Source organism: Jatropha curcas, chromosome 11 (genome assembly GCF_041381405.1).
Source record: "Jatropha curcas cultivar XTBG-Jc1 chromosome 11, XTBG_Jcur_1.0, whole genome shotgun sequence".
Classification (NCBI taxonomy): Eukaryota; Viridiplantae; Streptophyta; class Magnoliopsida; order Malpighiales; family Euphorbiaceae; genus Jatropha; species Jatropha curcas.
Genome location: NC_143161.1, coordinates 8,003,199 through 8,075,287, shown reverse-complemented (window position 1 = coordinate 8,075,287; position 72,089 = coordinate 8,003,199). Strand labels below are relative to the sequence as shown.

At 32.0% G+C, this 72,089-nt stretch overlaps 7 protein-coding genes across 8 annotated transcripts in view; 1 reads left to right on the top strand and 6 right to left on the bottom strand.

Annotated features, from left to right (window-relative positions):
• The window catches only part of LOC105641822 (UDP-glycosyltransferase 90A1), a 1,633-nt gene extending 1,077 nt beyond the window's left edge, over positions 1-556 (top strand). Inside the window, exon 1 of the mRNA XM_012226436.4 lies at positions 1-556. This exon is cut by the window's left edge and continues 1,077 nt beyond it. Coding sequence (XP_012081826.1) covers positions 1-469 — 469 coding nt within the window. The 3' untranslated portion in view covers positions 470-556.
• Positions 557-4,518: 3,962 nt separating this feature from the next.
• On the bottom strand, positions 4,519-6,258 carry LOC105642987 (UDP-glycosyltransferase 90A1). Its single transcript, XM_012228010.4, has one exon. It carries the CDS (start codon positions 6,162-6,164, stop codon positions 4,713-4,715), a length of 1,452 nt encoding a protein of 483 aa, XP_012083400.2. The 5' UTR covers positions 6,165-6,258; the 3' UTR covers positions 4,519-4,712.
• An 8,807-nt stretch (positions 6,259-15,065) lies between these two features.
• LOC105642978 (UDP-glycosyltransferase 90A1) lies at positions 15,066-21,197 on the bottom strand. The gene is made up of 2 exons (XM_020682419.3): positions 20,738-21,197; positions 15,066-16,174 (listed from the first exon to the last, which is right to left on the bottom strand). Exons 1-2 carry the CDS (start codon positions 21,184-21,186, stop codon positions 15,160-15,162), a joined length of 1,464 nt encoding a protein of 487 aa, XP_020538078.3. The 5' UTR covers positions 21,187-21,197; the 3' UTR covers positions 15,066-15,159.
• Positions 21,198-27,158: 5,961 nt separating this feature from the next.
• Positions 27,159-28,117, bottom strand: LOC110010435 (uncharacterized). The gene has a single exon (XM_020682854.3). The coding sequence runs from the start codon at positions 27,971-27,973 to the stop codon at positions 27,305-27,307; it is 669 nt and encodes a 222-aa protein (XP_020538513.1). The 5' UTR covers positions 27,974-28,117; the 3' UTR covers positions 27,159-27,304.
• A 4,090-nt stretch (positions 28,118-32,207) lies between these two features.
• LOC105641815 (uncharacterized) lies at positions 32,208-35,352 on the bottom strand. Of its 2 annotated transcripts, none has more exons than XM_012226430.4 (6): positions 35,147-35,352; positions 33,879-34,171; positions 33,670-33,776; positions 33,427-33,559; positions 33,110-33,304; positions 32,208-32,763 (listed from the first exon to the last, which is right to left on the bottom strand). In XM_012226430.4, the coding sequence occupies exons 2-6, from the start codon at positions 34,149-34,151 to the stop codon at positions 32,482-32,484; spliced, it is 990 nt and encodes a 329-aa protein (XP_012081820.1). In that variant the 5' UTR covers positions 34,152-34,171; positions 35,147-35,352; the 3' UTR covers positions 32,208-32,481. The 2 variants fall into 2 exon arrangements, with proteins under 2 accessions (XP_012081820.1, XP_020538646.1); XM_020682987.3 differs by lacking the exon at positions 35,147-35,352 and adding an exon at positions 35,010-35,123.
• A 7,561-nt stretch (positions 35,353-42,913) lies between these two features.
• Positions 42,914-45,535, bottom strand: LOC149492480 (uncharacterized). The gene is made up of 2 exons (XM_089715995.1): positions 45,190-45,535; positions 42,914-43,994 (listed from the first exon to the last, which is right to left on the bottom strand). Exons 1-2 carry the CDS (start codon positions 45,194-45,196, stop codon positions 43,144-43,146), a joined length of 858 nt encoding a protein of 285 aa, XP_089572121.1. The 5' UTR covers positions 45,197-45,535; the 3' UTR covers positions 42,914-43,143.
• A 4,594-nt stretch (positions 45,536-50,129) lies between these two features.
• LOC105641804 (homeobox 1) lies at positions 50,130-53,703 on the bottom strand. The gene is made up of 4 exons (XM_012226424.4): positions 53,118-53,703; positions 52,475-52,605; positions 51,466-51,705; positions 50,130-50,755 (listed from the first exon to the last, which is right to left on the bottom strand). The coding sequence occupies exons 1-4, from the start codon at positions 53,200-53,202 to the stop codon at positions 50,375-50,377; spliced, it is 837 nt and encodes a 278-aa protein (XP_012081814.1). The 5' UTR covers positions 53,203-53,703; the 3' UTR covers positions 50,130-50,374.
• Positions 53,704-72,089: the final 18,386 nt, after the last annotated feature.

Below are 72,089 nucleotides of genomic sequence, written 5' to 3'. Positions count from 1 at the left end.
ACTTGGAGATGGGTTTCAAGGGAGAGTGAAAGGAAGAGGAATTATAGTGAGAGATTGGGTTGACCAAATGGAAATATTGATGCATAAGAGTGTCACAGGGTTTTTAAGTCACTGTGGATGGAATTCAGTTTTGGAGAGTTTATGTGCAGGAGTGCCAATTCTTGCATGGCCGATGATTGCTGAACAACACTTAAATGCAAGAATGGTAGTGGAGGAGATTAAAGTTGGATTGAGAGTGGAGACATGTAATGGGTCTGTGAGAGGATTTGTGAAGAAGGAAGCTTTAATAAAGATGGTAAAGGAGTTGATGGAAGGAGAGAATGGGACAGTGGTAAGCGAAAAGGTCAAAGAAGTTTCGGACATGGCCAACAAAGCAATGGAGGAAGGGACTGGATCGTCATGGCGCAAGTTAGACAAGCTTATTGAAGAGTTTTGCATTCGCAAAGAGAAGAAAATGTCAATTGAGTGAGTGCCTTAATTGAAGATGAATCCGATTTTAGAATGACAAATTTGCCATGTAAAAGAAACTTCAAAATATGAAAGGCTTGCATTTTTAGTCCTGCTCTTTTTTAACCCCCTTAAATTATTATTAAAGCTTTACACAATTTATGAATTTTAATAAGTACGTTCGATTTTATGCAATGTAATATAATAAAAAATATAATGCAATGAAAAATATAATATAATGGAATGAAATTAAAATTTCATTGCTATATTTGATAAAGTAATTAAGAAAATTTATCAAACGTTAATCACCATTTTATTTTTAATTTTATTTTTATTTGTAAATATGTAATGTAATTAGCACACCACTGTTATCACACTGCTATCACCGCCACCATCACCACAATTATTGCTCTGCCACCATCACTATCACCAAATTTTACATAATTTTATATAGTTTCATTAAATAATTAAATTGCAACATAAAATTATAGCGGTGGTGGTGGAGCAGTGATGATGATGGGGTGATAGTTATGGTTGAGAATAAGTATGAGCTTTGAGGAATGTAACAGGCACATAGATTTTTTGATATAATAATATTACATCAATTTAAGTAACGAAGATTAAACATTCAATTACATTACAAGGTTAACAAAAAGTCTAATCAAACAATGTAATTCACGTTCTATTAGATAATTGATTGCAACATATCAAATATAACTTCAGTTTGCACTATTCTTTTTATAAAATTTTTTCGAAACACATTTTAGTCCCACTGTTTTCTTGAAAGAAGTTTTTGATAATTAAGTTAGTACTTTCGTTTCTTAATATAATTTGATAACTGGACACTTAAATTGAAAAATTTTTTTCTGACAAAATGAACATTTATTAACAAACAGGGGGACTATTATTTATACATTTTTAAAAAAATATACATATTCAATTCTAAAATTTAAAATCAAGTTGATTCTAGTTTTTGCCTGTCGAAAATCTAAAGTTCAGTCTGTACAATCCATGCATCAACAAATATTCTTGTCCCCAGTGCCCTAAAGTTAAGATTTTTGGCTTCGTCGTTAGGAAAGAATCCAAAAAACATGTCAATAAATGTGGAAAAATACTACAAGGACCGCCAATCAAAATCCTCTTCCAATACCCCACCAAAACCAAGTTCACCAAAGCAGTACGAATCCAACAACTCTAATAGAGATCTACGGAACAGAGAAAAGAAAAAAATCTTACAATTGCTTGTAAGCTTGTTTTAATTGGTAACAACTACCACCTCCACCACCATTTCTCTCCCTCCTTGCAAAAAAAAGTTCTAGCCATGCCTTAACATCGTATCAATTGAAACAAAATCAGTAACTTACTGTGAAATTATAAAATTATGAAGATGTTAACAAAGTTTTTTTTTTTTTTTTGGGGGTAAGAATGCAAATCAGCACAGATTTATATACAAATTCCAAAACCAAAGTCAAATCAAATATTTGTATAGCAAAATCCACATAGAAAAATGAAAAAATTAAAGTGATGAAGGAGAGGATGCAGTAGCATTTGGCAGTGGAGAGGATGCTGATGCAACATGATCTTTAAAATTTAGCTACTTATTTAACTTTTTATTTTCTCTGTTAAATTTATTTTTGGATCTACGAAGGAAGCCATAGAAATGCGTCTTAGCTTGGATGGAGAGTGGCGGTGCATAAGAAAAAGTAATTTGCTGCCTTTCATTTAAATTGCTAATTCCAAATATACCCCTCTTTCAATATTTATTACCTAAAGTAGACAGTTTCTAAGATGGCCCACCACAAATTTTAAATACTTGCCTGTGTATTGGAAGGAATCAGGGCATCTATCATTATCCTACTATTTATCCTAAAAAAAATTTCACAATAATTAAAAGTCATATAATTCATAAGCACCCTTCCCCGTCATTCCACGTGTGTAACATGCAGGCTACATTCTTTTTACATGCAACAGTGAAAAATCTGCATTCACATTATCCAACACAAGAAATTATTACTTTTTTTTCTTTCTTTTAGTGCACCATTTCCCGTCAAAATTCAAGAAGGGCATTACTGTAATTCAACAAACTAAGATTTTTATTGTGTCAGAGTCATCACGAGCCAAACATCTTCATTATTTTAAAAAATGTTATATTATATTGTATAAAAACTAAGATAAAGCTTCTTATTTTCCAAAAAAAAAAAAAAGAAAAAAGAAAAAAGAAAAAAGCTAAAGCTTCTTATGGAACCAAACTGTTTAAGTATTTGTTTTATATTTTTTGTTAATTGTGATATATAAAAGTAATATGTGATAAGTTTAGGCCTTTAAAATTTAGCCCGAAGGGGGAAATAATAACATAAAAACTAAATCGGTTGCGTGAAGAACTTGTTTAGGTGTAGTCCATGTATTCAAGAAGATTTGTCAGTTAGAGTGGTTGCCGTCACAGTAAAAACCAAAATATTAATAAGATGTTTAAATGTCAATATCCCTTTACTTTTTATAATTTTTCATTATTTAGGGTGTTTAGAAAAATAAGTTAATGGAAAATATTTTCCAAGTCAGCAAAAAATTAAGTCATTTTAAAAAAAATGACTTTTTATTTTTAAGATTGTAAATCATTTTTCGAATTTTATCAAACTAATTATAACCTTTAAATCCATATTTTTTTAATTTTTTAATCATTGATAGCTATTACCATCACTTATCATTCACCACCGGCCACTATCACCGGTGATCGGTGACTTTCATAATTTACCTTTTTTTGGCATTATTCTCATATTTAATAGTAAAATTTTTAAAATACCAAATTATTATTATTATTATTATTATTATGGTCTTATGAGTTAACAATTTTAATATTTTTAACTAATTTCAATATTGCAACCAAACAATGGAAAATAAATCATATGGAAAATATTTTCATCCTTAGAAAATATTTTTCAAACGTTAGTTATTTTCCAAAAATAAACAGAGTCAGTAATATCGCAATCAAACTCATAAATTATCAAACTATAAGAGTACTATAATTAATTAAAAGTACCTTACCTCACACTATAACTAACATAGCTCTCTAAATTAGATTATAGGGACATAAAACCATAATCCTTAATCACTTTCCATCAATTTGAAAAAATAAAGAGATGATTAAAGCAAATGTGAGATGCGAGAATTTGATAATATAAATTTAGATTTTGAGAGAGACAAACTACTTTGTACATTGGAGTTTGTTAATACTTAATGCGAGCACTTGTGCTTCAAATTGAAATTAATAATATTTTGCCCTGATAAATTATACAGAATAGCTGTAGTTTCAGCATTTGCCTCTACGGCCAATTGTTATACTGCTGGCTTCACATCTTTCAAGCGATAATATTAGGTGTTACCCATACCCGTTTAATGCCGCCCCTAGGTACGTAGAAGCACCACCACCAACAACCACATGGTGGCAGTGGTAGAGTGGTTGAGATGGCGGCAGCAGTGATGGTAGGAGAGTAGTTGAGATGGTGGTGGTAGAATGGTTGAGAAGGTAGTGAGGCAATACTGTTAAAAAATACTCCATTCGTTTCATTTCGTTTGATTGTTATTTCTTTTTTTGGATATTTTAAAATATTTGTAAGGTTTCTAAATTTATATATGTAAAAAATTATTTTTTTCTATAATAACTTTTATAATTATTTATTAAATAAAGAGTTTTTATTAATATCTTAATGAGTTATTAAAGGTAACGAAGCACAAACTAACTTTTGTTGACTAAATTCTTAACATGCGTATTTTGTCAAACCATGTAAATAAAATAGAACGGAAGGAGTATGTGTTTTGATCTGGGTGGCTTGAAATAATTGGTATTACATGTAATTGATGTAACTGGCAATACATATATATATTTTTTTTCTGGAGATATTCTATCATTTTAAGTGATGAGGATGGGATTAGAATCCCTGTTACATTAGAGTGTGTAAAATGAAATTTGTCCACACGTTATAATTAATCATGTAGTAAAATCATCATTTAATTACATGACGAACCAAACATCACTTGAGATTTTTAGTAATATAACTGATTTATAGTATCATATTATCAGGATAAAGAAATTAGTAAAATATTATATAAAAAATTAAATATGAATACATAATGATTACGAACAAATAACGTGCAAATATAGATTAAAAGATCCAGCATTAAGAGAGCATGAACTCCGAACATCAAGAGTCTTGCAACCCTCAAGTGTTCTTATTGATTGTATTAGGCATGCAGGCTAATATATAGCACTAATTAATTACTATTTGACTATCTTGTTTGCTACTACAAATCTCCTCAATAAGGTTATCTAACGTACGCCATGACGATCCAGTCCCTTCCTCCATCGCTTTGTTCGCCATGTTAGAAACCTCTTTCATCTTTTCTCTTACCTCTGCCCCCTTCTCTCCTTCCATCAACTCCTTTACCATCTTCGTTAAACCTTCCTTCTTCACAAATCCTCTCACAGACCCATTACATGTCTCCACTCTCAATCCAACTTTAATCTCCTCCACTACCATTCTTGCATTTAAGTGTTGTTCAGCCATCATAGGCCATGCAAGAATTGGTACTCCTGCACATAAACTCTCCAAAACCGAATTCCATCCACAATGACTTAAAAACCCTTTAACACTCTTATGCATCAATATTTCCATTTGATCAACCCAATCTCTCACTATAATTCCTCTTTCTTTTACTCTTTCTAAGAAGCCTTCTCCAAGTTCTGACTCTTTTTTCCTTATCACCCATAAAAAGTTCACCTTAGATTCTTCCAACCCATTTGCTATCTCATTTAATTGTTCCTGCGAGATCTCAGCCTGAGATCCAAAAGCTGCGTACAAGACTGAGCTTCCTTCATTTAACTTTAGGTCTAACCACCGAATCCAACTGGGTTTCTTATAAAATGGTTCGTCTCTTTCTATTTTCTGTAATTTCTTGGCTAGACATAATGGCCCCACACACCAGGACTTTTGTTTATTACGAGTGTTCCAATAATCAACCAAAATAGATTCAAGTTGGTAGAAACTATTTGTTATAAAACCATCGCATAGTGAATGTGCTATGTTTACCTTTGACAGATGCTCCAAAGGAGGACCCTTTAGTTCAGCGCCAGTAAATAATGGGTCGAAGTCATTTCTATTGACCTTTATCCATGGAAACTGTCTCACAGTCATTAACTCGTCATTATCTAACTCAGGCCTTGACAGAAGGCCATCTTCTAATACAGCTTTTAAGAGACATGAAGAATAATTATTCGAACCTAAGAATAACAGTTTTGGAATACCAAACTTCATAGCAGACTCAGCAACCCACCATAGAAACCCATCAAACGCAATAAAGTTAACCGATGACCGAAGAGTTTCAAGTTTTCGTTCAAAGTCTGGTTGCATGTGTTTGGTGGCAAGGCTAAAAAGGTGAAACAACGACATAGAAGAGAGTTTGTCTGTGCTTTCAACACCAGAAGGAATTTCTGGATTATTTTGTGGGAAAGGAAGGACGATGATAGAGGCAGTGGTATTGGAAAGAAAGTCAGCAATGAAAGGATAGTTCGCCGGAGTTGTAAAAACAGTGATTACAATGCTACGGCGGAGTAGGAGGTGGGCTAAGTGGAGGAGTGGGATGGTGTGGCCTTTGGACATAAAAGGGAATAAAATTACATGATAATTTGTGAATTTGGAGTTCATATTTTGTATTTCACCCATAGTTTTAATGGATAGAAGTTAAATTCACAGTTTCGGAATTATACTTGGCAGTTGCAGAATTTTTATAGTGGAAGATGAGAAGGGAATGGGTGTGTCATTTTCTGCGCGTTTTTGTTCTGTTTGAGAGCTTTCTTATAAAGAAAAAAAACAGTGGGTAAGTAATTTCCGTACACGAAAGCCTTAGAATCCAAAAAAAAAAAAAAATAATAATAATAATAAGTATACTCCACGGAACTAACAACTGTGAGCTAACGTCCTTTTCACTCTTGAAGAAAAAGTGTTTTTAAGATTCATAAAAAAGAACAAACAAAAAAAGATAGCAATTAAAAAAAAATTTTTTTTTGATACTTTCGATATTTTAAGAATAATTTTTTAACTAATATATATTTTTCAAATAATTCTCATTATTTTTTTCTTGAGATAATTTTGAATTTGGTTTTCGAAATTTTTAAAACTTTTTACTTTAATATCTGAATGAAAATTTTTGTATATAAACTGTAAAGCTATATCCGGAAATAGCTTTTACTAGTATTTTGATCACCTCTATTTATTTAATAATTATATTTATAATAGCTTTTAGATATTGAATTAGTTGTTTATCAAATGTTGACCACTTTAATATTTATAGTTTCACATATATTAATTTTTTTTTTTTTTAGAACCATGCTCGTTCTTTTTTAAAATTTAACTAGTTAAACAATTAATATCTTTTTTATCATCTTAAATTAAATAACTAATTAACAGTTATACTCTTTTTTTTTTATTTAACTAGTAAAACAACTAATGTTATTTTTTATTATTTTAAATTAAATAACTAATTAAATAATTATTGTTACCAAATATTTATAATTTAAGCTGATATATAAATAATTAATTAAAACATATTTTTCGTGAATAGGTCAGTTGGACCTACCATTAATGCAGTATTGGATGAGTTGGGAAAATTTTAATTAACTGGCCTAAAATAACGTGAACTACACATGACTTTCAAAGTTTCAACAGAGAAAATACTAAAAACACTAAAATGTCCTAATGTGCCATTGCCCATCCTCATCAAATTTTTTTTTTTAAAAAAAAAAATCCAATTTCTTACTAGTTTTAGGAAATTTAAATATTTGATGATACTTTTTACTATATTTTAAGAATGTATTTATTTTATATAATATCTATTTTTGAAATAATTATCATGATAATACCATTATTCTTTATTTAACTATAGAAAAACTTGAAACACATTTTTTAGACTTAAATATTTATTTTCACTTTATTTCCAGGATAAACCAAATATATCCTTAATGTTGTATGCACATAAAAGTTTATAGTTGTTAGAATCACAATTTTCCTACATTTTTTCCCACAAAATTAATGTTTTCTTTCTCATTCACATTTAATTTATGAAAAATAAAAATACTTACGTACACCTAGTATATGGAATGATATATACATCAAGTTAAAATTGAATAGTCATTTGATAAAAATATTGTAATTTTTCACTAATTTTTCCTTTTTTTCTCAGAAAATAACAATAATATCCTTATTTACACCAAATAACTGTATTAAATTGATTTGGTAAATAAGTCTAATTTTTGTAAATGTGAAAGTTAAAGAAATAACTCCATTTATTTAGAAAAAACCATAGTAATATTCCATCCATTCCACTTTAATAATAGCATTTCATCTTTTTACAAGAATTAAGAAAACGATTGAAATACATTGATTTTCTAAAAATACATAGTACAATGCCTAAATTTTCCTTTTTAAAATTAAAATTTCTCCATTTAATTTTACTACGAAACGAATGCTAATTTTATCTCATATTAAAGCACCACCATAACTATTTCATTTCATTTTTTCATGCCTTGATATAATGAAAAAATTTTAGTTAGGTGTAGCCAAAATTTTAATTTAACTACAATTAAAGCAATGATAAAAAATAAAAATAAATGTAAATAAAAAATGAATTACACATAATAAATATGGATAAAATTGAAAAAAATTTATTAATATACTCTCAAAAACCTAAATGAGCATTTAAAGTGAAACAAAGTAAAATGTCCTTTTATTGCTATTAAAGTGGAATGGAGAAAGTAATATAATTCATATATTCCTTCATTTTCTAGCTTGCCATTAATTAGTTTACAAACAAGTTTATCCCACAAATCATTACAATCGAGTGTGGTTGGGTTAACCAAAAACCAAATCATGTTGATTCTGTTCGAACCAATTCAATATTTTCATAATCGATTCTATCTTTTAGTTAATATACGAAAAACTAAACTTTTAGATTCCATTTTGATAGCTTATTTCGCAAGTGTACGAATCGCTACAAGTAATATATGATGAGTAAGATATCGTTCCCACGAGGATTGTAATCCAAATACCAAAATTATGTTATCTTGTTATTATTTAAACGATAATTGAGAGAATTGTTTTTATAAATATAAAATAAACAAGAGTCAAGTAAACAAAAATTGATTAAAAGAAATCAAGGAATTGAAACTACTAGGGGTTTTGATTTCAATTAATTCTATCCAATTTATTTCATTAGTTCATTAATCAATTTAATTATTCAAGTAAGGGGAAACAACTCTGAATTCACTAACAAGCTCTTCCGATATATTGCTAGCTATTTTAATTCCATTTAATTACCTATCTTCCAATAGTGCAATCAAATATGAATTAAATCATTAAGTTATGTAGTTGTTTATGAATTTACAATTTAAGGTTGATAAATCATAAAAATCCCCATGAGTCAAACCATATAGCTTCCGCATCAAGTTATTATTCTCATGTGTTTTCTTAACTTTTTCTTATCAAAGATCCTTTTTCCGATAGTGATAATTGAAATAAATCAATCTGGGGGAAAATTCTGCCTAGAAGCATTAAGTTCATTAATAAATCATAACTTGAATAAGGAAAAATAAATCTAATTGCATAAATTGGAAAAGAGATTAAGCTACATCAAACCCCTAGTATAAGATTTTAGTTACACATAATACTTAAATAAAACTCAATAATACTTGATAAATATTCCATAATCAATAAGAATAATGAAAGAAATAAACGAGATTAAGAGTTTAGAAATAAGAAATAGTGATAAAATTGCTTGGATGGTTTCCTTGAAACTTTGCACAACTCTTGAATACTTAACTTCTAAAGAAAATAAAACTATGCACAAGACTAAGAGAAAGAGAGATATATGAGATGGAAGATGAGATGATGGGATGAATTGGGATCCTTCCTCTCTTTATATAGACTTCTTGCGAGAGAAATTCTACATTGTTTAGGGAATAAATTCCACCTTGTTTAGGGAATAAAGTTCTCATTAGGCCTTAAATTTCTCTCAATCTTGTCTCTTCTATGTGCATAGATTAGAACTTGATTTGCATGTCAAGAAAGTATCCAAGGTGAGCTCATGAAAATGATAAGGAATGGTTGGAAATTTTGACTTAAATCAGCACTTGGTATTTAGCACGGGCGTGCTTGGACGCACGGTCTGGGGCGTGCCAGGGTCTGACTCTTTGCTTGAATTTCTTTGGTTTTAGCACGGTCGTGCTGATTGGCACGGGCTGAGTGTGCTAAAATATTTTTGCTTCATTTTGTCATTTTCTGTGCAAAAACCCTACAAATTCCTTAAGATCAATGAATTAGGATTCAAGGAAGCTTTTATATGAAAACATAAATAAAATTAAGATAAAAACTAAATAAAGTAATTAAAAATACTAAAAACTTTAATAAAAATTACATTAAAAATACTATACAAATAACACTTATCAAAATTCCCCAAACTTAAACCATTGCTTGTCCTCAAGCAACAAAATTAAAAACTAACAAAGCTAGCTTAATATAGTAGGAAATAATTATTCACAATTTCAATAAGTATCAAAGGTCATTAACATGAGAACAAATCATGTGTTTCCTATGCTAATTATATTCTAGCAAACAAATTCAATTTTTAATAAAACACATTCCTTAATTTAAACATAAGTTAACAAGATTTTTAACACTAATAATTATTCAATTTATGAAAGATAGAGTATGAATTTTCACAAAAATATTTAACCTTAAAATAAGAGGTTTAAATACAAGTTCAACAATCCCATAGGCAAAATTAGTCATCCCTTCTCCACAATTATAATGCATACAATTTAAAAGATCAAAAGGTCTTTATTTAGGTTGTAATGGAGTTTTAGGGGTATAATTTTAGCTAAACAAAGAAAAAGATAACATGGTAGACAAAAGTACAAAAAATGTTTAATATCAGGATTTTTATTTATATTAAAAAATTTTATTTGTAAAGGGAGATTAAATTGAAGTTCCTTACTAGCTCAAAATTAGAGGTAATTTTTGGCAAGGTCTCTTCATAGCACTTTTGATAATTTCTCCCTTGCTAAAATTCCCCAAACTTGAATTCTTGATTAGTTGCTTCTCTTATGGGGTGTTTCTTCTTCTTTTTTTTTTATTTTTTTATTTTTTATTTTCTTTTTGTTTTTTTTTATTATTTTATTTTATCTTTTTTAGCTTTCCTCATTTGCTAGTATTATTGAAATTTTCTCCCTTTGTTGCTATGTTTTAATAAAAATTAAATCCTTCAATTACACATTATTGTACTTAAGGTAGAAAATTAATTTGGTTTAATGGCTAGGTTTAAATATGGGTGAACAATAAATTTTTGATATAGGCTTCAAATTGGTTGCAAGGGTCATACTTTAACTTAGGTGGTATAGGCTAAATATGAAGTTTTAACAAAGAATGCCTAAATCATCTCTTTATAAATGTAAGCATTAAAAATTTTTGTCTTGAAGGGAATTTTAATTTGTTCTAGGAATGCCAAGGTTAAATAAATTTTGATTAAAACACATCTATATATCATAGAATTCACAAAAAAATTAGTGTTTATAATCTTAGAAACAAATAGTTAAATCAAAGAATGATGTTAAGTTAAAAATTAAAATTTAAGCTGAAAAAATAATTAGCTTCGGAGAACAATTAATTTAAGGGAAAATTATTATTTAGTCCCTCCGTTTTTACATAATTATCCAACTAATCCCAAGTTTTACGCAAATATCTAACTAGTCCCTCAGGTTTAACTCCGTCTAATTAAAAGGTCATTCCGTCCGAAAAGTTGATTTTTTTCCGTTAATTATAAACTAAAAGACTAAAACACCCCTCCCTAGCTGACGTGGACTATAAGGAAAAATTATTATGTAGTCCCTCAGGTTTTACATAATTATTTAACTAATCCCAAGTTTTGCGCAAATATCTAACTAGTTCCTCAGGTTTAACTCCATCTAATTGAAAGGTCCTTCCGTCCGAAAAGTTATTTAGCAAGTGTACGAATCGCTACAAGTAATATATGATGAGTAAGATATCGTTCCCACGAGGATTGTAATCCAAATACCAAAATTATGTTATCTTGTTATTATTTAAACGATAATTGAGAGAATTGTTTTTATAAATGTAAAATAAACAAGAGTCAAGTAAACAAAAATTGATTAAAAGAAATCAAGGAATTGAAACTACTAGGGGTTTTGATTTCACTTAATTCTCTCCAATTTATTTCATTAGTTCATTAATTAATTTAATTATTCAAGTAGGGGAAACAACTCTGAATTCACTAACAAGCCCTTCCGATGTATTGCTAGCTATTTTAATTCTATTTAATTACCTATCTTCCAATAGTGCAATCAAATATGAATTAAATCATTAAGTTATGTAGTTATTTATGAATTTACAATTTAAGGTTGATAAATCATAAAAACCCCCATGAGTCAAACCATATAGCTTCCGCATCAAGTTATTATTCTCATGTGTTTTATTAACCTTTTCTTATCAAAGATCCTTCTTCCGATAGTGATAATTAAAATAAATCAATCTAGGGGAAAATTCTGCCTAGAAGCATTAAGTTCATTAATAAATCATAACTTGAATAAGGAAAAATAAATCTAATTGCATAAATTGGAAAAGAGATTAAGCTACATCAAACCCCTAGTATAAGATTTTAGTTACACATAGTACTTAAATAAAACTCAATAATACTTGATAAATATTCCATAATCAGTAAGAATAATGAAAGAAATAAACAAGATTAAGAGTTTAGAAATAAGAACTAGTGCTTGGATGGATTCCTTGAAACTTTGCACAACTCTTGAATACTTAACTTCTAAAGAAAATAAAACTATGTACAAGACTAAGAGAAAGAGAGATATATGAGATGAAAGATGAGATGATGGGATGAATTGGGATCCTTCTTCTCTTTATATAGACTTCTTGCGAGAGAAATTCTACATTGTTTAGGGAATAAATTCCACCTTGTTTAGGGAATAAAGTTCTCATTAGGCCTTAAATTTCTCTCAATCTTGTCTCTTCCATGTGCATAGATTAGAACTTGATTTGCATGTCAAGAAAGTATCCAAGGTGAGTTCATGAAAATGATAAGGAATGGTTGGAAATTTTGACTTAAATCAGCACTTGGTATTTAGCACGGGCGTGCTTGGACGCACGGTCTGGGGCGCGCCAGGGTCTGACTCTTTGGTTGATTTTCCTTGGTTTTAGCACGGTTGTGCTGATTGGCACGGGCTGAGTGTGCTCAAATATTTTTGCTTCATTTTGTCCTTTTCTGTGCAAAAACCCTACAAATTCCTTAAGATCAAGTGAATTATGATTCAAGGAAGCTTTTATATAAAAACATAAATAAAATTAAGATAAAAACTAAATAAAGTAATTAAAAATACTAAAAACTTTAATAAAAATTACATTAAAAATACTATAAAAATAACACTTATCACATTTGAAGACTCTGAAAAAAAAAAGATAAAAATTTAACTGTATTAATTTGATTTGATCCGGTTCAATTCAAAGAAATTTGAAAAAAAAAAAAATGATTTGAGATGATTCAATTTGATTTAAATCAAATTGACTGAATGCTCGCCCAACAATTTATTGACAGGGAAATCAGACATTTACCCTTTGTTTGGAAAAGAAAGGAAGGAAAATATTGGAAGAAGAAAAATATGGAGGAAAATAATGAGCAATTGTCAATTTTGTTTCCATAGTTATTTTCCACCTTGTGTTTGAATACAATAAAATAAATAAAATAGATTTATTTTCTTTTATTTGGAAAATGTAAAATTATAGAGGAAAGAATATATTATAATTGAAAATTGACATTATATCCTTATTAAATAATGGGTTATGTTAGAAAACGTTAAAATTTATTAATTAATTGAGACATTTAGGTATCTAATAAAAATGAGTGAAATTCTAACTTTTTTTCTATTATTTGTTCTCCAGATTGGAGAGATTCAAAATATATGAGCCGGACAAGGAAAAATATATTTCCCTCCATATTTTCATAGTTATTTTCCTTCCTTCCAAAAAATACTATCATCGAAACAAAGGGTTACTATGGAGTAAGAAAAAAGCTGTTCCCTCACCCCTCTAAATTATGAATGAGTATTCAATCAAACAAAGATAAACATATGCTTTTATTTTTTAAGAAAGTATTTCATGTTAGAACATATATTTTTATTCAATAAATTTCATTTGCAAATTTATGTACACAATAAAAAATTCTGCATTTGTTTAACTTTTTAATTTTGAAATTAAATTTTCCATCTTTAATCCGTCAGTATATTAAAATAACTATTTTTTTAAACATTAAATCACTAATTAGTCGATAATTATCAATGGAAATCTTATTTATCACTAAAAAGCTAAATTTCTTATTACGATAAATGCATATAGGGCCTATAATAAAATTAGGTTGAAATCAAATTCTTCCTGCAATACTCAAAAAAAGAAATCTACAATAATTTTTGTATTAAAATATTTGCATTTTTTTTTTTAATAAAAGGAGGGTAGAAATGCCCACTAAACGACAGCTAATGTAGGACAAATAGCACCAACTGAATCTGCATTAAGCATCTGATGAAGACCAGAAGGAGGAACGGCAGGGATAGAGGGAGCAATGGGCCAAGGAGGACAATGGGCTTCACTAAAATTTTTTTAAAAAATTAAGATATCCAATTTTTTTAGCAAAATTTATAAACTAGCCCCTGAACTTATAGAGTTTTACTCATTGTGTCCTTTAACTTATAGGGTTTCACTAAAATTCACTCAATTAATGTTATTATAAAACCTATGTTACTATTGAATGGTACAATTAAGAGAGATAGAGCTTTGACTTGAGTAAAACGTTAAAAGTTATCTTAAACCTGATTGCGGAACAAGTTTTTAGTTGAAAATCTTTTTATAATTAAGGGTCATTGAATTTTATCATATTAGCAACCAAAAACTTAAAGATAAATACAACATTTTTTTTTGTTTCTTTTTTTTAAAGATGAATACAACATCATACATATATAGCTAGAAGCATGTATAAAATTAAAATTATACTTTTTTCACAAGATTAACAGTGAAAAGGATTTTTTTTTTTTTTTTTTTTTTTTTACAGAAAGACCTCTTGGTTCAAGGGATACTAAATTTAAGGATATTACAATTGATTCTTCAAAATAGAGACACAGAGTAATTAATTTGACAATACTTCAAGAACTTATTAATAATTTACCTAAATTTATTTTTTTTTTTTATCCCAATAGATAGACACACTTTTTATTTCATAAGAATTAAGAGAAATTAGTTATTTTAGTTAAAAATATAAATTTGCACGCCCTTACTTTACTATTTACATCAACTAAAATTAATTTAATGTTTAAAGTTGATTAATATGCATTGAATACCCATATTTTTTATTGTCAACAAATAATAACATTGAAAAATAAAATGTAATTGATAAATAAAATATATTTTTTTAATATATAACATTAAATATGGATGTAATAGAGATTTAACATGATTAGTAATTTATTAAAATGGTCAGCAGGCCATAATTTGAGACAAATGAAAAAAACAAAGTGTATCAATCGGAGGAGACAGATGATTTTTTTTTTCCGGTACAGAAAAATGATTTTCATCTTTAAAATAAAATTTATGATTAAGTTTCACTAAGGTGATCTATGTAAATTTTTCTTGCAAAAGTCTTATGGATAAGCATGTCCAACGTTTGGCTGGAGGATCCATTTTCATTTTCCAGAGCTCCCTTTGCCATCGCTGCAACTTCTCTCATCTTCTCCCTAACTTTCTTTCCCATCTCTCCCTCCATTAGCTCCTTAACCATTTTCACCAATCCTTCCCTTGTTACAAACTCTCTTACTGATCCATCACACGTCTCAACTCTCAACCCTACCTTAATTTCCTCCACAACCATTCTTGCATTTAAAGGTTGTTCAGCTATCATAGGCCATGCGAGAATTGGCACTCCTGCACATATACTCTCCAATACAGAATTCCATCCACAATGACTCAAAAACCCTTCAACACTCTTGTGTTTCAATATCTCCCTTTGATCAACCCATTCTTTTACTATGATTCCTCTTTCCTTAATTCTTTCTTCAAATCCGTCTTCTAATTGAGCTTCTTGAGTTTCTCTGATTACCCACAAAAAATTTACCTTAGATTCTTCTAATCCATTTGCTATTTCCGTTAGCTGCGCCGATGAAACTTTTGCTTGAGTACCAAATGCTATATATAAAACAGAGCGGCCTTGCTTCAACTTTTGATCTAGCCATTGAATCCAATAGCGTTTTTTGTCTGGTTGATGTCGGACCCTTGTGTCCGGCTCTGGCTCAGCCAGACACAAGGGACCAACGCACCAAATAGTGGGTTGACCAAGACTACTATTCAAATAGTCAATAAAAACTGGTTCGAGCTCATAGAAACTATTCATTATATAACCTTGACTGTTTGCTGCAGCTCCAAATGCTAATGTTACAAGCTCAAAGAAATCACCTTTTGGATTAGGTTCATAAAAGAAAGGCTCAAAATCAGATTTAGTTACCTTTAACCATGGAAATGGAGTTACTGTAATTAGGTCATGGACCGACTCAGGCCCAGAGAAAAGCTTATTATCATTAACAGCTTTGCCCATGCACAGAGTATTGAGGATAACTCTCTTGTACCAAGTCAAACTAGTTAGTTTCTGATATTTGATTTTGTTTAACTGTAAATAGTTTAGATATGATTTGGAGATTTTCTATATTTCAAATGTAATCTGTAAACTCTATAAATATGTATCTTGCTTCCTTGAATAATACAACAAAAACATTTACACAAGCAATCTGATCCTTTTATGGTATCAGAGCCCAAAATACTCAAACGAGTTTTTTTTCTTTAGATCCTACAATGGCTACAACTCCTCAAGTTGCTTCTACAACAATTCCTGTTAATTCCGAAAATACTCTGATTACCATCAATGCTGCCACTCAGCTTCCACTTAAATTAACCACCCTTAACTATCCCTCATGGCGTGCTCAATTTTATGCCCTTTTAATTGGTCTTGACCTCACTGGCTACATTGATGGCACGTTGCCATGTCCACCCTCCATCCTCACCAATGGCGAAACCGTTTCCGTCAATCCTGCTTATGCTCTTTGGTTTCGTCAAGATAATCTTCTTCTTCATGCTATTTTCGCTTCTGTTTCTGAATCACTGGTTACTCTTATTTCTTCGTCAAAAACATCAGCTGAGGCTTGGAATAAGCTAGCCTTACGCTTTGCGAATAAGTCCCGTTCTCGAGTCATGCATCTCAAAGAAAGACTCTCACAGCCTCGTGGCACCAAATCTGTTTTTGATTACCTTCAATCTCTTAAATCCACTGCTGATGAGCTTGCTCTCATTGATAAGCCTTTATCTGATGATGATCTCACCATTCACATTCTAAATGGTGTTGGATCCGAATTTCGAGAACTAACCACTGCCATTCGAGCACGAGAAACACCCATTGTTTTTGAAGAACTACATGAAAAACTCCTGGACTTTGAACATGTTCTTAAAAAAGAAAATTCCCCTGAAATTTCCATTCAAGCCAATGCTACAAGACGCAACTACCAGACCCGAAAATCCTTTCAAAACAATGGCAACAGCTTCAATCTATATAGAGGACAATCCTCTCGTTCTTCTCAACCACGCAACAATGGAGAATTGCAAATTCAATGTCAATACTGTGATCGGTTTGGTCATTCGGCCAAAGACTGCTTCAAGATAAAAAAACGATCAACTCCAAATCCAACTGCTAATGCCACAATGACCTCGAATCCTAGCTCCTCCCCCTGGCTTCTTGATTCTGCAGCTTCCCATCATGTCACAAGTGATCTTGGTAACTTGTCTGTTCATTCCGAATACACAGGCCCTGACGAAATACTTATTGGTAATGGCTCAGGTTTGAATATAACACACACAGGACAAACAAATCTTAATCATTCTTCTCTCTCCTTCAAATTATCTGATGTTTTATGTGTTCCTACCATGAAAAAAAATCTCATCTCTGTTGCCCAATTTTGTATTTCCAATAATGTTTCCATTGAATTTTTTCCTTTTCTTTTTAAGGTGAAAGATCTCAACACGGGGGTGCCTCTCATTCAAGGGAAGAATAAAGATGGCGTGTATGAGTGGCCAATGGCGGCTCGTTCACTGTTCACCACACCTACAGCTGCTGCTAGTGTTGTGGTCAACTGGCATCATCGTCTTGGTCACCCGTCTACCAAAGTTTTGTCTCATTTATCAAAAAATAATTCCTTTATTATCTCTTCTAGTAATTCATTTTGTGAGTCTTGCTCTTGTAATAAAAGTCATCGATTACCTTTTGGGGAATCGTCGTTGTCGTCCAAATCACCTTTAGATCTTGTGTATTCTGATGTCTGGGGTCCTGCCCCTATTAATTCAATTGATGGTTTTCGTTTTTATGTTATTTTTGTAGACCATTATACTCGTTATACATGGTTGTTTCCAATTAAACACAAATCTGATGTTTCGTCTATTTTTCAAACATTTAAAGCTCAAGTTGAAAAACAATTTCAAAAATCTATTGTTCGTCTCTACACAGATGGAGGTGGTGAGTTTCTAGCTCTCAAATCCTTTCTTGCCTCCCATGGTATACAACATTTACTTACTCCTCCTCATACGCCACAACATAATGGCATTTCTGAAAGGAAACATAGGCACTTAGTTGAGACTGGTCTCACTTTACTACAAACAGCTTCTCTTCCTGTTCAATTTTGGTCCCATGCCTTTCAAACAGCTTGTTACTTAATTAATCGTCTACCTACACCAGTACTCTCTATGTCTTCTCCTTATCAGGAACTCTTTCAAACTTCCCCAAATTATTTAAAACTACGGGTCTTTGGTTGTCTTTGCTTTCCTTGGCTACGGCCATATACGCGTCATAAATTACAACAAAAGTCGTTTCCGTGTATCTTTTTAGGGTATTCTTCTACTCAAAGTGCCTATCTTTGCTTTGATTTTAAAACTGGAAAAACATACGTTTCTAGACATGTGAATTTTGAAGAGTCCATCTTTCCTTATGTCTCTCATAATTTAAGTCTCCCACGTGTTGCTAACTCTGCTAAGCCTTCTTGGCTAAATTCCATTACCCAAACTCCTTCCTTTTATCATGTTCCAGTTACCCACAGCACTACATATTTACAACAGGTTGGTGAATTGGTGGATTCGCCGTCGACTACTCAGGTACAACTATCATCTCCTTCTTCTTTGACTGATGGGCAATCCAATCTTCCACCTAGCTCTTCTACTCCATCTCCATTAACGTCACCACCAGAAGTAACCTCTCCACACCAAAATCCAACAAATTCTGCTTCTCCCTCACCTGAGCCAGTTTTACCAACTCGTGTACATTCTATGACGACACGGTCTATGAACAACATTTTTCGACCAAAGCAACTTCACTCTTCTGTTAAACATCCACCACCTTCGTTTGATGAGCCAACTTGTGTCACTCAAGCTCTAACAGATAAAAATTGGAGAGCTGCTTTATCTGCTGAATTTAATGCTTTGTTACAGAATCGCACATGGAGTCTTGTTCCTTTACCTACAGGTAAGAATGCTGTTGGATGCAAGTGGGTCTTCCGTATCAAACGGAATCCCGATGGTAGTGTTGCTCGACATAAAGCGAGACTAGTCGCGAAAGGATTTCAACAACGTCCAGGCCAAGATTTTACTGACACATTCAGTCCTGTTGTCAAACCGGTTACTATTCGTGTTGTCTTGACTATCGCTTTGACCAATGGCTGGAATTTGCAACAGTTAGATGTCAATAATGCGTTCCTTCATGGACCGCTTACTGAAGAGGTATACATGGTTCAACCTCCTGGTTTTGTTGATAAGACTCATTCCTCCTTTGTTTGTAAACTGCACAAGTCGATATATGGGTTGAAGCAAGCACCTAGGGTCTGGTATACAGCTCTTTCGCAGTTTTTATTATCATTTGGGTTCAAAAATTCCAAAGCAGATGCTTCACTTTTCATTTATTCGGCTGCCGGTTCTGTGATATATTTTCTTGTTTATGTGGATGACCTTATTGTTACTGGCAATAATAATCAGCTTATTTCAGATTTCTTGTTGAGTTTGGCCAATAAATTTTCCATTAAAGATCCACAACAATTGCATTATTTCCTTGGCATCTCTGTTAATCAGTTTAATGGTGGGCTTCTGTTATCTCAGCATCAATATATCTTTGATTTGCTCAAGCGATGTCGAATGGAAGATGCAAAATCTGTTGGCTCTCCTATAAGTTCAGTGACTGCTCTTCGTCTCAATGATGGCAGTACTGCAGTTGATCTGAAACAATATCGCAGTATAATTGGATCCTTGCAATATCTTTCCTTCACCCGACCCGATATTTGTTTTGCTGTCAATAGGCTATCTCAGTTCATGCATCAGCCCACTGAACTACATTGGCAAGCACTGAAACGAGTTCTCCGGTACCTCAAAGGTACTGCTTATCATGGTTTACATCTTCGTCCTTGTAAAAAGTTTTCAATTACAGCTTTCTCAGATGCTGATTGGGGGGGTGATAAAGACACTTTGCTTTCTACAAGTGCATATGTTATTTTTTTAGGTACTGCACCAGTGTCTTGGCATTCAAAACGACAGCGGACTGTTGCTCGGTCTTCCACAGAAGCCGAGTATCGATCAGTAGCAGCCACAACGTCTGAGGTTTCGTGGCTTCAAAGTTTGCTTCAAGAACTCCAGCCTACAGTTATTTATAAGCCATTAATCTTGTGTGATAATATTGGGGCTACATACTTCTGTGCTAATCCTGTTTTCCATTCTCGCATGAAGCATTTATCTCTTGATTATCATTTTGTCCGTGAGAAGGTAACTTCTGGTCAACTTGTTGTTCAACATATCTCTAGTCAGGATCAGCTTGCTGATTTGCTTACTAAGCCGCAGTCCAAAGTTCGATTACGTGTTTTTCGACCCAAGATTGGCATCTTTGATGGAAGCTCAATCTTGCGGGGGTGTATTGAGGATAACTCTCTTGTACCAAGTCAAACTAGTTAGTTTCTGATATTTGATTTTGTTTAACTGTAAATAGTTTAGATATGATTTGGAGATTTTCTATATTTCAAATGTAATCTGTAAACTCTATAAATATGTATCTTGCTTCCTTGAATAATACAACAAAAACATTTACACAAGCAATCTGATCCTTTTACAGAGAATGGTTTGACATGCCAAAAAACACTAATCTTGGAAAACCAAATTTTATAGCAGACTCTAGAGTCCACCATAAGAATCCATCAGAGACCATGAAGTTTATAAATGGAAGATTCCTTAGTGCACGTTCAAATTCCGGTTGCATGAGCTTTGTGGAGAGAGCAAATGAAGGGAACAGTTCCGTTGAAGGAAGCTGATCGGTGCTTTCGATGCCGGGAGACATTTCAGAGCCGGTATTTTTAGGGAAAGATAGGTCAATAATGGAGGCAGTGGTGTTGGAGAGAGATTTAGCTATGAAGTAATGGTTTGCCGGAGTAGTAAAGATGGTAACTTTAACATGGCGATTAAGAAGAAGACGAGCTAAGTATAGAAGAGGAATTGTATGGCCTTTTGCCATGAATGGAAAGAGTACTACGTGATACTTTGAATCACCAGGTAAAGAATCCATTTCTGTTTCCATTTGATCTATGGAAACGATACGTATGACTAATGTAGGTTGATTACTTATAAAGGAAGATAGATTATTTATAGGAAATGATTTAGATTCTACCAATTGATAATTTTTACTTGAAAATTTTTTACTACGATGAAAGGGCAATTTTGATGACAAAACACTAACATTTTTTAAAAATATATATTGTTTCGTTGGCTTGGTGTATATGACCACCCATACACCGGGCGTAGGTAAGAAATTTTTTTTTTTTGATATGTTTGTTATTTTTTCAATTTGATTAACATTGTTATTTAATTACTATTAAAGGGTGAAATAAGATTGCAAAAGTTTCTTTTTTCTTAACGGAAGATCTCAAGTTCAAGTCATAAACTTATTTAGCGTGAATCTAGATTCATTAGATCCGTGGAGTTTAAATACTAGATTTTTTTTATAAAAAAAAAAACATTGTATTAATTATTAATTATTTCATTATCAATCTCACGACCAAAAAACATTAATGTCGTGACCCGTTGAAATTTGAGAGCATATTTTTATAACTAGAGAAAGCTTACTTCTTGTTTCTATCTTTTTGTAATTTTGTACATGTTATATTAACATGAGTTTCTGCCTAGCTGCCATATAATACTGATATATGGCAGCAAATTGGTAGATTTTTTGAGCTTCTTTGACCAATCTTGCTTTTAATCATAACAAGGTACAAATTAATTAAATGAAAAATGGATCTTATTAATTTGGACAGACAACATAAATCGACAACTAACTCCCTTAGATTAAAAATTACATTTGTCTCGATATAAATATATTAATAATAATTGCATTGTTCTTAATATAAGTTGGTGTTGACTTACTTAGAAACGTGTATGAGTTTATTTACGGAGAGTATCAATGAAAAAAACACTTTACTGAAACGAGAATTTTTTGGACCATTCACTGAAAAAAAAATAAAATAAAGATAAATTTAAAAAATTTATTTTTAATTAGTTTAGTTAATTGATGAGCCTGTATACATCGATTTAAGCAAATCTAATCTATATAATTATAAATCTTCCAGTAAAGATTGCCAAATTAAAATTTGCCTACAAACTTTGACTCAATACTACTAAAGTTATTTTTAAAATTGAAAATTTTTGAGTTGAAATAGAGTCAAATATTTTTTTTCGTCTCGGATTTTATAAAATTACTCAACTCGTCCATATATAGTTATATATTAGATATTTAATTTTTAAAATTTGATTCGGTCACCTTAAATAGTGATTCCATCCGAAATCTGATTCTTTTTTCGTTAAATAAAGGTAAAAAGCGAAAAATACCCTAAAGCTAAGAGGCAAAACTCTCTAATAGTCTGACTACTTTAAGCATTGAAACTCTATGTCTCCAACAATATCACTTGCTGTGAAACCTTATCTCCACCAACAATAAAAAGAAAACGGGTAAAATCACATCAACAAAGAAAGATTGAACACAGTTGCCTTTTCTCTACTATTTAGATTTTATTTCAGCAAAATCTTGTTCCCTTAGTATTCCTCAAACTCAACTTCTCATTCTCCACCAAGAAGAGCAACAACAACCCAAGAATACTATTATCCACCACCGCCACCACCTCCGGCACGGCATAGAACGACTCCATTTTCCACATCTTTAGCATCAAATAGAGAATCGAGGAAGATTAATGGGGAAAGACGAAAAGGAAATGAGGGGGAAATAGAAAAGTAGCTCATAAACGAAGAATACAAAATATGAAAAAAGAAACTCATTTTCTTTGCAATCTGGTTATCACCCATGCCTTCAATGGCCCTTACAGTTAGTAGTTACCGGACTGTGAGCAGCCTCTTGGCAAGAATTACTATGACCAGGGATGATTCTTGGTACTCACACCTTCGAAAATGAGCTCAACTATCTCACGCTCGCCCAGGTCTAGCTTTCCCTTGATGACGCCGAGAATGATGCTCGCCACTACGAAGATGATCGCTCTAATTTTACAGGATTACATCTTTGTTCATTGTGTGCCTTTTCTTCTTCTTCATTATCCTTTTTTTTTTTCTTTCAATTTTTTATCCTTTCTGGAAAGCCTAATCCTCAGAATCATGGTGATTGCCTCACGATGGACTCCAAGCGTCTCATATCGTTAAGTGAGAGGACAAATATCAAAGAAAAAAACGAAAAAGAATAAATATTTAATCTTTATAGAGGGTAATTTCGTATCTCATAGGGGCAACATTTGTCTTTTAAAAATATTTCTCTCTCATCGCTCTTGCTTTTTACCCTTATTGAAGGGAATGGAAAAAAAAAAAGCCTGATTTTAGACGAAAAGATTATTTAATATGAGGGAATCAACCTTGAGACTAAATATATAATATATGAAAATATAATGATGAGTTGAACAATTTTGTAAAACTTTATGGAAAAAAAACATATTTTTCCAAAAATTTAAACCAATTTTAATATCCCCAATAGGTAGGGGTGAGCAAATAGCTGATATAATCGAAAATCTAAACCAGAGCAAGTAATTATGGTTTGATTTAGTTGCCAATAGATTAGTTTTGATTTTGATAGTTTAGTTATAAATATTAATTTGGTTTTTCAGTTATGGTGCTTAATCCAAATTAACCAGTTTAGTACTCAAGATATTTTTTTTTTTATCTTAGTTTTTTTTTTTGTCAAATCATTGTGTTTTTTACCCCATATTAAAATAAAACTAAGACTGCAAATTATATTTATATAGTTTTTGTGACAGGTGACAACAATATGATATAACTTTTGACATTACTGACGAAGAAAGTCATGCTTAATTGATTACTAACTATAATTTTATAATTAAAATTTTAATGAATGCTTATTTTAATTTTACTTGGATAATTGGATTTAGATGTGACTATTTTTGTATTTATTTGGACACTTGTGACTTGTTGGATTAATTAATTAATTTTATTATTTATTTTTGAGATTACTGACAAAGAAAGTCATGCTTAATTGGTTATTGACTGTAATTTTATAATTAAAATTTTAATGAATGCTTATTTTAATTTTACTTGGATAATTGGATTTAGATGTGACTATTTTTGTATTTATTTGGACACTTGTGACTTGTTGGATTAATTAATTAATTTTATTATTTATTTTTTTATTCTATACAATTGTCTATAAATTTATAAGCACATGTATATAGTTGCTTTAAGAGTGTAAACTACAAATCTGGAGGCAGGAAAATATATATTGAAAAATTTTAGATTTGAATATTTTCTTGTAATCGGTTTGAATTAACCAACTGAAAATACTAATCCGATTATACAGACGGTTGCAATTTTTTATAATAAAATCTCATATTATTGAGTTTGATTATTTTCAATTTTATATTAAATATGATTTGAATTGGATAATGAATTTATAAAATTCGACTACATTCAAATTGAGTTATTTGATTTAGTTCGGTTCGGACATCCCTACCGATAGGCAATAGAGGTCTACCTTGGGCCCATGGCAAGTTTTCCTCACGCTTCTCAAAGATGAAAAATATCAATGAGTGGCCCATTACATTAACTGGCTCGGATAAGCCCACATTAATTCAAGGTTTATCTTAAATGAGTTATTATGCAATATGAGGTAAGTTTTTCTTTTCTTTTTTTCCTAATATATAAAAATAAATATTTAATTCAACTAGAAATCATAATTTTTTTAAAAGAAGGAATCTTAAATTGTTAATATCTTTATAAAATAAAAAATATTAACTCAATTAGGAACCTTCATATTAAAAAAACTATTCAAAAACAGATATTTTAATATGAGTAGAAAAATTAGGAATATTCCTAATAATTATAACAATTAAGAAATATTTTTGCAAAACAAAAAAAAAAGGATATAATGTTAACTCAAAGGAATCATAACATAAAAAAGAAAAAAAATTGAATTTAAAATCCTAATTTTAGAAAAAAATAAATTGGATTTTGAGTGATATTGTGCGATATTGTAATAATATATTTTTAAATGTAATAATATCCTTTTTATTCCTAAGCTACCCTTATAGTGTGATATTGTGCGATCCAATTCTTGATTTTGATTAACATAAAACTAATAATCCCATTTGCATTAGAATTTTTTAACCAATGAAATATTGGCCATCATCAGATTTGGCAAGACATGTTTCAATAAAATCAAGTGCAGCACTTGAGGGTCATTCATGGCTATCAATCTACCATTGCTTTTTAAATCAAATACTATTATGTGCATCTTCCCTTTCTCCATTTTCGTAACTTGTTTTAATTTTTCTATTAAGCAGAAAAGCTAGAACAAAAAGATTTGAATTTTATGGAAAAAATATTTTAAATAAAATTCAGATTCCCCATACAAATTTTGGTTCCCATGATTCTCAAGTCCACAACAAAAATTCTCAAATTCCTTTTCCGTTCCAAACCCATCAGCTAATCTACCAACCATCCATGGCCTCATTTGCAAAACCAGCACATAACTGTCACCACAAAACCACTCTAACTTACTCCACCCAACGACCAGCACTCTTCTCTCTCTTATTCTCACTCTTAAAACATTTCTATCTTCAACAATCAGGCGATCTAGTTCCTATAATTCTAATAGTAGTTGTTAGGTTGAGGAGTATTGCAAGGGAAAAGACAACCACTCAATATTGGCGATGCCTCAGAATTCGCTATCTCCTCTCAAGCTTTGCATCCCTTTTTAATTTCCAGACTCATCTTATCGCCCCCTCCCCCTTGAAGTCGATTCAGCCCGTCTCGATCTCTCCAAAATAGAGGAGAGATATCTTCCATGGCAGTTGAAGCTAGAGGGTTTGGTTCAGTAGCAGAGAACTAGATTTGATAATTGGTAGTGGTTTTGATTTTAGAGATCCGTGAGTATGGAGGAGATGAGGAACATAAGGAGGGCAACTTGAGAAGTTACTTATATTCTTCCGACTTATTTTTTATTTTGTTTTATTTTTAACGATGAATTTGAGTTAAAATGAATGGAAGGACATATTTATAAGACGGAAGGATAAGTTGGAGACTTCAAAGCTATTTGTTAATAGTAGAAAGATGTCAGTGTTAATTTGACTATAATTTAGGGACATAAAAATATTTTATTCATTGTAAAAATATTTTATTCATTGTAGAATGAAGAAGTGATAATTATAAACTTGATTCATGAGACTCTATGCATATATCAATATGATCATTTTCTAAGTATCATTTTTTTATTTTATTTTTTTATGGACATTAGTGAAAATAATAAATTAGATATTTGAATTTTTAAAAATGATTATTTATTACTACCTCTGTTTCATATTACTCGTCACATTTGGAATTTCACGTTCTTTAAAGAAATTATTAAATGTGACTAAGTTACACTAAATTATCGAGTAAATTGACTATATTATTCTTAATTTAATATTAATTCTCTAAAAAAACTATTAAATTGAGGTAATAATTACTAGTCATATACAAATGATGAATATGAAAAAATAAATTTATTACTTTTTGAAACCACAAATGTGACAAGTATTTTAGAATAAGTTATTTTTTCAAATATAAAAAGTATTATGAAACGGAGGTAATATAATAAAAATAGCTTGTTTATTTTAAGTTAAATTAAGCATTATAAATATCCATACGTGAAGCATTGGAAAACCAATAGATCTAAGAAAAGAAAAACCTTCTAATCAATAAGGAAACAAGCATGCTACATATAGAGTCAATTCTTGGAGTGCATCAAAATAATGAAAGCACAATTGAAAATTTTTTCCATGATGACTGAATTTTAAAAATTAAATGAGAAAAAATCAGTAGAATAATTAACATGAATACCAAACTCTAATCAATAAAGAAGCAAATCTGCAAATTCACTTATACCAACTGAGCGAAATCTTGGAACTCTATGCATAAGTATAATTAAACACAATCGAAAAATTTTTCATGTTTTCAGAACAAAATAAGTGATTTTTTTCTATTTCACTTAATTAATTCAATGGAATATGGCGAATTATTATTTTTACTATTATTTAATCCTTAAGCTATTACATTACAAAATAAATATTCACTGTCATAAAAAAAAAAAAAGAAAAATTCGGATAATTATACAACAATTAATGTTCCCAGAAAGAAAAATATCATAAAGGAAGCTCACATGTGGAATCAAGTGAATTGGTCTGGTTCAACTGAGTTACAACCAAATTGATCTGGTTGTCTGCATGTATTAGTTCCATTCCACCATTAGAATTTTCTTGGTTGCTTTCTTCTCCTTCATTCTGCCTCAACTCCTCCATTGATGGTTGCCCCTCTCTTAACTGATCAATACTCAAATCACTAAAATAATTACTATCTGTAGAAAGGCTCCCTCTAACATCAACACTGTCACTAAAATTACTACTTTCTTGCCTTCTTGAATCAGAAAAAGTGCTTGTTCTACAAATTGGGCAAATGGGTGTCCTCAAAAGCCAAGAATCTACACATTGAGAATGAAAACTATGGTTACATATAGGCAATAACCTACACTTATCACCAATCTTGAAATTATCCAAGCAAACAGCACAATCTATTGGGCTACTTCCTTTGCTATTTGTAAAATCATAGCTTGGAAGCTTCTGTAACTCTTCTTGAGACCTATTTCTTCTTTCGAGATCTTCTCTTTCATTACGAGAACTATTTCTAGAGCTTCTTCCAATAATAAAAGCATGAATTAGTACTAATAACCCAATCCCCAGAAATAATAGTATTACTGATATTACAATAGCCATAATTATAATCTGTACTGCAAGCTCAAGATCCTTATTGCTCATTACAATCTTTCTTGTGTAGATATTTCAAGATATGAAAGACATGATCTAGAGAAATGGGTTTTCTTCTTTTTTTTTTTTTGGTGGGTTTGAAGAAAGATTTGAAGATAACAATAGAAAGAAAATGGGATTCATGTGTATTTTATGAAAGAAGGTGATTAGTTAAAAAGGATATTTAGTGATTAAAATAGAAGGGTTTGGTTCACCTTTTGTGATGGAGTGGGTAAGAAAGAACCACAATTCCCACAAGGAGACAAAAATATAATTGCAATATTTACGAGTGTCCATGTTAGCACTCTCCAAAAAATTTTTAGCACTTCTCGTATTAAATTCATTATATAAATTTTTAGCATTCTCCGGTTAGATTGGGAGTGTATAGTTGGAGATTAGATTTCGAAAATTGTTAAGTTTTTTTCTTATTTTAATAATAATAATAAAATATTTATTGGCTGTTAAAAAAATCATCATACAAATTAACTATTTTATCCATTTATACTTTATTGGAATAACATTCAATTTGCATAAATTTATTGGTGGTATACAATTTATTGAAAATAAAACTTTTGGAATGTTTTTAATCAGAATTTTAAAATTGAAATTAATTTGGCTTATTTTTCAGTTGATCATCATGTGTGAGAAACATATAATTAAAAAAAGTAAGTGAAATCATTTTCTTTCAACTTATTCCAATAAAAAAATTAGCCCAATTAATTTTTTTAATTCAAAATCATATTCAAATCAATTCAAAGGCTCAACTTTGAGTAAATTGTACTGTGCTAAATCAAATTAAAAGAGTTAATTGAGATTTAATCTTATTTTATATTCTAAAAAGATTTTATAATACAGAATCTATTTTCAATCAGTAACTTAATAAATGCATTTTTTTCCAGCTTCAAAAATAAGTTCAATTGTCTTTTGATTGAAAATTTTAGTTAAAATTAATTTAGAAGTTCAACTTTGAATAGATTGTACATTGTGATCAAGTTGGAAGAGTAAATTAAGAATTATTTTCATTTTATATTTTAAAGAGATTTTATAATATTAAAATATAGATAGATAGATAGTTAAAGGTGAGTAGAGTTTAAAACAACATATTATAGACACACTTTATGTGAAATACTAACAAATCATTCCTTGCGAACGGAGAAATTTATATGGGAGTGCTTCCACCTTATAGCTTGGCGCGAGATGAATCAGGCTTAACTCAATTGGTTAGAGACACTTATAGTACAAACTAAAAAATTATTAATAAATGATGATTTTTATTAAGAATCTCACATCAACTAAATAATAAATCCACAAAGGACACGTAAAAATGATAAGCTAGCTAGTTAATCAGTTAGTGCTAATCTTTTAGCACGGTGGACGAGTTAGGTTATTTTAAGAATAGGTTGGAGTTTGTTTATAAAGGAGAAATTACTGAGTTTAGCATCTCTTCTACTCTTTCCTCTTTGTATTATGGGTTCTTAAAATAATGGCTATCACTCACTTATTGGATATATATAAAGCTTTAACGCCGGCCTGCATTTGTCAACTGTTGTTAAAAGAATCAGAAGGATAAACACCATTTTCATCATTTGCTAAAAAGGATAAAACAATTATTAAAAAAAATTTCTTTTTCAACATATCAAATAATAAAAATAAATGTCTATCAATGAAAATGATTTTTATTTAATAGAAAAATGACATGATTATGAAATGAATTATAAGTTTCCTTACATCATGTCAAATTTATAAAATACATTCTTAAAATTGTTAAGACACTAAATATTAGTGACCAACTTAGTTTTGGTAAAATTAATTGATTTAGTAATTATTAATTGTTTTAATAGCGTTAGTTTAATAAGCTTGTCTCTCAAACTACAAACACTAATATCTATTATATTAAAAAAAAAATTATAATTTTATCCCTGTAATTTGCTACAAATAATAACTTTGTCCTTGTATTCTTAAAAATACACTGCGATATCTCTAATATTTAATTCCAATACATTATTTTATCCTTCTATCCAAATTTATTCGTTGTAATGGAAGTCAATGCACAAAGTGTTAGTCGGATGAGAGAGAACATAATTTTGCCCCAAAACACCCTTAAGAGGTATTGTTCTAAGTATATTAGCAATCACAGCCACCTCCAACACCACCTTTCATGATCGTTTCGGCATCCAGGCTCTATAGCCGGAAGTGGTGAAGGGAAAATGATCAAACAAGGGTGGAGAACCGACTCGTGCTTGCCCCTAACGTTGGAACCGCCAGAAACAGAGTGAATCGCCGGAAATCAATGACCAAGAGCTGTCAAGGAAAACAGCTCCGATTCGCGTTAATGGAGGCTCTTTTCGCATGAGAGGAGGCCAGAAACTTGACCAGCAGCACAGGATGAGTCGACTGCCTCCTTCCTTTGTCAATTTGGTAGTCGGAATCAGGGAAGAGAGTGGCAGGATCACTCGACGGAGAGGGATAGAGAGAGAGCGAAAAATCTGTATTCTCTTTTCTTTTTATTTCTTAATTTCTTTTCGTTCTCTTTTATTTTAATTTTCTTCCAAATTGAAGAGTGAGAATGGGGTCAAATTTGGAGTGGACAAAGCGGAGGATTGGCTCAATGTTGAAGGAGGACCCGCAGCGCATTGGAGGTTTCTGATGATCAGAAAGGCTAGGAGACTGAGAGGAAGCGATGGTTGTTTTAGTGTGTGCTGAGGGTCAATATTGTCGTTTCCTATATTTTTAATGGTTAAAATGGGATATACCGGACGGAAAGATAAATTAATATAATGGGGCAAACATCAGAGGTTACTTTTAAAAATATAACGACAAAGTTATTATTAATAGCAAACTATAAAGATAAAATTATAATTTTTCTATATAAAAATATAATAAAGATAAATAGCAGAATTTAGATAAGATACCTACCCCATAATTATCTTTTCTTTTTTCCTTTCTATAAAAAATATATACACTGCTTTTTTAGAATGGACTATATTGCATTTTTATGATGATAATAGAATACATTACAAATTATTTACTGTATTTTCACATCTTCTGGAAAAAAAAAAACAAAAGAAATAGAAGGAAAGGTAATTATTCTGTTACATAAAAGCCGAAAAAAGAGTTGGTCTAAATGAAAAATAAAAGCACATGGCTCTTTAATCTTTAATTAATAGCCAATCGGGCAAAAAATTTTCAAAAGAAAAAAAGGTAGATGAGATCTTAAAACATGATTGAGACATCCAACCGGTAATTAAACAACTGGATCTAACTTCAAGCTTACATTACCCACCTTAATAAACTTACAAATCAAGTTTATTCTTTAATCACATTCTTTAATTTTGAACTGTTTGTTGTTAGATGCATTATAACTGGCCAAGAGATTTGTTTCACTGTATTAAGTATTAACATTGAATTTCAAGTAATTGCTCTGAAATAACTCAAATTTTGATTTCAAATAATCACTCTAAAATAATTCAATTTTTAGTAAAATATAAATTAGTTAGTGTTGTAGAAATGTTTTCTAGTCAAATTTTAAGTAAACAGACTGACATCCAAGGTAGTTTCGATGTTGGGTAACATATAATTGGTTTTTAAATTATCTTCAAATTAACAGTTAAATAACTATAACATTTTTAGTTTATGCGTTATCTCACTATTTAGTCCTCCTATTTAAAAAGTGAGCTTTTTCGGTCTAAAAATGAATATATTTCATCCAAAAAAATGTCTAATTAATAGTAAAAAAAAAAAATGCAGAATGACCTAATAGTTGAACAAAAACATAAATTAAAAATATCATAATTATTTCTCAAATACAGAAAGATTGAAATGTTAATTTAAATATAATTTAGAGACTTATTTATATTTACCATTTGACATTTTATAATTTGAGAAGTATCATTGGTTTAGCTAAAATTTCAAATCAATAGTGATGAAATTAACCTTTCATTAACATAAATGATTTTAAATTTTTCTTCTGCTTCTTACTATCATAAATTAAATTAAACAAAGAAAAAAAAAGGGAAAACCCAATTGGACATTATTGTTGTTTATAGCCATGTTTGATATGAATCTGAGTTGCTGAGTAATGTAACACAATTGAGATTAACAATAATACTAGTTACACTATCCTTTTATTAACAATAAAAAGGAATAAACAATAAACCATACTGCAGCAGCAGAATAAGAACAATAAAAAACTTCAGTTTTTTTGCCTTGGCTAAATGGGCAAGGCACAACAAACCAAGAAAAGGCATTGAAACAATTTTGCTCAAGTAAATTGCATAAATTCATAATTGCATCAAGTAATTGAAGGGCCAGTAACACATCTGCAAAGAATATTCCAACTCAGCTACGTGTTTAACCGCAATTCGGACATACTCTTTCTTCGTATTTACAGGAACATGTAGACGAACCAATGCAAAAGATAGAAAGAGAAATTATAGACTCTGCTCATGAAGATCATATATATGCCAGTAAAATGAAAAGACCGTACTCACTAAAATCGTTTACGCTCTATATAGCTAATGTTATGAACCCAAAACCAGACCCTCCCGAGCAATATTGGTCACTCGAAGCACTGCTTGTGCACTTAAAGGAGAGAGTTTTGATTGACAGAAGTGCTCCCAAGAACTGAGCTCTGAATGTTCAGATATTGCAGGTGTTAAATCGTGTGACTTCTCATATACAGTTTGCAGCTCCAAAAGGAGGGTTCGAGCAGCCTCCCTGGATTCAGGAAGTTGGTCACTGAGCTGTGATGCAGCAACTAGGATCAATTTGTCAATCCCATATGATTTAATTCCCTCAACACCCTGTCATTACAAATATAAGTAAAATTATCAAGGGGGTAATGTTGGAACATGTGCAGATAAAAGCAACCAACATAAATACAGCCTAATTTAGTCAATCCACCACAAGTACAAATTATTAATTCACAAGCAAGTTACCATATGCATTGACAACATGAGAAATATATATATAACAAATAGGGAAATAAGAAATGAATCGGGAAAGGCAGGCAGGACAATGAAGCATTCAATTGGTTTTACCCTTTCTTTAATTCCGAAAACAAGGCTAAATAAGAAAAGGAGAGGGATTCTAATAAACCTGAATGATCAAATTGACAAGCAATGATTCCATCAAAATTCAGTTTCCTACCAGTCGTGGTACACTACGAGAGAAGCACATTGACGCCTTAGCTCGAATTCGAGGATTCCTGTTCTTAAGATACGGCTCTAACTTTGGTAACAACAATGTAGGAGAAATCCATGTCGTCATTGCCACCAAAGCTCTCTCAGCAGCCTCACATACAAATCGTTTGTCTTGTGAAGCCTTGAGAAGAAGCTGTACAAGCTGCAACCATGAAATTTCACTACGTTTAGACAAAATACACATCCGTCACATGTGAGACAAAAACAATGAACTAAAGAACTGGCTAAACAAATGAGGTACAAACTATAATGGAAATAAAGTACCAGCGGGTCCAGTGAATCAATTAAGTGATCATTATAAGCACTGAATATGTCAGCAGAAGTCATAATGGCAGTTTTACATAGAGCACTTCTTGGATTCTTCAATGCCTTCACAATGAGTGGTATCACTTCCCCCCTATTTATTGAAAAGAATTACAAGAGTTGTAATTGTTGCTTGAAGAAAAGAGGGATGAATTTAATTGAACCAAAATCTAAAGGATCATCAAGCTAAAATTTGGGACTTACAGCATATCCAGCAATGCTTCCTTGTGGAATATGGATAATCGACGTGTATTGTTGAGTGATTCACAAACCAGAACCCAGTCCTTAGAGTCTAGGCCAGCCATGAGTGTCTAATCATGGAACAACAAAAAATACATAAAACAGAAAATGCAAGGCTCCAGTGGCTTTAAAATCTAAACTACATGACATTTGGAATGACAGATCCAATATACCTTTACACTGGTCTCAACATCCTCTACATCACTCAAGTTCTCAGATTCAATATACTCGACCTCTGAGTTAGCTACCTCTGCCCCAGGATTCACAGTTTCATCTCCATTAACAGTGGTTGAAACCAATGAGGAAGGGTTTTTTCTCCGACTCTTTTCTACATTTTCATCAGTGTTCTCACAGTAAGGTTTGGTAAAACTCCCTTTACTAGAGCTTTCATTTTTCCTCTCAGATCCAGGTAGTGCATTTAGGTCTCTGAGAGCAGTGCCCGACATCACTGCAGTGACAAAAAATCCTGAAACGAAAAGAAAGTGCTCCAATATTTAAATTGGCCAATATATCTGCAGTAATATATCCATTAAACATAACTATTAACAAAATAAAGTGATTAAATCAAAATTTCAACATCAGAAATGTAAATTTCCCAAATAAAAAAACAGTAGAAATATACCCAAGAAAAACAGTCCTCTTTCAGTCATTATCCTGTTTGTGCAGCAATATGGCAACAAATAGTTCAAGAACTACTGGTCCCATAGACCAATGCAATGATCCGGGGTTTAAAATCTCATCTAGCAACTATTTAGCCAAAGTCTCGCACTTAGATACAACAATAAAAACAATTTTTTTCTTAACTCCAATTACCACACTTCTCTCTTCTACTCTTATTAGCTAAAAACTAGAAGTTCAGGGCAAGTTTCCTTAAATCCATTCTCAATGAATAAAACACCCATAATCATATTTTTTTTCCATTTCAAATCAAGCACCTTCGGATCAATAACAAAGCAATGCAAATATTACAATAAGTATACAGACGTAGATCAAAATCAAGAAAAGCCAGTGAGGATATTATCGAACTCCAAGCATGATTATCTACAAATTGAAAGCCATAAACAAGACCTGCCCTAATAATTGCTTTTCTTAATTATTGTAAAAATTTCAAAAATGATAACCTTATGCTAAAAATCGAAGTGAACTAAGAATCAACTTAAAAATTAGCAAGTGTAGCTCAATTAATATAAGAAAAGCACTTCAGGAAACAAAGAAAACCTAACCAAACAAGGATCTAAATCTCCTCTCCTTAATCCATTTCAAAAACAATAAAAATAAAACAAAATGCAACAAAATGCAGATACCAAAAACTCATTGAACAGCTAGATCTCGCCATTATCTTGCTCAAAGATCAAATATCGAAGTTGAAATCACACATCTGTACAAATAGATGAGAAAGACAAAGAAAGCAGAAAGAGATTGAGAGAGAGAGTGTGTGTACCAAAGAGAAAGAGAGAGAGACAAAACAAGTAATCGATGAAGAAGCGAAGCTTTTTCCGTACTCTATAGTCTTCTCTGTATATGACAGTGTGTGAAAATGGAGAGACTTATAGGATTTTTAGAGAGAGAAAGTAGAGAGAGAGTGTGATAGATTTGGATTTTGAAGTAACTGGCGAGACTTTTACAGTCAAATAAGACGACGTCGCTGCACAGATTCGCTGCGAGAGAGATATAAATTCCCGACCTAGGCCGGCGAGCACGGGATACAAACACGTGATTGACCGTCCCTGATGTTTTTCTTGGATCTATGCAAATAACCCTTGGATTTTTAGTTAATAACGAAACAGCCACTCCTTATATGTTTTATCTTTGAAATGACGCTGCAGCGCGTAGAAAATGAGAGGTTTGAATTTGTAATTTAAACTTCAAAGACCGAAGGTGTAATTTATTTTATCAACGAAGCAATTAAGCTGCAATTATTGATAATGATGATTGTAATAATCATGACAATTGATCACAATTAATTCAAAACCATATAGAATTGTGTATATATTGTCTTAATTTGTCTACATCTGTATATGTATGCACTTTCTATTGATAGAAATAAGACTTTTCCTAATGTAATACGATATATACATGATGTTATTCGTTTTCCTAATTTTTTAATTATTTTGTAATTTAAACATTGATGGTACTAGTATAGAATAATTTCATTATGCAACGCGAGGGTATAATGAGTTGGAGATATTATTCTTTTATTTCAAAATATAAGTTGTTTAAGATTTTTGACCGAGAATTAAGAAAGCAGTTAATTCTTGTAAATTTTAACAAAACCAAGAGTAATTTGATCAAATTATTATTTTCCGCAAAACTAAGTTTATCTACCTATCAATATTATATATAAATGTGGAAATATGAGGGAATAATGAGATTTTTAGTAGCACCCTTGATGAAATTTAGGATATTCTAAAATAATCTTGGTCATAGCCAATTAAAAAATTACATTTTATTAGTTGATTGAATATATTTATAAGAATTATTTTTTAAGCCAATCATATGTGATCTGATTGTCTTTTTACTTATGTGAAGAGTGAGAGGTCTCGAGTTCGAATCCTCTCAACCACAAATATTTTAATCAATTTGGTGAGTTGAGGGTTATTCATTGTTTTTAATCAATTTGGTGAGTTGAGGGTTATTTATTGTTATATAGTCCGTAGTATTATTTTAGCCAATCAGGCCTCCTAATGAATAAAAAATTATTTTTTAAATAAATATATATATAATTAAGCATTTTAAAATTTTAAGTTTTAGCTTTATTAAATTTATTTTTAAATAAATAAATATGATAATGAGTCATTTGAAAACTGTTTTATATTTTATTAATTAAATATTTAATTCTTTTAGGATATAGATAAAAAAAAGAAAGAAAATATATTTTTTTTATTAATATTATTTTTTTCGTTTGTATGATTTGATTGAATATTTTTAAAAAAATAAAATTTTCAAATAGAATATATAATATTTTATTTAGGGGATAGATAAAAAAATAAGAAAAAATTATATTATTTTTATTAATATTTTTTTTATGCTTGTAAGATTTGGTTGGATATATTTTTTAAAAAGTAAATTTCTAAATAGAATTTACATAATTAAATCTGAAGGCGTAAACAATTGAAAATTTCAATTTAAAAAAATATATAATATTTTATTGATATATCTATATCTATATACATTGAAACGTGTATTTTTTTTTTTTTTTTGTTAGGTGAGTTTTGAAAGAGTTTTAATGTAAATAATAATTTTATGTTTTTTTGGTTGCTGAATAATTTGTAACGACTATCATTTTAATTTAGTAAGAGATTTATATCTTCGTTACAATAAATAGATGACCTTTGATAATTAAGCATTTTAATTTTCTTGATATTTTTTCTCTTCTATTTTAAATCTGTTTGACTTAAAAGAAAATAATGTTTAGAAAACTGAAAAAAAAAATTAGAACTATATATTTTTGTTCGGAACACTTTTTGAGGTTTTAAGAAATTGTGTGTATGTACATATATTCCTTTATCTGATACACTGGATAAATAATACTATGACTATAGCCAGAGTGATTTTCATTATCAATTCAATAGTAAAAAATAATTTATTATTATTTTTCATTATATAAATATTAATTTGGGTTGAGAGCAGAGGGTTCGAGATTTAATGATGGCTTGATTTGTTGACTAAAGGATTATGTTTAGGGATTAATTTGAACTTTATTTTAAGACTACTTCATTATATATAAATAGAATTAAGTACATAAGAAGTAGCATTACAAGTAATTTTTACGACAAAGTGTAATATAAATTAACCATTTGTATTTATTTTAATCTAAATAAAATTTATATTTTAATATTATATAGATAAAAAAATGAGTATATAACCAGTAAAGTCAACGTAGAATGTCATAAAAAATTTTAGTAATTTATAAATGTAGTTATTTATATCTAATATAAATAAGGATAATATTGAAAAAATATCATTTATTATTTATTGAAATATTTAAAACGTCTCATATTTTGAGACAAAATAATCACCCAATATTTTGGGACCGAGAAAGTACAAAAGAGGTGGTTTTTTCAGTTAATAGTTTGCATACTCTCATGGCAGAAACCACTCAAATCAAAATCAGCTAGTTTTCAAAATCAAAAAATTTATATCAGTTTATTGATTTAAAGTTATGCGTCCTTCTATTTTGATGACTAATAAAATAATAAATTGAATTTATTCTCATGCGTATTTGCACTAAGTCTTTATGCAGGAAGTTCAAAATGGATCAAATTACATTGAAGAATCAAATTATTCCAATTGAAGATTAAGAATAAAGACATATTTAAAGAATTGAAGACTTATTGATTAGTGATTTAGAATTGTAGGATTCACATATTAATGTTAAAATAGAAAGAAAGATTAGGTCAAAATTAAGCTTACATTATTTTTATCTTTCTTTTAGTTTTTCAAAAATAATATACAAAAGATTTTATTTTTCATAAAATAATATCTTGACAAATTTAGAGGGAAAATATCTCATAAATCCTATTTTCTAATTTTAAAACATATGGCTTTGTGATCTAAAAAGATTTTTAATGGGAATTATAAAATTCAAATGACTGCCTTGTTGTAATTTTTATTTATTTACCTATTCGGAAAAACTTATCTAAACCGTATCTATGACTTTATTTATGAACTAAATCAATAAAATTAAAAAATTTTATTGAAACAAGAGTATTTCTGACTATATATTTAAAAAAAAAAATAAAATCAAAACACTTTTTAATTTCATTGGTTTGATCCATAAGTGAAGTTATGGATCCAGTTCATATATTTTAGATAAGAGTCCAAAAGTCCCATCTCTTCCCTCTTATTTCTGCCACCATTTTTCGTCTTTTGGTTCTTTGTTTCTAACGTTAACTTTCATCTCTCTAAAGGGAAGAAATGTGTTTCGTTTTATAAATATTGGCTTGATAGAAACATTATTTTTATGAGAGATATTAATTACTTGTTGGTAAGTTTTCAAAATTTAAATTCTCTCATCTTTCTTTTTCTTCGTACTTCTCTGTGTAACATCTAAGAGAGGAGAAAATCAATTCTTTAAAGAAAAGTTTTCAAAATCAAAACTTGATTTCATCTTTTAAAACTTTTGTCTAAAGCTTAACTATGGCATATCTATCTATTTATTATTGGTTTGTGAAATCTAGAGAATATATAAGTTTTTAAAACTCGAATCTTGTGATTTAAAAGCTTTATAAAAACTTGTGTAGGGGTTTCAAACACCCATCTTGTGTAAGAAGAAGTCTTCTAAGTTTGCTAATTTTTTGGAAAAACCAGTAAACTTTTCTAGTTCTTTAGAAAAACTAGACGTTAAGTTTTCCAGTTCTTTGTAAAAACTAGTGACGTTTAAGTTTTTTGGTTCTTTGCAAAAATTATAGGATAAGTTTATAAGTACTTTAAAAAAAGAATTGTGGGTTGTGGTTAGTGTTAAGAATTAATCTCAAATAATTCCACAATAACCTAGATCGTGCAAATCACTAGATTCAACTAAATAGATTGAATAAGAAAAGGTTGCGTACCTGACATCGTTGTTCGTCGATCTTGATGTGTAGAATTAGGTTTGCAGCCTTCCAGAGAATTGAAGAATCGATTTTGCGGAAGCAGTACGAAAGGAACGTAAAACTGAATCGTATTCAACTCCTCTGGGGACCACGACCTTTATATACCTGTAGGGTTAGTACAATTCCTATTTCGGTCCTTTAACGAAATAGGAATTATATAATGGTCTCTACACTTAATATCTATAATTAGTTGATACCTCAATAGTCAATTATTCACAATCAAGACCACATTTGAAATTGACTTTACAATTGGACTGCTGTACATATTTAATTTTACATATTAAGCCCACAATAGAAAATTAAATCCAACAATCTCCCACTTGGGCGAACATATGTTAAATAAAATACATACACCAAAATGAGCTCAACAAACGCAGTCATACAAGGTATCCAAAAACAATCTCGTCCATTAGTTATATTGATAAAGAGCTGAAGAAACATTCGCCATAGATCTCATGACTAAGTTCATCATCAACTACATTACCAATATCCCTAAATGACATAGATTCATTATAGAAGTGTAGCATGAAAACTACATGTAATGTGATCATCATGTCTGTTTCCAACTGGTCACCAACAAAAGTGAGATCAAGCAAAACAATAATAGTAATACAGAGTGTAACCATCAACCAAAATGAGTACTCAACAAAATTTCATAATAAAACATATCCAAAACAAAATAGAGCATTCAAAAACATAATGTATACATAAAGAGCAAACTCCCACTAAAACTAGACAGTCTTAAACAAAACGATACCCATATGAGCGGTGTGCTCATGGAAAACTTTCGGTATCACTGCCTTTGTAAGCGGATCCGCAATCATAGAGTTTGTTCCAATATGCTCTAAGGATATCTGTCCACTCTGTACCCTCTCCTTCACAGCCAAGAACTTAATCTCAATGTGTTTTGATCGAGAAGAGCTCCTGTTGTTGTTGGAGAATAAAACGGCTGACTTGCTGTCACAATACAACTTCAGTGGTCTTTCTATTCCACCTACTACACGCAGCCCAGTGACAAGGTTTCTCAGCTAAATAGCTTGATTGGATGCCTCATAAGATGCTACAAATTCAGCTTCCATGGTGGAGGTTGCCACTAGAGTTTGTTTCACACTCTTCCAAGAAATAGCACCGCCAGCCAATAGAAAAACGTAGCCAGATGTGGATTTTCTACTATCTTGGCATCCAGCGAAATCAGAATCAGTATACCCAATGATCTCAAGCTGATCTGATCTCCTATATGTGAGCATATGTCCCTTAGTCCTCTGAAGATATCTCATGACTCTTTTGGCTGCTTTCCAATGATCCATTCCTGGATTGCTGAGATATCTACCTAACATGCCAACTATAAAAGAAATGTCTGGACGAGTACAAACTTGAACATACATAAGACTTCCTACAGCTGACGCATAAGGAACCTTTTGCATTTCCTGAATTTCAAGTTCACTCTTTGGACATTGTTGATTACTAAATTTATCACCTTTTGCAATAGGGGTATCCAATGGTCTAGAATTCTGCATACTAAATCTCTTGAGCACTTTATCAATATAGCTCTTTTGTGATAATCCAAGAATACCTCGAGAACGGTCTCGATGTATCTGAATCCCTAAAACAAAAGAAGCTTCACCTAAATCTTTCATCTCAAAATGCTTTGAAAGAAAAACTTTGGTTTCATGTAGCAAGACTTTACAATTAGTAGCAAGAAGTATGTCATCCACATATAAGACCAAAAAGATAAACCTACTCCCACTGAACTTATGGTACACACAATTTTCAACAGTATTTGCCTCAAAGCCAAACGAGACAATTACTTGGTTGAATTTAAAGTACCATTGACGAGAAGCTTGCTTGAGTCCATAAATGGATTTCTTTAATTTGCATACCAGATGTTTTGGATCTCCAATTATAAAACTTTCTGGTTGCACCATATATATTGTTTCATCAATGTCGCCATTGAGAAACGCAGTCTTAACATCCATTTGATGAAGCTCAAGATCAAGATTTGCAACTAAGGCCATGATTGTCCTAAAAGAATCCTTCGAAGAAACTGGAGAGAAGGTTTCTTTATAGTCAATCCCTTCCTTTTGAGTAAAGCCTTTTGCTACAAGACGTGCTTTATATCTCTCCACATTACCTTGAGAATCCCTTTTGGTTTTAAATATCCATTTGCAACCAATGGGTTTCTTTCCTTCAGGTAATTGAACAAGATCCCAAACTTGATTGTCTTGCATAGACTTATACTCTTCGTTCATTGCCTCAATCCACTTATGAGAGTCAGAACTCTGCATGGCATGATAGAAACTAACTGGATCATCATCTATCATGTCTACAGTATCCTCATGTTCCTGAAGAAACACTATATAATCATCTGGAATAGCACTTCTTCTCTCCCTAGTAGATCTCCTCAAAGGCATTTGAACAGACTCTAATTCTTGAGGTTGTTGAACTTGTTCTTGAGGAAGAATAGCATTGTCTTGAATTGGATCTTGAATAGTGACAGGAGCAACTGGAGTCTGTACGCTATCAGAAACAACAAAAGGAATGAGAACCGAATCATCCTTACTTGGTTCCTCTTCAAAGACAATGTTTCTTTCTTTATTTCTCCCTCCAAAATCAACATCCTCAAAAAATGTTGCAATTCTCGTTTCAAAAAAAAGTTCTGGAAGTAGGATTATAAAACTTGTAACCCCTAGACCGCTCAGAATATCCAACAAAGTAGCTGCTGATAGTTTTGGAGTCCAGTTTTGTTTCATTCGGCTTGTAAGGCCTTGCTTCAGCTGGACATCCCCAAACATGAAGATGCTTTAGACTAGGCTTACGTCCAGTCCAAAGTTCATAAGGTGTTTTAGCAACTGCTTTAGATGGAATCCTATTGAGAAGATAAGCTGCTGTCTTTAACGCTTCACCCCACAGAGACTCTGGTAAAGTAGAATGACTAATCATACTCCTTACCATATCCATAAGAGTCCTATTACGTCTCTCAGATACACCATTCATGCTGGGTGTACCAGGCATTGTATATTGAGGGACAATTCCACATTCCTGTAGGAAAAGCGCAAAAGGTCCTGGACGTTGTTCGCCTGAACCGTCATATTTACCATAATATTCACCACCACGGTCAGATCGAACAGATTTAATCTTCTTTCCTAGTTGATTTTCAACTTCGGCTTTATAAGATTTAAACACGTCCAAAGACTCAGATTTTTCATGAATGAGATATAAGTAACCATAACGAGAATAGTCATCAATGAATGATATAAAATATCTTTGGCCATTTCTAGTTGCAATATGGAATGGACCGCAAATATCTGTATGAATCAGTTCTAAAACATTGGATGACCGAATGGCACCTAGTCTCTTTTGTTTAGTCTGTTTTCCTTTAATACACTCAATACAAGAATCCAAACCTGTGTAATCAAGTGTATCTAAGATACCATCAGAAACAAGACGCTCAATTCTTGATTTGGATACATGACCCAAACGTCTATGCCAAAGTACAGCTGAGTTATCAATATTCAACTTTCTTTTGGTACCTCTTGTAGTAACATGCAGGGATTCATGATAACTAGTATCAATGTCTAACATATATAGATTATCACATTCATTCAAGCAACCAGTACCCAAAACTTTTGAATTCATAGATAAAGTGAATATACTGTCTCCAAAAGAACAATGAAAACCAGATTTGTCCAAAAAGGAAACAGAAATCAAATTCCTTCTAAAAGAGGGAATAACAAAAGTATCTATAAGATCCAAAAAATAGCCAGTACTTAAACATAATCTAAAATGTCCAATTGCCTCTACTTCAACCAGATCGCCATTTCCCACATAGACGTATCTTTCACCGTCAGTTGGCTTTCTGTAGTTGAGGCAGCCCCCTCTTTGCAAGCCAAATAGCAAATTTAGGACAGTCCTTTCTCAAGTGATCCGTCTTTCCACAAAAGAAGCATTTTGGCACATAAGGCTTCTTTTGTACTGGATTAACAGCAGTAGCAGCAGCAGGTTTCTCAATAGCCTTTTCAACAGTCTTTGCAAAAGGCCTCTTTCTTTTCTTGTTCTTGCCCTTCCCAGCTGAAGAAACAAAATGAGCACTCTCTCTTTTGTTAGAATTCATCTTTTCCTCCTCATCAACACAATGAGAAATGAGCTCGTTAAGAGTCCATTTATTCGGCTGACAATTATAGGAAGTCCTAATTTGTCCATACTGAGAAGGAAGAGAATTCATAACCATATGGACTAAAAGGTCATCTGGTAAAGCCATACCCAGCGCCTTCAGTCTCTTTGCAATCTGAGACATGCTAAGAATATGCTCCCGAACACCACCATTGCCAGCAAACTTCATGGAGGTTAATTTTCCTAAAAGTGTTCCCACTTCGGCTTTGTCATTCTTGACATAAGCCCTCTCCAGCTCGGCAAGATAGTTTTGAGCATTGTTCTTTTCAGCTGAGACAGAGTCTCGAACATGTTCTGGGACTCCTTTCTGCATGATCATTAGACCTAAGCGATTAGAACGCTCCCACTTCTCATACTGAACCCTTTGAACATCAGTGCTCGTATCAGTAAGAGGAGCAGGTTCGTCCATCCTGAATGCAAGATCCAAATCCATACAGCCCAGAAAAATCATAATATCTGATTTCCAAGACTCAAAATTTGATCCCTCAAGTTTAGGGACACAATCAGGATTAAATGACATGTTAGCTGACATCGGAGAAAATAAACAAATAGATAAGTATAAGCTCACAATCCACAAATGAAACAATTCACATAAGTAGAGATTAAAAAAATGGAAATAAGATACAGACACAACATTAATATTCTCATATTTGGATGTAAAACATTAACTTGTAATTAGTATCTCAATGCAGCAATCAAATATTGATAACATAGTCCTGACAAACAATAAATCTTCCTTTGGGCCGATATATCATTGTCATGGAAAATAATCAAACAATTATCACATATTTATTGCCAAACATGTATTCAAAACTCAGCCAGATAGCAACCTTCCTTTGGGCCGATTAACTATCCGCAACGAATTCTAATACACCTGTCTAATATTCTAAAATAAATCAATTCAAGCAATAGAGGTCACTTTGGTGACTTATTGATCAAATCAATTTATTTTAACAAATATCAAACACAATAGGGACTTAATCACTCCAAAATTTAATCTCAAGTCGACAAATTAAATCATTTAATTGTAATTAAAACAAAACAATTGCAATTAAATGAATTGATTGTCTAAATATTTAATAATCTAAAATTATTTAGTCCAAAAAAAAATTATAATCTAGTCTTTAAGTCACTAAATTTGAGACTAAATTATAAAATAGGACTAAATATATTTGAATAAATAAAGTTCAGGGTCTAATCGAAAGAAAACAGAAAATTAAAGCCTAATCTGGAGTTACAGAAAATTTAGGGCCTAATCTGAAATTACAAAAAATTTAGGGCCTAATCTGAAATTACAGAAAATTTAGGAACCAATATGAAATTACAGAAAATTAAGGGACTAATACGAAAAAAAACATAAAATTAGGGATCTAATATGAAATTTTCCAGGGACCTAACTGTTATTTTCCATCCCTAACCTAAAAAACAAAACGATAAGGGACGGAAAATAACAGGTTCCAGCCCCTTTCCGCCGCCAACAATGGAGGTTTTTTTTTTTTTTTTTTTTTTTTTTTTTTCTTTTTTATTAAACAAAACCCTCAATTCGTAAATAGTAGGGTAAACAAATAAAAACATACGAAAATCAATCTAAAATCTAGCAATTATGCACAAGGCTCTGATACCACTTGTTAAGAATTAATCTCAAATAATTCCACAATAACCTAGATCGTGCAAATCACTAGATTCAACTAAATAGATTGAATAAGAAAAGGTTGCGTACCTGACATCGTTGTTCGTCGATCTTGATGTGTAGAATTAGGTTTGCAGCCTTCCAGAGAATTGAAGAATCGATTTTGCGGAAGCAGTACGAAAGGAACGTAAAACTGAATCGTATTCAACTCCTCTGGGGACCACGACCTTTATATACCTGTAGGGTTAGTACAATTCCTATTTCGGTCCTTTAACGAAATAGGAATTATATAATGGTCTCTACACTTAATATCTATAATTAGTTGATACCTCAATAGTCAATTATTCACAATCAAGACCACATTTGAAATTGACTTTACAATTGGACTGCTGTACATATTTAATTTTACATATTAAGCCCACAATAGAAAATTAAATCCAACAGTTAGTTCCAAATGTTGGGATTATTCAATTGTAAAATGCTTTATTCTTGCCCTTGAAAAGAGTATATTAGTAGAAAATCTCAAGATAGTTTCTTTAAGAGTGAATGTATCCGAAACAAATGTTAAAACATTATAAAATCTTTTGTATTGATTTCTTCTCTTTTCTATTTCTTTATCATATTACTTGATTTCACTCACTCGTACACTTACATTTTGACGATATGTATGAATATTGGTTGATTAAATGCTATATGTGCTTAAAGGTGTGAACTTTGTGCTTAGAAATTACCTTGAACAAATTCTAAATTCCGGTTACAGATTCAATCTGCTTCGTAATAGAGATTTACAAATAATTTTGAAAAGAATACTTTTAATAATAAAAAATTTATAAAACCCAATTCACTCTCCTCTGAGTATTACCCATCGGGACCTACACAATCAATCCATCTTCCTTAAAAAGATTGGAGACCGTACATCGATCTCATGATTTGAAGGATTGAATATATATTCCATTTTTGGTCTCTTGTTACAAATTTAGACCTTGCTATATCTTCTTCTGCTACAATTTTGGAATCTCTTCTTACTCGTTGCTTCAAATTCAATGTGGATGACTGGATGGTTCTTCTCGTGATAAACCAGGGGCATTCGGTATGGGCGGGTTGCATAAAAACCAGAAAGGTGGAGTAAAATATGTGTTTTTTGAGGGCTATAAAACGGATTATAGTTTTTGCTTTCTAGATTCAAAACTGAAGGATTTCTCATTGTGTTATTTCCAAGAAATTTTCATTTGCTATTCAACAATTTTAATTCTTACCGTGCTGACATTATACAAGTTGAGCTGTTGTTTGTTTCTTCAGATTTAGCAGTCATTTTCTACATCCACGCCGAGCCCGGTGTGCTGCACTTTTTTCTTTACCAACTTTAATAACATTTCTCATCTTAAGAAATATCCTGAATTTGCTGGCCTTGCTCCACATCTATTATATCTTTAATTAGTTACTTCATTTTTTATTTTTTGGGTTGTTGGAAAATAGTTTGGAAATTATAGATGTATTCTTGTATTTGGCGTTTAAAGATGTTTTGAACGTGTTTCTTTTACTTAAATAATCTAAATTAGGTTGGGTATAAGCGAGTAGCATATCGGCTAGGGTTAGTATTTTGATAAATTAATTTTTTTCTGAACATTATTATTTAAATTAATTCTTTGCTGATAAAAAATAATTTCATTAATATTGAAACTTTCCGGTTTATTTTTTCTTATAAAGTTATTCAATCTCTTTTACCACTAACTACTGAAATTAATAATATCATTAATATTCTCTTAAATTAATAAAAAATTTAAATTTACTTTCTTTCAATATTCTATAAATTTCTAAGTTTTTTAAAATTTTGTTTGCAAGTTGAACATGTGGAAAGAGTTTTCGGATCGGTCCCCACTAAATACATCTGCAGGGAACTAAGTCCGAACCGGATTAGGCACTCCCTGATAATGAGGTACAGATACTGGTGGTTTATACAAAAAAAAAAATTTATTTAATGTTTTTATTGTTTTATTCCAATTGGCTTCGAGATTTATATATATATTTGATATAATGAGATAATATAATGAGCGGAATATTGTTTTAGCAAAATTATTTGGTTTTAAGCACACCAAAGTATAGCCTAGTGGTTAAATGTATATATGATCTGACAATAAATTCACATTTAAATTTCCTTCCTTATTGCTTAAAAAAAATTATTTGGTTTTAATAGTTTTTGTTAGAATTCAGATTTACTTTTACATGAGTATAAAATATTATTTTTAATATTATTCTTACAGGCTATTGGATTTTTTATTTTATCCCAACATAAAAGTTCAATAAAAATTTATAAAAATGTAACACAGTGAACTTAATATAAAAATATCAAAACTGAATAACTTATACAAATTGAGATTTGTTGATCATACAGAAATTATTTAGTGAAATTAATGAAAATTTGATAATAAAAAATGAGAAGAATTTCATATTGCAATAATATTTTTAGGCCTTATAGCCACACTTGCTGATGAGCTTTTATGTTTCCAAAATGTCCAATTTTCAAAGGCTTGATCTGTCCAACTCGCATTTTATTTTCTTATGAATTGAAGTCCACAATCCACTTATCAACAAGCCTACTTATAATGGTTTTTTAGCTGAGTTTGACTAAGTTATTCGTATAATTAAATTTCAAGGACTAAATTGTTAATTAAATCCAATTTCAAAGATTAAATGATAATTTGTTCTATTAACATCGCAGTTGTGATTAAATTTAAATTATTAAGAGTCCGTTTTGAAGTTGTCATTATTAATACTTCTTCGGTCCTAAAAAAATAGTCTCATTTTTTATTTTCACACGGATTAAGAAATAACAATTAATATAGTTAAAAAATAATTTTATTCATATAACTTTCTTATTATGCCCATGATGAGCAATTGTATTGGAATAACGAGTAAAAATTAAGAAGAGATATTGAAAATAAGATAAAATTTAATAAGGGTATAATAAATAATTTAAGGATGAACTGAAATGCAAAGAAGGAAAAATTGACTATCAGGGAATATCATATTTTGAACAAAATTTATGAGTTAAGCTTCTATTTTCAAAAATTAACTAAATGTTTCCTCTATTATATTCTTATTCAACTAAATATTGATTCGCTATTAGGTTCACTTACCTAAATTCATTTGCTTATGCAATCTCAATCTCAGATTCAAATGGTTCATATTTTCAGAGAAGTTAATTCCTCTGCAGATTGGTTATTTAAATCCTCCTTCGGGTGTTTTATCCTGGTTAGCTCATGATTAGTAGGTGTTGGACACAACTAAGTAGTTTCTAGTTAGCTTTCTTTCTCTCTTAATATACCAAAGAAAAAAAATAGTGATTCTGTTAATTTTTTTTATTATCACTTTCTGATGCTGCAAAAACATCTGCATTTTCTTCCCTTGCCCTGCATATATATCACCTTGATGCATCCATTATCAGACAAGACCTTTTCCAATTCAAATCCAAGTGAGAGTTTGAAACCTGGCGGTATATTAAACCAGAAGCCATTGCCTGGTTTGAATTCTTCATCCAAGGTAAGCAGGAAGTCTAACAAGGAAGGAACCAGAATGGTGGGTAATGAAGTAAAGTGTATCAGTTTTGGTTTGTTGCTCAAACATTATGGAGAGATTTTCCTCGCAAAGAGCAGCTGGATCCATATTCACACGCAGAAGAATTGACGTAAAAAGTGAGTAAATTAACAAGAAAAAGAAATGGAAAAGATTTAAAATTGAGTACCTAAGTCAATATTTCATTCTTTATAGATCTTCATCTGTGTCTCTGTCTTTCCCATATATATTTTCATATCATACAGAAGAATAAACTTCATGCAATTTTGCTGTCTGTCATTTTTGTTTTCAAATTTAAATTCTTATCCTGGCTTTGAATGTATTAGGATTTTTCCTTGATCTGAATAAAACCTGGGTTTTGGCGATTAACAAGCTTCTCTAGGCTTATCAAATTGGGGAAAGAACTGGGTACTTTGACATATCTGATTTGGGATTTGATTGTCTTAGTGATCATTTTGATTTGAAGAACTAATAGTAGCTTCACAAAATCTAGAATATTGTCAAAGAAGGGCACAAGCTATGACAGAGGGATGTGTCAAGCAGGACAGGACAAGAAATAGAAAAGTGGGAAGAAGAGTGGAAAGAAAGAACAGATTCTAATAAAGTTAAAATTTACAAGTTGGAAGTGGTTTGTGACGTTTGGTTGAAGCCCTTCACATGGTAATATTGTTGTTGAGTGGACATTTAGACCCCACCCTTAGTTCTTCTTTGCCAATTGAGTATCTTACAGAAAAAGAATTTTCCATTGTTTCTTCAATTCAACCATCTTTCATAAGTAGAGCTTGATTTTTCCTTTTCTTTTTTTCATTCTGTGGTGCTAGCTTCTGCAGAGTAGAATTCATACTCAACTTCATTTATATAAGAAAAAAAGGAAGTTATTGGTGGTTACTGTTTTGACATTTGTTTGTGTTGTTGCATCCAAATTCAATGAATAGTTTTGGACTTTTAGAAAAATTATGAAATCTGGTTTTTCTTCTCCTCTTTCTCTTCCAACATCAAGTCCAAGAAATGGGTTGGTCTATTATTTTTAGGTTGTATTCGGGTGGTTATTTTTTATAGTATTCGATAACATAACATTTGAACAAGCTATCTAAACAGCTATACGCTATTAAAACAACTAACTGTCACCAAAACAACTAATTTTGCCAAATATACCTTTAAATTTTAGATTTTTTTGCTAAAACTACAGAAGTAACCAAATTGGATCAATACTCTGTAATCGTTTTAGGGGTTTATATTTGTGAACGATTAGATGGAGGTAATATCAAATTTGTTTTTTAGTTTCTTTTTATGCTTCATTTCATTGATTTCCTAATCTTCTAAATCTAATTTGATAAAAAGAGGATGTTATTTCATTGCCTTCTATCTTTGTTATCTAATTTACTTCTCTCAATCAATTCTAAAATTTCTATGCATTGCATTTATCAAAACATATTTCTTTGAGTGATGCAGAAAGGGACAGACAACCTTTGAATAGGTCATATACACTTATAATCCACATAAAAGATACATCAGCAGTAGATGTGATTGACCTAATTAAGTTCAAATTTTATTCATTAATTTAGCTCTTAAATCCCTTTCAAGGATATCAGCAACCTAACTAGTCTCATTTACCATCTTTATTATTTTCTTTTCTTTAAACAACTATTGGTATTTAATTAGTATTGCATCTAAATAATACATTTTGAGGCTACACAGCTCCTTAAGACCATACCCACCATCCTAAGGGCTCTTCCACCTCATGCTGTTGTTGCCCCGCGGTGACAAACACATCAGAGAAGTAACCCCGGCCATCATCACTTCCGTCGTCATCCTCTGATTGCACAGTACCGTCAGTTGGGATTACACATCCACCACCATAATTATGAAAAACTGAATCCCCACTGTCCAAAAGTTGTGGACTGTCCTCATCCACCACAGCGCTTCCGGCGCTTCCTGAACTTAGACGGTCCTCAACCTTGGCGTTAAGTTGAATGCCAGATGCATTGGGTGTAGTCACCTGCAGTGAGTAGTCGGTCTTTTGTCCCGGCATCGGCAGACCGGTCAATTCTTTGGCTTGCAGCTTCTCAGTTAAACCAACCACCTGCAATCCAATTATCATGTGCAAGAAATCATTAAAATATACTAATGAGTTAAAATTCTACTCAGAACCCAATTAGTAATCTCCATAAATAGAAGACATATTGGCTTTTTTTCACTTTATGGAAAGGAGTCTAAAGCATATTTTAAGAAAGTCACTGTACTATATTCCTTTTTAAAAGAAAAAAAATCAACTTTTTAAATAAACAGATGCTACATATATTTGCACGTATTACAGAACTCATTCAGGACCCACTATAAGCCAAGTCTCAATCACCCATTGCTAGGTGTCCAAAAAGAACTGGGAATTCGATTGAGAAAGACACCCACTCACTGTGTGTGTGTGTATATAATATATATATATATATGAGTCTGCCATTAATGTCACCTTCATTTCTCAGTGGAGGATAATGAAGAACTTATTTAAGTTGTCCAAAAGAACAAACTTCGTTTTGCTTTGTTTAAAGAATTCATTGAGTTGCTTTCATTTAGGTGTGCCAAGATTTGAAAAAGAAAAATTAAAGAAAAAATTAACTTTATGAAGAAAACTTAACTAAATTAATAATAATTAGCAAAAGTATATGTTTCTTATGTGGTAAAGTCAATACTCAGTACTTCATTATACTACCTTTCTATTTTTCCTGTGCATAAAAATAATTAATTCAAGAAGAAAGAAGAATCGAAATGTAAAACTGTGGTTTTTAGTTTATGTACCTCAGATTTAAGCTTCTCATTTTCTTTGACAATAGTGTCATAATTAGAGAGAAGTGACTCATAAGAAGCTTTAAGAAGGTCATAATCCCTCTCAAGCTGCTTAGTCTTCCATCGGGCCCTACGATTTTGGAACCACACGGCCACTTGCCTTGGTTGCAGCCCAAGCTTTTTGGCCAACTGGGTCTTCCTGTCCGGCTCCAGCTTGTTCTCTTCCTCAAAACTCTTCTCCAACAAATTCACCTTCATATCATAAAATTATATTAATACTTCAAATGGGAATATATTTATATATTTCTCTGTTACCATTACCTGTAAATTAAAGCAAAAGAAAAAGATTTCAAGATCTAGATTATATGTTATATGTCCACTAAAAGAAGAAAATTCCAATGTTTCGAATCTATGTTCTCTTGCTCAACTTGCTTGCTAAGGTCAACAAAATTAGGAAAATTCGAATAACAAAATTTTATTTAAGTTGGCTGTGATTCTGATTCAAACTTGTGAATTTACAGTCAGTAGAGATGACCAATTACTGCCAAATTAAAATTTTTTTGGTATAATAATTTGTTATTACTTATGATTTTATCCTATCCTAATACGAAAAAATATATTATGAGTAATTCTTTAAATTTGTATGCATCTAAAATTACGTGAAGAAAAAAAAAATTATAGTATGAATATTTAAGTTGGTTTGGACTGTTTTGAATTTGTAATTTCATATAGTTCTATAAATGTTTGGTTCAAAGAAGGTATTTTTTGACTTGGGAAAAAATATAAAGTAAGAATAATTTTTAAAAAATTAGTATTTTTATTGGCATGATTTATAGTATAATTATGATTCTCTCATAGATATCTAAAGAGAGACTTCCCCTTCACAGCAAATGAAAGGGAATTTGATTCTGATGATAAGGGCCATAAGGCTTTGAATTGGATATGCCATATCTTTTCACAAGGAATATACTAGATAGATAGCCAAATACTATTGTTGAAATAAATCAATCTTGGTATAAACCTGCTCCGGTGTAAGGCGGCGCTTCTTCTCCGGCAACTGTTCGTCATAATAGTCATCGTCGAACAAGTCTTCCGGTGAGCTGAAAAATGGTCTCTTCTTGTAGGTATCCTCCATGTTCAACAATCTTGGACCTTCAACACCATCCACGTATACACACTAATTAAAATTTCTTTTATATATCTTATATAGAAATTTCATGATTTACACTAATTAAAACCATGCTTATGATCACAGTTTATAGCTTCCAAGTCAGATTTGTTAAAGATGACAAAATAGAAAACACTAATAATAATAATAATAATAATAAAAAGTCAACTTGTGTTGTTATGCTAAATTCTGAAGCATCAGGTCGTCTTTCCTTGAAAGACTCATTTTGTTCCGCTTTCCTTCAATTTCTCAATAACCAAACAGAAAACATATCGTAAAGGTGGACGGCAAGTACATTACAATATTGAGAAAAATAATACTGAGATTAAAAAAAAAAAAAAAAAAAGTAAACTCAAACATCATACGCCAATTATGAACATATGAATCAAACATCCTGAATGATGATATTAAAATTATCTTTAAAATTGTGAAATTACAATTTTAAAGTGTGTTCTAACTTAAAAAAAAAAATAAACAAAAGAAATATTATAATTACCTCTGAAAACGGGGTCACAGTTCCCGAGGAACAACATGTTCTCATGGCAAGAAGAGGGATTAAAGAAAAGGCGTCCAGACTCCATCTTCACTCTTTGAAGCTAGACGTGTATATTTTTCTATATCCTCTGTGTCAGATCTCCGGCGAGTTTCAGTGATTCTCCGGTGAGACAGACACAAAAAATAACGTATAACAGAACTTTATGTATATGCTGTCCTTCTTGTATGTATTATATACGAAAGATAATATTGGTTAGAATAACATGAGCTTGTGGCGAAAGAAGCTGGTAGTCCACAGTAACCTCGCCGGAGTTTCCAACGGACAGATACAAAATCCCATCACGCCACCACTAATTTTGTTGTCTTTTTTTTTTTTTACAGTTGTTTTTATTTTTGCTTAGAAAGAGCTAGAAAAAGCCAAGAAAATTCACCAAATCTCCATAGAAATGGTGATGTGACTATCAAAAATGAAAAGTAATACAATTGCCGGTGCCGGAAACTTTTGGTTCCGGCGAGATAAAGGAGAGAATTTTAATTTAAATCAGAAGGTGTTGCTTCTAGGTGGTTTTTGTAACTAAAGTTTTGAGGAGTTTAGTTGATTGCATTTTATAATGGTGGAAGTGATTATTAAATAACGAAAGTACCCTTCTTAAATGAGTTTTTTATTTAAAAAGTGAGGGTGTTTTGGTATTCAGAGAGCGTAGTGGACTTTTACTGTCAGTGTTGACTAACGTACGCCGAGGGGTTGGATTGGGTTGAGTTGCCAGGGTGTTAAGTAAGTTGCATGCCCTGTGGTCGGATTATTGTCGGATCCCAGTCGGGCCAAATGGATAATGCTAAATCCATTGGCATTTTTATTGCCGGATCCGACGGGTTGCATGTGGAAGCAAGCCCAATTTTGCTTGCAAGGCATTTTTTTTTTCCTTTTATTAATTTAATCTAAATTGAGAAAATTAAACCAAGAAAGTGACTAACTAACCCAAATGGTTTCCTTTTCAAAAAAATTAAAAAAAAATAATAATAATGGTTAATCAAACTGAATTGAAGAGCTTAGAAATTGCGGAAATTATGACTTTTAGATGAAAATACTCTTAAAAATAAATAAGAATTCATTCAATATTTTTTAGTATATAGTTAATTCATCAATATTCATTAAATTTATTTATTAATTATAGATTCAGTGAATGAATAAATAAAAATCAATTCAAACAATTAATTTTACAAAAATTATTTCTATATATATATATCTCGATTCTCTCACATATTTATCCAAATAGTTGATTACCATCTAAAAAAAAAAGTCCCTCTTTATTACCGTTTCTATAAAATTTCGAATGAAAATATCTAAACTTATAATCTTTCTATTTTGAAAATTTTTGATGTTATTAAATTAAAATTTACTAGTAATATGCATGCAATCCTGAATTTTGCATTTTATTTTATTTTTTGTGTAAATCAGGTGCATTTAATGAGAATCGAATCCGATGAGCTTTTTCCGCATGTCCAATTTGCGTTGCCAATTGAGCCACAACTCGTAAGTTTGCATTTTATTATTGCCATAATTGATTTAGAAATTGGATTTGAAAATAAGGTTAAATCGAATTGAGTCCATATCAATGGATTAGATAAGATTAGAAAAATGTATGTCATAATTCTCATTAATGTGTGGATTATAATAAAACTAAGTTTGATATATAAATTATAATTCTCATTAATGTAGGGAGGAATAGCTTTTCTAGAAAAATCCCATTTTTCACTTTTGGGAGAAAGAATAAAAACAGTGAAAACAACCTTACGAAACATAGCATCTTGGCAATGGAAGATGTTCACATGGTGTGGGGTTTGGAGTTTTTAGAAATTTCTATTGGTAATTATGATATGGTTTATTTTAGGTTCTAAGGACATAAAGTATTCACTGTTATTGTGTTAATATGATGCAAAACCATTTATGTTCAATCCATCAAACTATGCTCTTTCAAGGTGGGAAAGAATATAGAGCATATACATAATGTTTTGGATGTTTTAGGTTTGAATTTTGTTCAAGCCATTAGGGGTATAAATGAGAGTTGATAAAAAAAAAAAAAAAAAAAAAATCTCTGTAGGGGTATAAATGAATTGATCTGGCTCACAAGCTCGACAAAAATTCGAGTCTTAAAAGTCCAAATCTATAACATCCAAGTTTAGCAAAATATTTTCCGCTTTGAGCCCAACCTGCATAATTTTGTTCCTAGCCAAAGTCGCACCTCTAAATTCAAAACACGTCTTACTAGTTTAAGGCTTATTCATCTTTATATATATCACTTTTATATTATGTTTAGTCAATATAAGATTAACCTAAAAGTAAGTTAACATCTGAAGTTAGTATCTCATTTACTATGAATGTTATAAACTCGAATTGAGTTGGAATTCGAGTTGAATGATATTTAATTTCAAAGTTCTTATTAAAGTTATATATATATATATCACTTTGGTCGTTTATACCTCCTATCTATGAGGTCACAAGTTTGAAATATGGGATGATTACTATGCATATATAGTTAATATTAAGTGTATTTGTTCCTCTCATTATTATTTATTTATTTTATCTATTATGATAATGACTAATATACTTTTATAATACCTCCAATGAATTGTAAATTTCAATAAGTACTCGCACAAGCAACCCAGATAAGCGGCCACGTTAGTGTTCTCATTTTCCTTTAACCTTATTAGATTAGACTCTTTAAATATATATATATATATATATATATATATATATATATATATATATATATATATGGAAACAAAATGATGTATAAAAAAAACCTTATGAAATTAGTTAGGTGCATCCATCCAACACTAACCATCAATTTAAATATATGAAAAGGGTTATTTAATTTTAATTAGTAATTTAATTGCATTGCAAGGATTAAAAAGTTTCTTCACCTTTATTGACAATATTGTAGTAGGCACAAAGGCGAGAAAAACAAGAGTTAATTGATAACATAGAAACTTACAAAAACTTTATGCCTTTCAATCTCCCGTCCCATAATTTGTGTCCTTACACGTGAATTAAAAAAATTTAATTAATATGATTAAACTACTCTCTATTCTAAAAGAATAATTCATTTTTTTTTTTTTTTTGAAATATAGTTCACTTCCCTTTCTTGCATTATAGCTAATTTTTAAATTGTCTATTATATTCTTATTAAATTTTACCTTATTTTCAATAACCCTTATTAATTCTTACTTATTGTATCAATATAATAATTGCTCATGTGTTATTTAATATGAATATCATAGAAAAGTTATATGAATAAAATTATCATTTAACTATAATAATTGCTACTTTCTTAAAATAGAAAGTGAAATATTTTTTGGGACAGAGAGAGTAAACTTGACTTATTTTTTCTTGATATATTCTTATGTCAATATTCAAAAAAATTGAAAGATTCATATTAAATTATTTTTAAAATAAATCAAACATTTGATTTTAATAGAATTTTATTTAAAGATTAAAATTAATATGTTAATTTTGTTTATATCAAGATTCAATTAATGATAATATAGTAGTAGTTTGGCTATTTTATTTATTGATAAAGAAGCATATTAAATAAAGGTAAAATAGTAAAACTTAAATATTATTCACTTCATAAAAGGAAATAGAACAATAATTTAGGTCGGATGAAAAAGAAAAATAGAATAAAAATTATGGGATAAAGGAAGTAGTATTCTACAAAATCTCCTTACAACGATGGAAGTGCAGAGGTGCTGTAGGTGATTATTGCTCAGTGCATGTCGTTGTTCATTGCTTTGTAGTGGCATTGACAGGAGAACCACGTAGTAAGGGACCCAGAGAATCAAAGCTTTTCTTGTTGAAGTGGGAAATTTTCTTTAATATATTCAAGTCATAGGAGGGAAAAATTATTTTAGAAATCATAGTTGGTTGATGCAAAAATATGCACTAAGATATGTATAATGTTTTTTTATAGTAGAACGAGAAAGTTTTATATAATTCTTCTCGTGTCATAGAGCGTATTTTTCTTTTAAGTGTAGAATCATATAAAAAAATTGATAAGAAATAATAATATTAAATTTTAAATTCATAAATATATGTGTCTTCTAACAAATTAAAAAGAAAAAATTCCCAATAATAATTAAAAAAAAAAAAACTATTTGTAAATGATATCCAGCATCCATGTGTTGGCCAGTTGGCCACCAATGGGTTGCAATGTGGGAATATCTATCATCATCCATTTAGAAAATAAAATAGAAGAAAATGGAGTTGGCATCCTAAAGAAGGAATGCATGGATTTCACTTCTCCCCAAAAGATAACAAGTTCTCAAGAATCTTTTTTTTTTTTTTTAGCCTAAGCTAAATATAATTTTATCAGTCTTTTATTCTTTTTTGCTAAGCATCATTTCTCATTCAAATAATGGAATCAAGGAAACAAACCTATCCCTTTAACTTTAATTAATTCCTCTTTTCTCTATATATGCACTCTCACCTTCTTCCAATCACCATTGTCCATGTTGAGTTAGAATAATCTTAAGTGAAAATCTTGTGCTTGTCAGACAATCAAAAGGTTTTCAAATATGAAAAATTTAGGGAAGCAGAATTCTTTCCCCCTACAATCTTAGCAATATGTAAAAAAAAAAAAAAAAATTTAATATACCAAAGAAATAAAAGTTAGAGGATTTAATAATACAAAGTAATAAAACTAATAAAGTAATTTCAGCGGTCTGCTGTATCTCTATATATATACAAGAAAATTTTGCCTTTTCAAAGGAATAGTGACCTTCTTTTTTATATTTTATTTCCTTCAGTGCTAAGGTAGGAGACAAAGTTAACAATGGTGGTATTCTTTTGACTACAAAAGGATTGGAGATTTTTCTTCTTTTTCTTTGTCTCCGTCTGGCTAGCTTTTCGAAAAGCTGAAGGAGTGATAGACATGGAAACTAAATATATACCAAGAATATTATACCAATATATATTATAAACTGCATGTCGTATATTGAAAACGAACATATTTTTAGATATCAAATCAAATTATTAACAGTATCGGATATATGTGCATATGTGCATATAGTGACATAGTTAAAAATTAAAATTAAAGCGGCTAAAAAAATTTTGGAGAGTTAAGAAGGCAAAATTGTAAACGTTTATTTTTTTAAAAAAAATATAAAGTTTTAATAATTTACGGGGTAATGTTTTTTTAAAAAAATTTGGTTAAAGTTGCGAACTTTCTTTTTCTTTTTCTTTTCTTTTTTTTAAGATAATAACAACGTGGTATTTGATGAAAGGTAAAAGAGGGGAAGCATAAGATAGTGCTTATTCCTCACTTTACCTTAAACTATGAATATTGTGATTATTTGTCTATCCTGAGGTTGTTTTGATTTTCTGCGAGAGATCATTGTTTTATAATTATTGTTTGTGCAATTAGATTTTATTTTACATGTTTTAAATTAATTTTTCAAGAAATTTTTTTCATTTATTTCCGATTAAAAGATCATGACTAAACGTTGAGTTTCGAAGCTAATATATTTGCTATAATGAATTGGGTAACGAATAAATTAAATGAAATTTAAATTAGCGAAAGTGAATTGCATTATAAGTGAATTTGATTTACAAGATCAAAAATTCAAAATTTAGAGTCATCACTGTTGAGAAACATTTACTTAAATACGTCCAAATTTAGTGAAACATATATAAAAAAAAGTGAATAAATAAAAAATTTTAATTATGATAATTAATTTGGATATTTTTTCAAAAATTCTTAAAAGGAGAAAAAAAATGTCATAATCTAAAAACAGTATTAGTCATTATTATCCACGAGTTTAAACCCTAATGAGAATATAATTTAATCGGAAGAATACCTCCTGTGTTAAGGGTTGACCTTTGAAGTGAATATACAATACTAACCTTATTAAACTTTCATATAGTTTCCCCACAGAAGTATTACTAATTTTGATTACATTTTAGGTTTAGCATAATTGATTTTGCGTCAGAAATTAGGAATTTCATCTAAAGATATTGTTTTATTTATTTATTTATTTTTATTTTTCAGAAAATACACAAACTACCATGTGGCTTCGTACCTTTTTTAAAAGAAGATTGTGGTTTTTTTTAAGACAATAAGTATCAAATGAACTAATAATATAAGTATTTCAAATTATTTCATAAATATTGATTAAAAAAATATTTTTCACTATTGTAGGGAAATTATCCACATACTTCGAGATGAAAATTTGAGATTTTGGAAAATTTCTAATTTTTTAAAAAATTATTTTTTCTTGCAATTATATATTTTCATTTTAATAATTGATTAAATTATTAATTTTAACCAAATAATGATCTCTATGGTATCTACTGGAATTCTACATTAGTGAAGCTACATCTTTAGATATTAATATTCTTAGCATATTCAGGATTAATCGAGGGAGCAAAAGAAAAGGATTTGAAGAGATATGACATAAGATATTAATTTATATATATATATATATATATATATATATATATATATATATATATATATATATATATATTACTAATGTGAAATCCCTCTAGGTGGTATTCAATTAGAATTAATATTTTTTTTGAAAATAATTAAAATTAATATTTTTAATAAAAAAATAAATTAATTTTAAAATATTTTAATAAATTTTAAAACTAATAGTAGCATTGTGTATGTATTTAATTGTCCACAATAGCATGCCAGCCCAATCCCACGTGAAAAAGGCTTAAATCAAGATCTTGGGCTTCAGAGCCCATAAATGATAGAAGGCTCAAGCACAATTATTTCTCAAACAGAACTCTATGGAATTTTATAAAGGGTGCAGAAGTAAAAACCACTCTAGTTTCGCCACAAAATAACTATGTTTTCCAAAGAAAAATTAGCATATGAAAAAAATATTTTTAAAGAAATAGGAGTGTTATATTGTGTATCCTTTGGTAAACATTCAATTATTAAATTATTAGTTAAAAAAATAATATAAACAAGTAATTTAGGGTTTAGTTCCAAAACTCTAAAAAAGTTAATCTTTTTTTACCACTATGAGTGAAATTAATACTTAAATTTTATAAAAAAAAGTCTAATTAATGTCACTTGCAATTTCAATGTTTACATTTTAAATCTTGTTAGGTCATAAAATTGCACTTATTGAACACCTTAATTTATGAAATTGTATCTGTTGAATACTTTAATTATAAAACTATACTAATTGAACATTTATGAAAAGATTAAAAGTGAAAAAATTATTAAATAATAATTTTAGACAAAAGATCTTAAAGTATCAAAGATATTAAGTATTTATCCATTAATTGAAAATTGTACAAAATTATATTCGACCGATGTGGTTTTAAAAGTTAATGTATTCAATAATTGTAATTTTAATAGTTGAACGATTAACGAGTCAATATAAAAATTAAGTTCCTTTTTTAGCTAAAGTCAATCTGCTATCAGCATCTGGAGAGGCCAAACTTTGTAAAGAAAAAATTTCAAGATGAAACCTTCTGATTTCTTTACGAAATAAATTCCTTAAATCCATACCCCATTTAAATAATCTGCTGCCACATGCTTCAATTTTGTCAAGGACATTAGAAGAGCTACATGCTTCCCAACTTGACTTAACAACATCTGAAAAATCAGGTTCCAAGGCCCAGGCATTCTTGAAACGAAAATATGAAGCTTTTGGAAAAATAGGAATTCGTTCAGTTCGGAGAAGAATAGGAGAGTGGTCTAACTCTGAGGTTACAAGATTAAGCACAACACTATCAGGGAAACGACTCATCCATGTGGAATTACCAAAAGCCCGATCAAGTCTTTCCTCTAGCTTTACATTGTCTCTAATGCGACTCTAAGTGAAGGGATAACCTGATATAGGAACATCATTAAGATCATAATCCTCAATAGCTGAGCAAAAACCAGTAAAGAAAGAAAGAGGAGGATCACCACCTCCCTTCTCATCCTCATAGAGTAGGTCATTGAAATCGCCTACAAAGACCCAGGGCAACTGAGAAAGATCAGCTAAATATCTTAACAGGTTCAACGAGTCATGTCAACGAGAAGTTTCTAGATAGCCATAAAATCTCGATAATCTCCAAACCGAGCTACGGAACGGATGAATAATCATATCAATATAATTGTAAGAGAAACACTTAACCCAACAGATGGCTCATTCCCATAGAACAACCAATCCCCTATTCCTACCAACACAAACCACAACAAACCAACCTTCAAAACCTAATCGAATACGAATAAACTCAATACGTTGACTATGAACAATGATCTCCATAAGGGAAACCACATCCAGCTTATTTGTATGAAGCAGTTCCTTAAGAACTGACGCTGCCCGGGGCCGGGGGATTGCCGAGGTACAATTCCAACTGAGGCAACTCATCAGTGCCCACCGTTGAATTAGTTGTAGAACCATTACTAACCTGGCCCATATCATCTACCAGCATATCCTAGCCCCATATTTGTCTTCCTAGTATCAAAACATGACATTTTGTTGCCTGCAAGAAGAGCAAGCAGATCATCCTCATTTTCCTCTTCATTAGCCCATTAGTTTCCAACCTAGCAGACAAGTTATCCTTAACCAATGAAGAATTGGCACCTGCATATTCAAAATTTGGATTAGCTGAAACATTGGGATTTGATTGCGTATTCATAGGCTGAAAACTCGACATGGATTGCCCTCCAGAGTTTGCGTCTTGCAACTTGTTTCCTTTTGAGTCACGCAACAATTCGGGCTCATTAGAATGAGTTGTAACTTATCGGTCAACTGCCTTCAACCATATACCTCAGCCTCTCACGGGTTCTAATTCTGATGAGGAAAAGAGTAGCTCCCATAATTGGTCATTGTGTCCCAAGCATCAGCAAAGATAACAAAATATTGGTAGCCGTTCATAGCGAAAAAGAACTTTTAAAGAAACACCATCTCTTTTCTTGATTTTCTTCTACTTTTTAAGATGTTTCCGACCATCAACTTGAACTCTAATTCGTATATAGCTTCTCCAACGATTCAAGTTGTTATTTGGATCATACTCGAGATAAGTATTAACAAAGTCTCCTAATTATTTAGCCACCATTTAGACATGAACTTGATTAGCAACTCATGAATTTGGACCCAAAGTTCACAAAAGTATAAAGGAACCATTATCAGATGAACACCATCATCCACCTTTTATATGACAAGCAAATGATTATTAAAAGTCCATGGGCCACTATGCCAAACCTTATTAACATCAACTGAGTGGAAAAATTGAAAATACTTTTGGAGCGATCTCAGTGATGCAGATTCCACGTCCAGGTCTCCATAGGGTGACAAAGGAGGCCTTTGTTGCTCCAAAATTCACTTTTTGATAAGTTAGGAGCCTACTAACCAAACATAGTTTATAATCCGATGGTGGTATAGTAAGAGTAGGGGAGTTTAGCGATATCTTAGTCTCTTCATCATTAGACAGTGCCACTGATGCATACTATTTTTCATCTCATGTTCAGAATCATTTTCAATAGCTGCCATAACTCTCATTCACTCATGCACTAGGGCAAGACATTCATTCATGCACTAAGACAAGACTTTACAGAAGGTTAAAAATGCAATGAATGACAGCGCAAATTCGCAAGTGGACGAAATTACAAATAAGTAATAAAGAATGAGTAGAGTATCATTTCCACGGGTATTGTATATCAAAGATCAAAATTTTATTAACCTATTATTATTTAAACGACCATAAAGAGAATTAATTTTAAAGTAAAAGAAATAAAATAAAGCAATGAGAAAGAAATTAAGAAAGTAATTGTTGAAAAGAAATTAAGGTTTAAAGGTTACTAGAGATAAGTCATTTAATTCTATCCAATTTATCCTATTAATTTGATTATCAATTTTAATTTTTCAAGAAGGAGAAATAACTCTAAAATTGGTAATAAGCTCTCTTAATGTTTTATTAATTATTTTAACCAAATTCAATTATCCATCTCTCAATGGTGCAACCAAACATAGATTAAATAATTAAGTTCTTGTGATTATTCAGGAATCTGCAAATTAAGGCCTTTAATTTTATGAAAACCTCTCACAAGTCAAACCATCTAACTCTCGCATCAAATTATTATTTCCTTGAAATTTACTACCCTGTTCATCTCAAAAACCCTTCTTTAGACAGTAATTAATGAAATAAATCAATCCAGAGGAGAAACTTTATCTGAAAGCATTAAGATCAATAATAAATTTTACTTGAATAAAGAAAATCAAATCTAATATTATAAACTGGAATTGAAGTCAAGTTACGTCATATCCCTAATAAAAGGATTTAGTTCGACATAGTAGATAAATTAAACTTAATTAAACTTCTAAATAATCCCATAATGAATAATAAACAAGAAGAGAGTTTAAAAATAAAAGCTAATCAACGATTGACTTGAGCGGTTTCCTTGAATCTTGACACCAACTTGAATACTTAAAGTCTTAAAGAGAGAAAAACTATGTAAAGAGCAATAAAAAAAGATCGAATATACAATGCATGTCTCTCTCTTTATATAGACTTTTTGAAATATCTTCAAATTCGTTTAGGAAAATGAATCTTTATTGAGGAAGAAATCTTTATTGAATAAGAAATCTTTTGGAGATGGAAAGTTGTTTAAATTTTGTATTTCTTCCCAATTAGGACTCTCTTAACGTCTGAATAGGATTCAAGCTTGATAAGTCACGTCCCATAACTGTGACATCCTACCGAGTCGAGTCTTAGCATAGAGTTGAGTAGTCGAGTTGAACCAAACCCGGTTGGGGTAGAATGGGTTTATAAGTGGAGTTACTTGAGTGAGAGAAAAAGATCAAAGTATAAAGGTTAGGATTTATTTGCACTAAAACATACAGCTTGGGTGTTAAGTTGTAACCTTCTTACAATTGAGGTACCATTTAGAACTTTTACACACAAATTCATGGATATTTTAGAGCTTACCCGTAATACCCATTTCACTTTCCCATTTTCATGTTTATCTTCATCTTCTTCCTTTCCTCTTCCACCTTCCTTTCCATTTTAATGGTAGTAAGCCTTAACTGCAATTTTTCTTCTATCCAAGTAAGTAAACCTTCTTGAAGTTCATAATTGAATCATTTGGTGTTATTATATTAGAATTCATAAGAATTCTTATTTATAGGTGAAGGGAGTTCAAGGAGTGTAGAAAAAAGAAGCTAAAGATGTAACATCCTCTTGAGTTGAGTCGGGTTGAACCAAACCTGGTTGGGGTAGAATGGATGATAAGTGGACTTATTTGCATGAAAAAGTTTAGGCCTTGTTTGCAGCCAAACATACAGTGTGGGTATTAAGTTGTGTCTTTGTATACTTGAGGTACCAAGTAGATATGTTACACAGCCAAGTCATTTCTTCTAGAGACTACCCGTTCTTATCAGCTCACTTTCCCATTTTCATATTCTCTTCTTACTTTCCCTCCCGTTTCCTTGCAAGTTTCATGCACGCTAAGCACTAAGTCCACTCTAAGTAAGTAGAATTCCTTGAAGTGTGATGTTATTTTCTATTTAATTTAGTTGTATTGGAGATGAGTTATGAGAATTCTTGTGTATAGGAGAAGAAAGTTCCAAAGTTGCAAAAAAGAGAAGCTAAAACAGAGGTCAAGCCTTTTGACGTCAAGGTTTGATATCTCATGTTGTCTACTATTTTCCTTGCATGTAAATTGTGTGGTGTGTTGCCAATGAGATGATATATTGCTTGTTGTTGGGTGGAAGTACTGGAAATGATGTGAAAACAGGGGATGAATTTATGAAACGGAAACAGAGTTTGCTGGAAATGTTACCAGCAACTTCATCTTGATTTTGAACCCATATAATGATGGAATTAGGACTTGTCATAGAAGAGTTATTTGTTCCTTTCTGTGTTAGCTTTACATGGGCTTTTGAATCATTCAATTTGAAGTTGTATACTGAGAGTTATGGCCAAAAGAACACAGACTGCACAGAATCACGTCGCGCGCTCGCGCATACTGGAAAGCAAGTCGCGCTCGCGATTTCCTATTGCGCGCTCGCGACTTGAGTCAGGTAGCTCTCTGACTCTCAATTGCACAACTCGCGCTCGCGAGGATCACATGCGCGGTCGCGACTTTGGCCAAAAACTCTCTGACTCTCAAATGGCACAACTCGCGCTCGCGACTTTCACATGCGCGGTCGCGAGTTTGGCCAGAAGCTCTTTGACTCTCAGTGTGCGTATCTCGCGCTCGCGAATCACACAAGCGCGCTCGCGACTTCATCTCGCGCTCGCGACTTGTGCTGCGCGGTCGCGACTTCAGCCAGAAACACACTGACTCTCAGGATGCACAAGTCGCGCTCGCGACTTTCACATACGCGGTCGCGACTTGTGCTGTGACCCTCTTTTGCCTTTCATTTGCTATGTAATCACATTCCTTTGCTCAACATGCATGCATCCAATCATTTTACAACAAAAATATAACATAAGAACATGGATTAAAACAACATGTAAGTATCTATATGGTGTGAAATCAAATCAATATGATGAACGATGACGTTGTGAAACCATTTATGTGCTATTGTGTTACATTGTTGACATGCTAATCTTAAGCTCCATTGAGGTTAGGTAGAAACCATGTAGATAAGGCTATGTCGCGACATAGAATAGCAGATCTGCGCCCCATACAGTTTGGAACTCCGGCTACAGGCCGTTGAGTGGATATGATTAAACCTTGCGGTGCGAATCCGGTTAGGGGCACCAAAACGGACAATATTGGCATAGGCGAATCCGGTTAGGGGCCTATAGCATACAGTTTTACCCAGTTTCATACAGTTTATCTTATCACTTCGGTTTCACTATAACCTTATGGAGCCATTCAGATATCTTGACATAACATTTCATGAATTATACAGGATTATAAACAGTACAAAAGATAATCAAGATATCATGAAAGTATCATAATGTGTGAGCTTATATGTGCCATATATGTTTCCATGGTTCTTTCTATATATGTATGTGTTTAATTGTTTCTTTATCTGTTGAGATATCCACTGAGCATTATTTGCTCAGCGAGTTACCTGTTTAACTCGCAGGTTTTGAGACTGGTCCATAGAGAGTCCGCGTACAACTGCTGCAGTTCATCTGTAGAAGACTCAGTCTTCAGGGTAGAAACTCATTTTGTTTTTCTTTTTATGGCATGTACAGGGCACACAGTTGGGCCCATTTCATTTTGTAAACTTGTATCATGTTTTGTAAATATAAATTACATTATTTTTTGGAAACAGTACCAGCATGTTATTATATTCAATATACAGTATGTTTTCAGCATATCAGACCATACAGTCAACCAGTTTTGTAACATCTCGACTCGGTTCATTCGGGTTAACGGGTAGACCGGGAAGGGGTGTTACAAAAGAAGAACTCAAGCTTTTTGGCGTCAAGGTTTGATATCTCTTGTTATTTTCCATTTTCTTTGTATGAGATTTGTGTGGTGTGTTGCTATTGAGACAATATTGCTTTATGTTGAGTGGGAGGACTGGTAATGGTGAGAAAACAGGGGAGAACAGGGGAGGTATTGAATAAATGAAGTGAATATTGAGTTTATGTTGAAACAGGTTTTGCTGGAAATTTTACCAGTAAATTCATCTTTATTTTGACCCCATTTAATGATGGAATTAGGAAGTGTCATAGAAGAGTTATTTGTTCCTCTATGTGTTATCTTTACATGGGTTTTTGAATCATCCAAATCGGAGTTGTATATTGAGAGATATGACCAAAAGAGTACAGACAGTGCAGGCTGGAAGCGCGCGCGCGAATTGCATGACGAGTTCGCGTTGCCTTCTCGCGCTCGCGAATTTGAACTACGCGCTCGCGACTTTCACCTGAAACTCTCTGACTCTCATTTGGCACTTCTCGCGCTCGCGAAAGTGAAGTACGCGCTCGCGTACTTGGCCCTTGGCCTGTAAGCGCTCAAGACCTTCATCGCGCGCTCGCGAATTTGGCCTGGGAACTCACTGTCTCTCATTTGGCACTTCTCGCGCTCGCGAATTTCAAGTACGCGCTCACGACTTGGGCCCGATAACTCACTGTCTCTCATTTGGTGCTTTACGCGCTCGCGACTTTCAAGTACACGCTCGCGACTTGTGTTTTCATGCACTTTTGGACTTCTTTTTCAATGCAATTGTATTTCTTTGCTTCACTTATATGCCTCCAATCATTTTAACATCAAATACAACATTAGAACATGTATCAAAACAACATGCAAGCATGCAAATGATGTGAAATCAAATAAACATTATGAATTATGAAGTTATGAACTATGAATATGATGTTGTGTGATATTATTGACATACCAACATTATGCTCCATTGAGGTTAGGTAGAAACCATGTAGATAAGGCTATGTCGCGACATAGGATAGCAGATCTGCACCTTATATAGTTTGATACTCCGGCTACAGGCTGTTGAGTGGATATGATTATATATGGGCCATAGCAGCCAAGCATACAGTATTCATCCAGTTTCATACAGTTTTTCTTATCACTTCGGTTTCACTATAACCTTATGGAGCCATACAGATATCTTGACATAACATTTCATGAATTATACAGTATTATAAACAGTAAGAAAGATAAGCAAGGTATAAGGAAAGGATCATGCTATATGTGCTTATATGTTTATTTATATATATGCATTTACATGCTTATTCCTATCTATGTATGTGCTTATTTGTTTCTTTATATGTTGAGATATCCACTGAGCTTTATTTGCTCAGCGAGTTACCTGTTTAACTCGCAGGTTTTGCGTCTGGACCGTAGAGAGTCAGCTTACAACTGCTGCAGTTCATCTGTAGAAGACTCAGTCTTCAGGGTAGCTACTCATTTTAATATGTATCTTTGTCTACCCTTTTTATGGCATGTACAGGGCACTCAGTTGGGCCCATTTCATTTTGACACTAGTATCATGTTTTGTAAATATAAATTACATTTATTTGTGTAAACAACATCAGTATGCTATTATATTCAACATACATTATGATTTCAGCATGTAAGGCCATACAGTCAACCAGCTTGTAATGTCTCGATTCGGTTCATTCGGGTTTACGGGTGGACCGGGAAGGGGTGTTACAATTTGGTATCAGAGCCAAGCCTTGTCCCTCTGGCCGGTGGTGGGGCAAACCTCAGCGAGGACGCTGAGTCCCTAAGGGGGGGTGTATGTGACATCCCAGGTTTGGGGCACAACACCTTAGGCGAATCCCACATCGGCTACGCACAAGGTGGAAGTCCTATACATAAAGGGTGGCAACCTTGAACTAGTGTGACGCGTTTTGGGCTGGCAGAGCAGAGGTTTCCCTGGCCCAGAAATAAAACCGTGAGGGTTCAGGCCAGGTTTGGCACCCAAAGCGGACAATATCACACTAGGGCTGGGCTGTTACAAATTTTGGTATCAGAGCCCTAGGTTTAGTTTCCCCGGGCTTGCATGCATAAGTCAGTATAGTGTACATGCCATGTCTACCCTGATGAACTAAGCAGTTGTTATTCTTTTAGGAGGATGTCACAGGAAGGTGAGAGCGAGTCACACGCCTCCAGGCCAGTGGAGGGTGAGGCTCCAGTAGCACCGGGTCAAGAGGTGTTGTTAAAGCAACTTGCAGATACTTTTCGACAGATTGCAGGGGTGATGCCTCAAGCACCAATAGCAGTAGAAAGAGAAAGAAAGCCCCCACTAGAGAAGCTTCGGAAATATGGGGCGAAAGAATTCAGTGCTAACAAGGATGATAATCCAGAAAGAGCTGAGTATTGGTTAGATAGGACATCGAGAGTTCTGGAACAATTACAGTGTACACCAGAGGACAAGTTGGTTTGTGCCACATCATTGCTCATAGATGAGGCATATACATGGTGGATTACTGTTCAACAGCGGGTATCAGCAGAGCAGCGTACATGGCAATTCTTCTTGGATGAATTCAAGAAAAAGTTCATCACAGAGGCTTACCTAGATGCGAGAAGGAAAGAATTCTTATACCTGAGGCAGAACAGAATGTCAGTTTCAGAATATGAAAGAGAATTTACCAGGCTCAGCAGGTATGGTAAGGGGATAGTGGCTACAGAAGCCGAGAGGTGTAAAAAGTTTCAGGAAGGCCTGAACGATGAGATTCAAATGGGAGTGGTAGCTTCCAGATTCAGAGAGTTCTCAGCTTTGGTAGAGGCAGCTCAGGAGATAGAGCGAATTCAGGCCAGTCAGCGTACCAGACGCCAGCGGTCTCAGCAGAGGAGAGACCAGACTCAGAGTGCACCCAGTACCTATCAGTCAGAAAGCAAGAGATTCAGAGGTGCTAGTAGTTCAGCTAGTGCTAGACCTTCCTTTAGCCAAGGCGCAGCTAGGGGTGCTAACGTGCCAGCGGTATCAGTTGTGGCTAGTTCTGCTGGAGGTAGTCGAGGTTCAGGCAGAGGAACTGGTAGAGGCACCAGTAGAGGTGCAGAGTCAGCCGGTTATACTTTTCCACCTTGTGAGCATTGTGGCAGACGACATGGTGGAGATTGTTGGTTGGTGACTGGTAAATGTTGGATATGCGGAGCATCAGACCATCAGAAGAAGGATTGTCCGAAGAGGGCAAAAGTTCCTACACAGTTCATAGCAGGCAGAGGTAGAGGTGAGAGCTCCGGAGGGCAGAGACAGCAGTCAGAGACTGTGGACAGACCTGATACTAGAGGTCCAGCCAGGGTTTATGCTATGCGAGCCAGACAAGATGAGGAAGCTCCAGATGTAATAGTTGGTGAGTTTTCTTTAGGTGATCATACAGTTTATGCTTTAATTGATCCTGGCTCATCTCATTCATACATTAGTGTACCTAAACCTTGGGTTAAAGGGTTAGAAGTTGCATATGTGAGTCAGGGTATGTTGGTTACAAATCCATTAGGAGATGTAGTACAAACTCATACAGTGGTCGAAGGATGTCCAATTGTTATTCATGGAAAAGAGTTTCCAGGAGATTTGATGGAGTTGCCATTCAGAGAATTTGATGTTATTCTGGGTATGGATTGGCTATCCAGACATCAGGCTATAGTTGATTGTGCAAAGAAAAGGGTGACAGTATATACAACAGCAGGGGAAGAGATTACAGTAGTCGGGAAGCGGCGAGATTTTCTGGGTAATGTGATATCAGCCATGGCAGCAAGCATACTTGATATGTGCATTACAAGCAGAGAAAGAACAGTCAGATGTGCAAGACATACCAACAGTGTGTGATTATCCAGATGTATTTCCAGAAGAGTTACCAGGGTTACCACCAAGGAGGGAAGTGAAGTTTACCATAGATGTCTATCCTGGAGCAGCACCAGTATCAATTGCACCTTACAGAATGGCACCAATAGAGCTAAAAGAGTTAAAGATTCAGCTACAGGAGTTATTGGATAAAGGCTTTATCAGACCCAGTGTATCACCTTGGGGAGCACCGGTATTATTTGTAAAGAAGAAAGATGGATCATTCAGATTGTGCATTGACTACAGACAACTGAACAAACTGACAATCAAGAATAAGTATCCATTGCCTCGAATCGATGATTTGTTTGATCAGCTAAAAGGTGCAGGTATGTTTTCTAAGATCGACCTTAGGTCGGGATACCATCAGTTGCGGATAAAGGAAGAAGATATCGCTAAGACTGCATTCAGAACCCGATATGGTCACTATGAATTTTTAGTCATGCCATTCGGTTTCACAAATGCACCAGCAGTTTTCATGGATCTCATGAACCGCGTGTTTCATTCATATCTGGATCAGTTTGTGGTGGTGTTTATAGATGACATTTTGGTCTACTCCAAAGATAAGGTTGAACATGATAAACATTTGCGGATTGTACTCCAGACACTGAGGGATAAACAGCTGTATGCCAAGCTCAGTAAGTGTGAGTTTTGGCTGGAAAAAGTTTCTTTCTTAGGACATGTGGTGTCATCGGAGGGTATCAGAGTGGAACCTCATAAGATTGAAGCTATTGTTGATTGGAGACCACCCAGAAACGTCACAGAAGTTCGAAGTTTTCTGGGGTTAGCCGGCTATTACAGAAGGTTCGTAAAGGGATTCTCCATCATTGCATCACCTTTAACAAGATTGTTGAAGAAAGAGGTTGTATTCCAATGGGATGATAGGTGTCAGCAGAGTTTTGACACTTTGAAGAAAAAGTTGACTGAAGCACCAGTGTTGACTCAGCTAGTGTCAGGTAAAGACTTTGAGATTTACAGTGATGCCTCTCATATTGGGTTAGGATGTGTACTCATGCAAGACAGAAAAGTGGTAGCTTATGTCTCCAGACAGTTGAAGCCACATGATTTGAATTATCCAACCCATGATTTAGAATTGGCGGCCATTGTTCTAGCATTCAAAGTATGGCGGCATTATCTGTACGGTGAAAAGTGTTACATTTACACAGATCATCAGAGTTTAAAGTATTTGCCGACACAGAAGGACTTGAATTCAAGACAACGGAAGTGGATGCAGATTCTGGCTAATTATGATTATGTCATTAATTATCATCCAGGCAAAGCTAATGTGGTAGTTGATGCCCTTAGCCGGAAATCATTGTTTGCTTTGAGAGCAATGAGAATTAGCATGGAGTTGCAACAGCAGGGAGTTATTCTAGCACAGATGCAAGTACAGCCATCTTGGGTTCAGGAAGTTGCAGAGGCACAGAAGAAAGATGCACAAACAGCACTATGGGTGAAACAAGTACAGGAAGATCATGGTGGGAAATTCAGATTGGATAACAGTGGAGTCTTATTTTATGAAGACAGAGTTGTTGTACCACAGATAGGGGAGCTTAGACAAAAGATTCTGCATGAAGCTCATAACAGTCCATATACAATGCATCTAGGTAGTACCAAGATGTATCAAGATTTGAAGAAAGGCTATTGGTGGCCGGGCATGAAGAAAGATATCGGAAATGTTGTAACAAGATGTTTAACATGTCAACAAGTAAAAGCAGAACATCAACTACCATCTGGGTTGCTTCATCCAATAACA

Bases quoted from the DNA above. Each gene is read 5' to 3' on its own strand.
- LOC105641804 (XM_012226424.4), bottom strand. From the start codon at position 53,202: ATGGAGTCTGGACGCCTTTTCTTTAATCCCTCTTCTTGCCATGAGAAC. The intron at 51,706-52,474 runs GTTTATACCAAG...TATGATATGAAG, and splicing joins GCCGCCTTACACCGGAGCAG to GTGAATTTGTTGGAGAAGAG. The intron at 50,756-51,465 runs GTACATAAACTA...ATTGGATTGCAG, and splicing joins ATGAGAAGCTTAAATCTGAG to GTGGTTGGTTTAACTGAGAA.
- LOC105641815 (XM_012226430.4), bottom strand. From the start codon at position 34,151: ATGTCGGGCACTGCTCTCAGAGACCTAAATGCACTACCTGGATCTGAG. The intron at 33,560-33,669 runs GTAAGTCCCAAA...TTCAATAAATAG, and splicing joins GAAGCATTGCTGGATATGCT to GGGGGAAGTGATACCACTCA. The intron at 33,305-33,426 runs GTACTTTATTTC...TCATGGTTGCAG, and splicing joins TTGATTCACTGGACCCGCTG to CTTGTACAGCTTCTTCTCAA.
- LOC110010435 (XM_020682854.3), bottom strand. From the start codon at position 27,973: ATGAGCAATAAGGATCTTGAGCTTGCAGTACAGATTATAATTATGGCT.
- LOC105642987 (XM_012228010.4), bottom strand. From the start codon at position 6,164: ATGGGTGAAATACAAAATATGAACTCCAAATTCACAAATTATCATGTA.
- LOC105642978 (XM_020682419.3), bottom strand. From the start codon at position 21,186: ATGGATTCTTTACCTGGTGATTCAAAGTATCACGTAGTACTCTTTCCA. The intron at 16,175-20,737 runs GTAAAAGGATCA...TTGGTACAAGAG, and splicing joins GGCATGTCAAACCATTCTCT to AGTTATCCTCAATACTCTGT.